The sequence below is a fragment of the Eupeodes corollae genome, chromosome 1 (assembly GCF_945859685.1).
Source record: "Eupeodes corollae chromosome 1, idEupCoro1.1, whole genome shotgun sequence".
NCBI classification, from domain to species: domain Eukaryota; kingdom Metazoa; phylum Arthropoda; class Insecta; order Diptera; family Syrphidae; genus Eupeodes; species Eupeodes corollae.
Window position 1 is genome coordinate 258,511,429 of NC_079147.1, and position 72,089 is coordinate 258,583,517.

Consider the following 72,089-nt stretch of genomic DNA (forward strand, 5'->3'; position numbering starts at 1 on the left):
CTTTTTTGGATCCTATCTAAAAGACTTAAACTTGTTTAAGGAGCTTCTGCCCAATTAAATGAGTTATATTCAAATTTTGGACGAATGAAAGCTTTGTAAATTATAGCCAGATCAGAAGGTGACAAATTTGTTGCACCTTCGGAGAAGCACCTTGCAGTATTTTTGGTGATATCGAATATGTGATCATTGCATAAGAAGTGATCTGTGATGCACCTACCGAATTGATTAGTTTCCTGGATGCAAGTGCTACTAAGTGGTTACACTTTAAGACAGGGGTCAGCGTTGAGTTTTTGAAGCATTAAATACTACACGGTTCTTAATTCCCCATTGGACAATGCTGTCGAGATTAAGAATTTAATGAACTTATCATACGCTGCCGTTGAAGTTCCACATTCGAAGGACGATGATGTGAATCTGGAAACTAATGTGAAAAGCTGAGGGAACTTGCATCATAAAAGCAGTTTAATGGATTAGAAGCGTCAAACAACTTTTATTGAATGGTTGGTAAGGTAGTTTCTAATCCAAAGAAGAAGATATTCATCAATACCAAAAGCATGTATTTTGGATAAGAAAGCTTAATGCCGATCTCTTTCAAATGCCTCTGAAATATTAAGTGCAAACATTTTACTTTCTCCAAAACGATTTTAAGATTAGTCCCACTGTTCTCTGAGATTAACCATGAGATCACCAGTGGACTAATTGCTACAAAAGAAGTACTGTAGGTCATGAAAAAGTTTTCGTTCTGCAGATATTTCTTAAGCTGATAAATTAATCAGAAATCAAACGAAGAATAACTTTTACAAATCGCTGCTTCTTTGGACTTAGAAGGTAATTCCTAGAGAGTCCTAGGATCATTGAATAAGTATTCAATGCAAGGATGTTTCGAGAGAAAAATTCTTTGGTTAATTTTTGGTCCCGTATGCATAGATGCGGAATGGAGGAAAATATATAACGACAAACTGTACAGTGACACTGACTTAGTTAACAAAATTAAAGTCCAACGCTTTAAATGGCTAGTTCATGTAGATCGAATGAACATAAACGCTCCAGCTCGGAAGATCTTCGAATTGAATCCCGAGGAACGGCCGGCGCAGTAGAGGAAGACCGCGACTCAGGTGGTGCACTCAAGTGGGTGAAGACCTCAACCAATTTGGCGTGCGAAACTGGAGACCCATGTTGGTTGAGGCCCGGACTGTAGCGCCATCTAAAGTAAGTAAGTGATAATTAATCATCGTTTCCTTGATCTTGGAAAGGACGTGAATGCTATTGGACGATACTGTCGAAACTACGTTTTTGCAGATTTCGTGCGGTACACTTTTATTTTTTTGAAATAATTATTATGTTGTCGATACATACAATTTTTTGAAAGTATACATACTACCGTTTTTTTATTATAATATATGTACTACGAAAACGTCTTAATTACTAATTTTCGACACGAATATTTTAAGAAGAAACAAAATTGAAAATAATCAACTGACGATTTTTTTCGGAAAAATTAATCCTCAGACTTATTTTTAAACATTTTTCGAGATCAGACATTTTAATTTCTTTTTTCTTACATACAATAACATCTTGTAGCCTTGAAATGTATCTTACCAGACTAAGTTCATATCAGCTCACACAATAATTCTATTCGCCCAGACTTTTTATTGTGTTACTTTCAAAAGAATGAAATTGAGAGAAAATATGTACCTTTACCTTTTCAAAGAAAAAACTCATTACCTTATCATAAATTTACTTCGTTATTTTTGTATGATTGATTCTTGGTAATTTTTCCGCGTATTATAAATCAACTTTCTTAAATATTCTTAAAGTCGTCATAAATCTGCACGTCAATACGACATTATACCTTCATACACAGACACACACTGGCATGGTAGCCCGTCAATTGCTTTGAAATTGAAATCATCAATATGCATAAATATATTATAGAACTTCTCATGTCGAAATGTTTTTCATGTTAAACGAAATCTATTTTCGTACAAGTCCTTCTATAAATCCATTTTTAAATAATTTTAACTGTCAACTGACGTCCACTATTAAATGGTATATGCGCCTGGCGTCATACTTCCCCCTATTTACCGACAAAAGTAAATATTTCCTTTCTGCCATAGAGCCGAGACAGCCTTAAAATAGGTATGTCCATATTTCTCATACGATACGTTCCTGTGTACTTACAAATAAATATAAACTGCTTCATCAACAACTACTGTCATTCATCAAACAGCAAAAATATCAGCAAATATAATGCCATATGCTTAATCAAGTATTCATCACTTGCTACATTGCGTGTGTCCAAACAAAAAGGATTCCACTCAACAAGTGACAGCAAAAAAGTCTGTGCTTCTGCTGCGTGGCACCAACAAACCGATTATCATCATTATCATCGTCGTCATTATCATCATCAACGGCATTGCCCTCCACCCTGGCCGCTTTGTTTAGAGCCTTGCAAATGCTAATGAGTCCCAAGTTCCATTCTGACTCTGTTCTGTTGATGTTGTTCAAGGCAGCAACACATCACCATCAGCATTATCCTATACACCGATGGAATATTAATTCTAGTATAGGAATACTCCACTGCCGGACCGAGTGACGCCCGCCTTGTCATCGCCATTGCCATCACCATCACCGCCATCGACCGGTATCCAGGTAACCATCATACAAGCCCAAACGCTTCCACTCGGAATCGCGCAACGTTTATTAATTGAGATGTTCTCTTGAAATCGAATAAATTACGCCTTAATCCTTCGAAAAAAAAGTCCACGTCTAAACAACACGAAATTCAATAGACTGTTGGTATACGAGCAGGCAGGCTACAAAGTCTTCTGCATGAGTGTACATTTTAATGATGAACGCTGATGCTGAATCTGATTCTGATTCTGACTGGCTCAATGCACCCACTCATACTAGGCTAGGTCATTGGATATGTTCTATGAGATGATGTTCTGTGTTCTCTGTGTGCGCAAATAAGCCCAATACTTTTTTTCTGTTTGTTCATTTTAACCAACAAAAACGTGCGTTTATTCGACTAAACTGGAAACAACCAAAAGGACACGCACCAGAACCCACATAAGAATGTATTTTAAATATAAATGCACACAAATTATACGAAAATTCCAAAATGGTCCGCAGTCTTCTGGGTTGTTCAAGTGGTGGAGTAGGAAGCTGAAGATATGAAATTGGGGTATGGGTTGAACGATTCCATCATCAGCATTTAAACGCAAAACCAAAGTACTCTCGGAATGGAATTCCATTCAATGAATCCCCCAAAACTCAACCATAACCACGAGGAAGAGACTCTTCGCCCTTCAAAATGTGCATTCGAACTTCAGAAGTCTCAAATCAGTGGTTACTCATTTGGGTATAGGACCAGGAAGCCGAATGCATATGTATGTGTGTATACCGCAAAGGAATGAGGATTATTAGGGGAATTTCAACAGTTAAAATTTGATTGTATTCAATTTAACTCAATTCAATTCATTTCAATACAATTGAATTCAATTCAATACAATTGAATTCAATTCAATACAATTGAATTCAATTCAATACAATTTGATTCAATTCACTTCAATTCAATTCAATTCAACTCGATCCAATTCAATTCAATTCAATTCAATTCAATTCGATTCGATTTAATTCAATTCAATTCAATTCAACTCGATCCAATTCAATTCAATTTAATTCAATTCAATTCAATACAACTCAATTCCATTCAATTCAATTCAATTCAATTCAATTCAATTTAATTCAATTTACTTTAATTCAATTCAATTCTGTTTTAATTGTTTCAAGTTAAAGTACATTCATTCCGTTTATTTATTAGAAAACTATTCAATGAAGTCCAAAACGTGTATTGTTGGTTTTTCCTGAGAATTTTAATTTGAACTTTCATTTATATATTTCCCGTGAAATCCACTCTAAATAAATATGCTCATGGAGATAAAATGTAGAGCGAGAGCCTGTAGAGCTAAAGGATGTGATATAGCCGACTGAATGAACGCAAGCATGCATGCATTCCATATCCAATTGCTGATATCCATCTCTGTATTTACTCAGCCGGTATAGAATGCTGGACTGGGGATTGTTTTGTGGGGCCGTGCTGAGCTGGGCCAGCCGAATTCAATGGGTAGAAAATTCCTTTGGCCCAAAATTGCTAGCTATTAAACAATAATAGTCAAAAACCGCACCGCAAATTGAGAATGGCCAAGGGAATGGTCTTTGTTTTTTAACTCTCATGCCATGCTATAGTCCCTCGTCTCTCAGTCAGTGCCTAGTGCCAGGACCAGATATGCGTGAATTTCCCTCTTTTATTGTTTGCTCTATTGGCCAAAAAATACGATATGGCTTGGTTATATAGAAACGAGAGGGAAAACTAGGTTGGGTTGGGTTTGGGTATCCGAGTTTCAAAAATAAGAAAAACAAACCAGAAAAATGCATTTTCGGTCGATCTTTTGGGAAATTTAATCAGTGCATCTTGGCAGCTGTCAGTTTTCCAATATTGTTGTTGTTTTTATCCGTCCCTGCAATACTATTCCATATCCATATGTTGTGTGTTGTAGTTATAGGTACATGTTGCTCTATACGGTTACAAGGAAAATAAAAAGAACAACAACAACATAACAAATTCAAATGAGTTTGGACGGAAACAGAAAAAACATATGTAGATATCTTGTTTTCTTGCCACAGCATCACACACCATCGCACATCCTTTAAAATCCATTTTCATAAAAAATATCCTTATGCTGATAAATTGATGAAATATTCATGTCACATGCAGTGCTCTTGTGACTTTAATGACACATAATATTCTTGGTTTCTTTTTTGTATGTTATGTTGAAACATATTTGTACATTTTTCATTTATATAGAATGCATGAAGCTTCAAAATATAAATTGAGTGAGTATGTGGATATCCTTTTAGGTATTAAAAAACAAGGATTTACGTGAATATACATATTTTCGTATTTTAAAATGAGAAGAAAGAAAGCCGAGTGGTTCGCAATTTTTGTGTGTAGCTTTTTTTTTCTGGCTTTGGTTTTGTTCTATCATAAAGTAAATGCAATTTGCAATTTTCTTATTTTGCGACACACACACACGGTGTCTTTTTTTACGACTCTGATTTTCGTTAAAGAAAAATCCTTTTTTTTATGTTTCGTCATTAAAAATGGAATATTGATATGAGCTGGGCTTCTTTCTGATGTGAGTATGTGCTTTTGATCTTGGTTTATGAAAAAGATGGGATTAGCTGCGGATGAACTTTTTTTTTGTTTCTAAATATTGTGGCTTTTTATCAACGTTGTAAAATTGTCTCTGAAAATAAAATTGCAAGCATGTATTAGGTAAGCCGCAGCACCGAAGAGAGGGCAGGATTTTGTAGAATTTTATTGATTTTTATGTTGACGAATTTGGGAAGGAAAACAAGGTTTATTGCCAATTTTTTTTTCGTTTCGTTTATCAATCAAATGGAAAGTTTATTTTTATCGCATACGTGTTCAAGAATTTTATAAGGCCGATATTAGGCAGGTTGATGGGAAAACACATGACATAATGTGTCATGGAATTGGTCTACATCATAAGTCCAAATCATCAAGTGCGACTGGATATTGGCCGAATGGTAGACACTCCACTTCTGCGCTTTTGTGTATTGGAGAGTGAGTTTGCAAAGAGCTTTAAAGAATAAGACATTCAGCAATGTCTTTGTACGCGGTGACCGTTCAAAATTATAAGCTTCGTTGCCAGAAAATCAAGATATTTGAACTATTTTAGGCAAGTTTTTAATTTCGAGAACTAAATATTAACAATTGCAATTGGACTTTGAATTGCGGTGATGTAAAGCAGTGGCAATAGCGTCCGATTGGTCTGTTCTCTGTCGGTATACAACTTGGTCTATGTGATTAAAGTGGATTGATTTTTTTTCAATCTCTTAAATCAGCAAATTTAGGTTATTGCTTAAAGAGAAAATTTGATTTTATCATATTAACGAAAAATAAGGTTATCTTAAAAACAGGAGATCTAATGCGAACCTTGTTGTTAAATTTCCATTGGTACCTCTAAAAATTTTCAAGTAATATTTCTTGTAATATGCCTAATTATTGTTAATTAAGGAACTAAAATTAAAGGTTAGAGACTAACCTGTTTCCTTTCAAGGTACGAAGGACATTCAAATCAATAAAGTGGTATTTTTGATATTTACCAATGAGTTTATCAAATATGTTTTTAACAACTAAAACTACAAATTCTAAGAAACAACAAGTTAAAAGTCAATATCTTTATTCGTATTCAAAATATTTAAGTAAAAGATACATTTTGCACCAATTGTTAGTTATATATTTTGTGTATGTTTTTATCTTTTGTAAAAAAAGTGTCAGGTTATATCTTTTGTAAAAATGTGTCAATTGAATTTTTCTGAAGGCAGTATCAGTTTTTGTTCTTTATACATGTATCTATATCAAACTGGTAAATATTTGTTTAAGATGTATTAATTGATTTAAACGTCTAAGGCCCATTGTCAACAACCTTATAGGTCCTTATCAGTGTGGTTTTAGACCAGGAAAGTCCACAGTTGATCAAATATTCACATTACTGCAGATCCTGGAAAAAAACCAAGAACACCAAATCGACACCCACCATCTTTTCATCGATTTTAAGGCCGCATATGACAGCATATATAGGGACGAGCTATATAGAGCCATGTCTAGTTTTGGCATCACTGCCAAACTAGTCCGTTTGCGCAGGATGACCATGGAGAATTCACGCTGCTTCATAAAGGTTGGAAACAACTTAATAGAACGTTTCGATGTTAAAAAAGGATTTAGACAAGGTGATGCGCTGTCATGTGATTTTTTTAACATCGTACTTGAAAGAATAGTGCAGAGCTCACACGTCAACACTAGAGGCACTATCTTTCAAAAGTCGGCCCAATTACTATCATATGCTGATGACATTGACATAATGGTAAGAACTCAGCGTGATGTCAATGGGGCTTTTGTGGGTATTGAAGCAGAGGCGGCAAAAATGGGTTTAACGGTTAATGAGGGCAAAACAAAGTACATGCTGTCGTCAAGAAAGGACATACAACACCGACGTCTTGGTCAAAACGTCACCATCGACCGACGTAACTTTGAGGTAGTCAAGGATTTTGTCTACTTAGGCTCCGCTGTAAACGGAGAAAGCAACACCAGCGCTGAGATCAAACGCAGAATAACTCTTTCTAACCGCTGTTTCTTTGGACTAAGAAAGCAATTGAGTGGTAAAGTCCTCTATCGACGGACCAAAGGGCCCCTATATAAGACCCTTATCATCCCCGTCCTGCTATACGGTGCAGAAGCATGGACTATGACAAAAGCGGATGAAAGCACCTTGGGTCGCTTCGAGAGAAAAATTCTTCGTGTGATCTACGGTCCCGTATGCATTTAAAGGGGAGTGGAGGAGAAGATAGAACGACGAGCTGTACGGGCTGTAGAGCGACGTAGACTTAGCCAGAAGGGTAAAAGTCCAACGACTTAGATGGCTGGGTCACGTAGAACGCATGGAAACCAATGCTCCGGCCCGGAAAGTGTTCGAATCCACACCCACAGGACAGCGCAGTAGAGGAAGACCGCGGATCAGGTGGCGCGCACAAGTGGAAGGTGACCTCACCCAACTTGGAGCGCGAAACTGGAGACATCTAGCTAGAGACCGAGCTAGATGGAGAAGTTTGTTGGGTGAGGCGCTAGTTCAAACAGGACTGTAGCGCCATCTTAAGTAAGTAAGTAAGTAATTGATCTGAAATCGGAATCTTTCTTAAAATATGGAGTACAGATGGAAAGACAAAATCAAGTACATGTCAAATTCTATTTAAAAACTAAGGTTTTAGGTTCTAGAGCGTTTTAGTAACCTTCGAATTTTAGCATTTTTAATATGATAATAAGACCAAATATAGTATTTTTCAATTGGAAGCTAAAAAGTTAATAATCTCGTTAATATTTAAGAAAATCAGTTTTCGATCAAAAAGCTATCATACGATAGCTGTCTTAACACGTTTAATTCTGCATTTTCTTTTTATGAGCTTTTCTGATGTCAATAAAATTTAAACCTTAAATATTATTTCATTAAATATCACCAACTAAAATAAGAAGATCTAAATTTACTAATTTTTCTTTTTAAAAAAAATGAAATTTAATTTGTAAATATTTCAGATTATTCTGTTTATAAGTTTAATTTCTAAAGCTTGGAAAGCATTGTGAACATTGTCCAAATATTTTATGATTGTATAAATAAATATGTTTTAGTAAATATCATAACGGCTTTTAATGATTTAATTGCATTAAATTGCTTATTTTGAGCTCAATGCACTCATAGAATTATTTTGGAAGCTCGAAAAATATTTCCAAGAATTACATTTCTTAGCTCAATTTAAACCAGCCAGAAAATTCTTAAATTGTATGTATTTTGAAAATAGTTTTTAAGAAAAATCTTCGATGGTGATAGAAATAGCTTATTTCAAAATTTTAAGAATTAGATAGATTGTAGTTTTAAATTTCAACGGGTTTTCTTTTTAAATGTATCTTAAAAGATATTAACGACGATAATGCTTTAGCGTCTTGTAAGTTGGATTGAGACTGGAAACTTGCAGAGGGAGTTCCAGGCTGGACTTAGACCGGGATATTAAGCAATAGATAACATTTATTTCAGGATCTTTGCAGAAAATTTCTTGAAAATGTGGAATGTGGATGTCAACGAGTTAAATCTCAAGATACAACATTTGTTACCTGTAGACTTGGTATTATACAAATCTATTGGTATAGTTTGTGATGCTACCGAAGCTGTAAATTATCCAACTGAGTTTTTGAAGTCATTGGATTTACCAGGCATGCGACCGCATAATTTACAAATGAAGGTTGAATCTCCTATAATTTAGTTTCGTCATTTGAACTCCCCACGGTGTTGTTAATGAAAAATGTTAACGACGCCATAATTCTAAATGAAAAATTTAAAAAAATTGTTTGGTTATTTGTTATTTTAATTTTTGTTACCGTTTACAGTGCTCTATACCTCTTCTACTTATATTCCACATCTTTACACACTTACAATAAGTTATTTATTTCTAGAATGATATTTTCTAGAAATTTTTTCTATGACAAAACAACGTTTGTCGGGCCAGCTAGTATTTTTATAAGAATCAAAATTAAAAACAATGACATTTTTGACTATCAAGTATTATTAAAACAGTATATGAGTTTTTCCCGCAGCTCCTTCAAAAGGAAAATTATTAAAATCGGTTGGTTAGTTCTTGGGAAAACTTAAAAACGGGTCTATGGAGGATAATACAAATACAAAAATCGCTTTATTTTTGAGAAAATCCGAATTTTCGATTTTCGATCAAGAATTTTGTGTAAACAAAATTACAAACCTCAAAACCTTAACTTCCTAATTTGAAGTCAACCGACCAATGGTTTGGGCTGTAGATGTAGAGGCAGAGGCAAACGGCGAGACAGACAGACGGAAATGGGGGACCCAGTTTCTTCGACTTCTCTACCATCGACATGAATGAAAGATTGAAATGTTTTGCGAATCCAAAACTTGTCATGTAGTTCCTATTTGTCGTAAGTAAAAATCATGAAATTGTTTTGAAAATCTCAAAATGATATGTTTGAAATATTTGTGTTGTTTTCGTTTTATTGTTAAAAAGATTAATGCAAGAAGATTTTTGAAACTGTCCAAAAATTTGTGCATAGTTTTAACTTTTCAGCGTTTACCGACAAAATTTTTAAATTTGAGACTTTAAATACATACAGTCTTATTTAAAAACGCTGTATAGAGCCTACATAAAGTTATGTTATCTCTATAATGCCTCTAAACGCAAAAATGCTATTTATAAAACTTATACAAGGTTGCATAGTCCCATAATAAGCTAAACGCGTTTTGAGGTTGAATAGAGCCTACATAAGGAAATTATTGTTATTATTATTTCGTAAATGTCATTTTGATTTCTCTCCTCTCTTTTTGAAATTAAAATAAAAACAATAATGCCTCTCGAGTTTAGCTCGTGAGCCGAAGAAACGAAGAATCTAAAAAAAATATAGATTTTCGAAAGAGAATATCATACAAATAATTGGAATTATTTTGTTATATTTTAGTTGCTATGACAACTAGCAGATTTTATAGTACTTTTGGCACTTTTTTTGATATAAGCATTGTATAACTAAAATTTATAGCAGATTTTTTTATAAATAGGAATTTTTGCAACGTTACATAGAGCCTACATAAATCCTTATTCACTGTATAACTATTCATCTGTTTAGCGAATTCTATTAAATAAGACTGTAAGTTGTTTTTCATTGTTCTCATTTCGAAAATTAAAATTTTAAAAACAGATTTTGTTGGCTACTGTTTTAGAATTTTTAAAGTACTAATAGTTTTCGAAGTCAAACTAGAATGTTGAGCATATTACTACTTTTTTAGTTTTGAAATATTATTTTTGAGTGTCCAAATTATGTCGAAATTTAATTCTTTCAATTATTGTTGGGTTTATTATATCTTCAGGCTTTCAAAATGTGTAACGAAAAGATTGATTCAATGGGGAGAGTACGATAACTTTGGCGACAAAGTTTGATAACGGATTTGTATAGAACAGAAAAAACAAGCATTTTTACTATGGGAAGGGGATGGTCTATCTCACGCGTTAAGGCGATAGGGGCAATTTAAAAAAATATGTACATTAAATGGAAAAAAATAATTAAAAAATAACGGTAATACATACAATTAAGTATTATACTTTTTTTTAAAGCCAACATTTTTGTCTATTAGCTTGTTTTTAAATAAAGTCAAATTTATGCATAGTTTTTGAAAAAAAAATAGTTTTAAAGTCAAAATTTGTGCAAAAAAATGAAAAAAAAACGGTTAAAGTTTAATTTTTCAATACTTCAAGATTAATTACCACTGTTTTTATTTCAGAATTTATTGCTCTTATTTGTTTTTAATCAAAAACTGAAAACTAGATGATTTTATGTCTTTTAGTTTTTGGAAAAATTGAAAATTACAAAAACAAAAAATTTCAATTAAATTAATTTTTCCTTTCTTAAGTATTAACGTAGGCTTAGTTTGATAGTAATAATCGAATAAGGATTAAGATATATTGATCTTGCACGCACTCCAACTTGCACTCACCCCAAATCCTATAGTGTAGCCAAGCAGTGGGATTGCAGGGGGGCAGCATGCCCCGCCTTAGGCATCTCACCGTTTGCATCGTAAAGTAAAGTAAAGCAATTCATTTAGCATAACCCAGAATGCACCATGAGGAGGTAGATTTGCATTGAATTCTGCATCCCAGTCAGTTAGTCTTTAAGTAAGTCAGGAATTAGTAAAAAATAGTCACGTCAATTTTCAACGTGTTGAAGGTATGTAGGTCTCGTCAGTGAATTCATCGTCCGTACTAGTGTCACTGTGGAGTTCGTAAAGTTCGTCATTGATGGTCAAGAGCCGAGGTTGTTTTGGCAGTAACACATCTTCTAGGTGTTCTCTGCGAACGTCGAGGGGGTCGAAGTGCTTTAGTTGCAGACCCACACTTTTTTTTCCATCAATCAATCATCTTGCACCCACCGAACCTTGCTCCCTTCTTACCTTGCACGCACTTCAACTTGCACCCACCCCAAATCCTATAGTGTATCCAAGCAGGGGGGTTTTACGGGGGCAGCATGCCCCCCCCACAGACCCCACTGTTGCAAACCACCAACTCGCACCTACCATTGTTACTATCAAAATAAGACCAGTCAAACAAAAAAAAAAAAGAATTAAATTAAAATAGTAGTTATGGTTATTTTCAATTTTCTCAAAAACTGAAAGACATACAATTATCTAGTTTTCAGTTTTTGATCAAAAACAAATAAGAGCAAAAAATTCTGAAATAAAAACAGTGGTAATTAATCTTGAAGTATTGAAAAATTACACTTTAATCTTTTTTTTTTTACTTTTTTTGCACAAATTTTGACTTTAAAACTATTTTTTTCAAAAATTACTTAATTTAAAAACAAGCTAATAGACAAAAATGTTGGCTTTAAAAAAAGGTATTATACTTAATTGTAAGTTATTTTTAATTATTTTTTTCCATTTAATGTACATATTTTTTAAAATTGCCCCTATCGCCTAAACGGGGGGAGATAGAACCCCCCTCCCTTAGTAAAAAATGCTTGTATTAAGCCCCTCTACCAAAAACTGTTATTATATCTTGTCGCGAAAGTTATCGTACTCGTACCGATTGAATTAACTTATTTGCATTCAAATGTCGTTTAAATGAGAAAAAGTCTTTAATTTTTCTGCAGGCGTTTATTGTCAAATCTTGTTTTACCAGGATTTGATTAAAAAGACGTATTTGTTGATTGCAACTAAAAATTACTTTGTAGGCGTGAGAAAATAGTAATAAAACACAAAAAGGTACATGCAACAATGTAAAATAATAAAAATAATGTGAAAATTGCGTTTTTCACTTTTTACTATACAATTTTATGACAATACTCACGGGTTTAATAAAAACAAAACAAAATTTAAAATTAGTCAGAAAGGTATATTATGTGCTTAGATAGATACATTAAACAAAAAAAAAAAAAACATATTCTAAAATGCAAATTACTTCCGAAATCCTAATTAAAACATTATATTCACTCCATCGCATCGCATCGCATCTAACCTGTATGAATGTGTATGTGTCTATATTATGCTGTAAATTGAGATTTTCTCTCATTTAACCTTAATTGCCTAATAAAGTTTATTCCGCTTCATAATCATTAAAAATAAAGATGAACTCAAAAATTATAAACATAATTCTATACATTCATGTATAAATATGTGTATGTATTGTATAATGTGTGAGCGTATATGTTTTTTTATTAGGTTTGCAGCAAAATTGACATTTTTAGACTCATTAAAACCGCAGTCCAGTAAAAATAAAAAATTAAATTACAAAAACTTAAATAATGCCAGAGACCATCACATACTCACATTACACATTAACTCCCCTAAAACTTTAACAAATCAGTCTGCATCACATACAAAACAAAATATTGTCAACATTTTGTTTTAGCTGGTTTAGGTATTTATAAATTAAATATTAAAATTAATCCACTCTGTCTTGTTTTAGGGCGAGGTGCGAGCTATGGCAAATTTGATTACAAAAATCTTATCTCACAGAATTATACTGCATCAGTTTGGCGCTACAGATATACATGCTACATCAGTATAGGTATATATAGGGTTCTTCTCGTTGCCATTCTCATTCTCATAATAAGCCATGAAATTTATTAAAGAAAATCCCACATTTAATTTGTCGGATTCTCGTGTTATTTCTCGTAAAAACACCAAACAAGGATCGAGGAGCACTGAAGATACACCTTGGAGGATCATAATAATTCAGTTTTATCTTTGTTATTCTGCTACCATCGCATAGCATGGAATGTATATAGATGTATGTAAGTATATGTATATTCGTCCTTGCTGCAGGATATCCTTACACCAAATTAACCGCCAGGATATGGTTATTACATGATGGCGCTAACTAAATCTGCTGAGATTCATAAAAAAATAAACAAAATTATCTTCAAGGCAAGGTAAAACATAGAACTAAACGGGAAAAAAACCACGGCGACTGTGATGATGGGATAGACGGTCTGCATGTAACATGTAGCTTTATAGAAGGAAGGTTAAAATAGAAACTATAACTCCTTCTGCATCTCATATAATGTCAAACTCAATTGGATACACTCCAATTATCCTTTGCTGCTTCCACACCACCCGACCCGCGCCCTATCGACCGTCACCACCTCAGCCCGCTCCGCACGCCGCTTGCCCTTTCATTGCCACCTTCAACGACGATGACGCCGACGCTGCCGTGTGTAGTGTTAGTGTACAATATTTATGCCTATATACCATGTCCACACTCGTGTAATAAATAATTGAACACTATTTGACAGGATGTTATGCATGTTGGCTGCTGGTTTTGCATTTGTGGCTTCAATGACGCCCCCTGCTTAGCTCGGCTTATAGTACTTGTTGTGGGGTATAATTAAGTCTTAGCCGGGACATAAATCGTTATTAATCCGAAATGCAAAACCTTAATTTACAAGTCACCATGTTAGCATTTAACAAACTAAATAGATTTATAATGGCCAAGCTAACATTTGTGTTCTCTATATGCATTTGAATATGTATTCTGTTTGTGTGTGTTTGTGATCGTATAATGTCCTTCTGCTAAATGGGATATGTTTTGTCTGAGAATAATCTATGTTTGAAAGGTAGGTACGAGTTTGTAGGTAAATTCAAATTAGAATAAGACAGACAAAATATACAAAGTACATTGGTTACAACAATGACTTTACTGCATGCATTTATATGCACATACTGACTTACATATGTCGATCGAATAAGTAAGACCCGCCTGCACAAGGAAAGGAGAGCTTCTTTAATAAGTCAGAATGTCGAATTTACAACAAATACCTTATAGACCAACTACGAGTAAGAACATTACATTTAGTAAGATTGCAAGAAAACGAGCATGATTCTAAATAATTCGAGAGAAATTCATGCATTAAAATACGTAAACTAGTGCGTATCCTTGTTTATAGTTGTAGTTGGTGCAGAAGTGGTATTTTATGAGAGAGGTTATAAAAGGGTGATAAAGATGATGATGAAGTCTTTTCTATACTATACATATAATAGAAACACAAGAGTTTATAATTTAGTTTTTGATAATTTCAAAAACATTAGAATTGGTTTTATCTTCTTGCAACAAATTTATGTTTGAAGTATTGAAATATTCAAATTTAAATTTTATTGTTATTTATCGATGCCCAGGAGTCAATTCTTTAGGCAAAACAATAAATGTCTTTGAGTTATAAGTGAATAAACATCTATGTGATGTGATGGAATATGAGAATTCTTAAGTAATAACAATAATTTAGTTGAAATCGATTTGGTTATTCATATATTTTAGAAAAATATTTAAATTGAAAAGATTTGCTTTCAATAAATTTATATGAAATACATAAATTTGCATTTCAATAAAGGGTGAAAAGCTGTTGGTCAAACTTGTCAAAAGCTGATGATTTAATAGTTGTATTAAGATTATTATGTACATATTATTTCAATAAGCATTTGACATATCTTTAAATTGAACAAATTGTTTGTGAGACATTAATATTATTAAAAGTCGTTATTAAGATTTGAAATTTAACATCTTTTAAAAGATTCTTGAAAATACGCAAACATTGAGTGCGTTAAGTTAGCCCCCCTTTTTTTGATTTTTCATTTTTGGAAAGTTGTTCCAGGTTGTTCCCGGTTTGTTCCGCATTGTTGTAAAGTTTTTTTTGAAAAATACCCAAAAATGGGGGTTTTAGACCTCAAAAACTGGTTTTGACCTAGCCCCCCCCCCCCTTTTTCGAAAATTGTTTTTTTGAAAATTGTTCCAGGTTGTTCTAGTTGTTCTGAACATTGTTCCAAATTTTTGGATATCTTTGATCAAAATTTTAAAACATATGGGCAAAATTTGAAAAAAATTCTAATATTTGCCCTCCCTAGTGCAAATTCAAAATTCCAAAACTTGTTCCCAATTGTTCCAGAAATTTGTTTCTTAATATTGATTTTTAGTATGAAAAATTTACAAAAATGCACCCTCGCCCTCCTTGGCAGATGTACATATATTGCATTTTTGAAAAAAAAATTTTGGAGGCAATATCTTTTAAAAAATACATTTTACGACTCTCATTTTTTGGAACAATGGTTAGAACACTTTTTAGAATCTAAAAAAAATAAAGAAAAGTTGGAATTTGGAAAAAGGGGGGGCTAGAATTTTTTCAAATTTTGCCCATATTTTTTAAAATTTTGATCATAGAGGTCCAAAAATTCAGAACAACTAGAACAACCTGGAACAATTTTCAAAAAAACAATTTTCGGGGTCTAAAACCCCCATTTTTGGGTATTTTTCAAAAAAAAACTTTCTAACAATGCGGAACAAACCGGGAACAACTTGAAACAACTTTCCAAAAATGGAAAATCAAAAAAAGGGGGGCTTACTTCAGGCACTCGCAAACATTTCTTTTTTTGAAAATAGAAAAATCCAATATTTTATAATAAATAAGAAAAAAAATCTTTAAAAATTGCTTCCTAAAATTGGTATTCGAATAGATGTATAATAAAACGGGAACAAAAACAGATATTGGAATCAATCTGTTGTATTGCATAATTTTGTTGTTAGCTTAAAATATGGTTTTCGACTCAAGAGTTTTTAAAACAAAGAAAAGCATCGATTAAGGTTATTTTAATTAATGGGTACGATTATTCAAATTGAGAATGTTGACATTTCTCGACGTTTCAAGGTCTATAAAGTCGAAAAAAAAGTTTTTTAGAAAGGTATCTATGCCTGCGTGTGTACGTACGTTCGTCCGTCCGTATGTCCGTACGTTCGCGACGTTTTTTTAGTCGTCAAGAACCAGAATAGATATCGACTCCAAATAAATTTTGTAATACATATAATAATGTAGAAAGATGCAGAAAGGGCTCTCAAGAAAATTGCGTGGGCGATTTTTTTACCATAGCAGTTTTAAAAAAAGGTGAACATTTTGGTTAACCCTAAATATCTCATGAACCAATTATGTTAGCGACTTGAATTAAATTATATATTATATATTGTAACGTGATACCAAACAAATATAAAAAAAAATTGACATCTTCAAAATTTTACGAATAAAAAATGATTTCATCTTCAAAACAATTTTGTACAACGGAGAATATTGGTTTTGACATCTAATAAAATTTTGAAAAAAATCTTATCGACATTTTAAAAAAAATCTAATCGATAGCTTTTTTTTATAAAAAATAAAAACCCAAAAAAAAAACATTACTCAAAGTTGGAAACATTGATTTTCGACACAAATATGTTTTCAAAAACTTGAGATTAAGGCTTAAAACTTATTTTATCTTATAAGAAATATTGTTTTCAACATTCTGAAAAATGTTGAGAAAAATCTAATCGACAGTTTTTCTTACAAAAAATAAAAACCTAAACAAAACAATTATTAAATGTTGGTAAAAATTGATTTTCGACTCAAACATCTTTTCAAATCTTTGAGATATTTGCTTTAAACTTCCTATTTTTTTTTCCTTAAAAACTGTTGTCAACATTCAGTAACATTTTGAGAAAAATCGGAATGGCAGATTTTCTTACAAAAAATAAACCCCTAGCAAAAAAACAATACTAAAATTTGGTAAACATTTATTTTCGACTCAAAGATCTTTTCAAAAATTAAAAAAATACTCTTCAAACTTTTATTATTTCACAGAAAATATTGTTTTCGATATTCAGTAGTTTTTTTTTTATAAAAAAACAACAGTCCAGTTTTTCATTATAAAATAAAATCAACAAGAAACAGTACGCAAATTTGGTTAAAATTGGTGTTTGGTTCTTGATATCTCTCAAACTAATTTCATTCATCCAATTTGTAAAAATTTAAGAAGTGCTACTTAAATTGGTAAACATTTGTTTCGAATAAAAATCTATTTAACAAAACTAGATTTTTAAACTAAACTATTTCTTTATAAGAAAAATATTGTTGGTAATTTAAAAATTTTTAAGAATAATTCAACTAACAACTTTTTTAACAAAACACGAAAACCTTCAAACTTTTAAGCAAGACAAATCGACAGACGGGATGGAAATTTATCAGTGTGGGTCGCATGCCAGCATCTTTTTTAAAATAATAATACTAATCTAAACTGAGATAAACCTTTGCTGGAACATAGCTAAAATTAATTATCTTTTCTTCTTGCAAAATAAGCGTAGTTAGTCCATTTTCATTCAAAACTAAATAATATCAACAGTAACAGATTGATTTTTTCCCCCAATGGAAAACACATGATTCCAAATGAACAACTAATTAACGAACACAGCCATCGAGATACAAATGCAATATCAATCGTACAACATTCGAAAACGAAATCACATAAGATCCGTTCGAGAATTGTATAAATGTCGAAAACCCATCGGTAGTAAAATTTCTCCTTTAACTTGTATCAGTAGTAATCATACTGCGGATATTGTTTTTGTTATTCGCGTAAAATCCTACTATACTATTTATAGATTTTTCAACAAAACACGAGTATTGTGTGAAATATAACATAGTTTAAATTACCGCAGCGGCTTAACTGGGGTGATGCGCATTTGAAAGGTCCAGTTGTCGATGACCGTGGCGAATAAATCAGGCTGAATTTTAGCGACTTTATGGATTTTATGGACTTCGGTGGTTTGTGACCTAAGAACACCCCACAAGAAAAAGTTGAAAGACGTCAAATCACACGATCTTGGTGGCCAAATCACGTCGTATCAGATCGAGATAACAATGCCATGAAACTACTTGGGCAGAAAATCGATTGAGTCTTGAGAACTGTGGCACTTAGGACCATTGTATTTAAACCATATGTCTTAGGTGTTTAAATTATACGTTTCAAGCCACAAGAAGTTGGTGATCATGATGATATAGTGATCACCGTTTAAAGTGATGGCCTGGTCAGCATCGTTATACAAGAACTACGGACCGATGGCGCCTGGAGTCTAAAATTCAGGCCAAACAGTACATTTGTTTGCCTGAATTTTGGCACCTCGTGAATCTAGCGTGGAATCCAGAATTTTAGTCTATTCACGTACCCATTCATCCAAAAACGGGCCTCATCGCTAAAGATAATTTGTCGACCACAACGGGGATCAACTTTTAACTTTAAAACTATTTAGCGAACACACTACGTTGCGAATGTTCTTTTAGTTTCGCCTTCTGGGAAAGTTAGATTTTGTGACAAGTTGAGTTTTCGTGACCGATCCTAAAATGAGTCCTTCAGATTCTGCTGCTAATTTTCACAAACAGTGTCGATTTTTTTGGAAGATCTTGTGTTTCGTTGACGTACGGGTGTTGAGTGATCGTTCACTAAGGCGGAGTGGACTCGAATTTGGCCACCAAATGTTGAATAGTCGACTTGGAAGGAAGACCATATACCTTATAAAAATGTCGAAAGCGCCCAACGTTGCTTCGAGAGAAGACCTATTTTCATAATAAACATATAGGAGGTAGAAAGTTAAAGAACAATATGGTTGGCACGAGCTCTCTTGCGATTGTTGCCGTCTAACGTCGAATCTTCTCGCAGTACTTCCTTGTATTGGCTTGGATCGGGATATCCGTAGCCGTACCTTGGCTACAACGAGGTAGTGGTAGGAGTCAATGTTGGCCCCTCGGAATGCTAGGATATCCTGTATACTGGAGAAGTGTCGTGCGTCGATCGCAATGTGGTCAATCTGGTTGACAGTTGATTGATCGGAGATTTCCATGTCCCCTTGTGGATTTTGAGATGTGTGAACTGCGTACTAGCTACCTGAACGTCTCTCCCCATAGCGAAACCGATCAGCCTGAATCCGTTGTCGGAGGAGGTGTCGTACAGGCTGTATCTCCCGATTATGCCACCAAATATGTCTTCTCTTCCTAGCTTGACATTCAAATCTCCTAAGACGGTTTTAATGCCATAGCCAAGGTACTGCTCATATGTCTTGTCCAAGAGCTCGTAGAATATGTCTTTGGTGTCTTCATCTTTCTCCTCTGTTGGGGCATGCGCGCATATTAGGCTTATGTTGGCGAATTTAGCCTTGATGCGGATTGTCGCGATGTGCTCGCTCACACTGTTGAAACTCAAGACTTTTTGCCTGAGTCTAGTTCCAACAACAAGTCCACACCCAAGTAGACACTGTCTTTGTTCTCGGTATAGCAGTCGCCGTAGTATACATCGCAGTCTTTTAGTTTGTGTTTGCCCTGTATATCCCATCGCACTTCTTGGCGATAATATCTGCCTTGCAGCAGTATATGACTTCCTCCAATTGTTCGGCTGCACGTGGTCTGCTAAGGGACCTAACATTCTGATACAGATCCGAAGTACGTTGTCCTTATTTCGTTTGCATGGGTTGTCAACAGTGAATCCGTCCGTATCTGAGGCTTGTTGGTGCTTCGCAACTAAAGGAAGTCACACCGATGGCAGAACTGAAAGGCCAGATCCTTTGTATAACTCCAAGGAAGGGGAGCCGGATAAACCGATTTTTACAGGCCTGGGCTCCGAATATGTCAAAGAAGCCCTATAAGGTGTTCACTAAGTAGTTCAACCTTACTGGAACTGAAGACGCCACCGTTGATTCCATTTCGAGAATTCGTCCGCTGCCGTCTGGATAACAAAGGGCGCCTTAATGGAAACACCTCTCCCCCCTCACTCTTTTGCTACCACCAACAACTTTCCACTGGGGTTAGAACCCATTGTCCAGTTGAGGTACTAGGCACCCGATGTTCACAGACCATATATTAAAACCCTTTGAACTTACTGAACAGTTTACCCAGCAGTTTACTAAAAATAATGTAAATTTTAATTATAAATAATAAAAGAACCGTGATTTTCAAAACAAAGTTAAATAATTTAGAAGCATTGTTAACGCGTAAGTCTATTTTTTTCTTCTATTTCTTAAAACTTAATTTTTTAACTTTTGTTTGGTTTTAATATAAGTTATTTGCTTAAGTGAGAAGTGGACAATTTTTCTTAAATTGTTGCCTCAACATCTGGCTCAAAATACGAGTTCTGCGTTACTCTTCAACATAGTATGTATACATTTTTAGGACAATATTTCAATAAAATTTGAAGTGCTTGAAAACTACAATAGATAGAAAAAAAAATATAAAAATTTTTGATGAACGACTTTTTTTGTTCATATATTAAAAGTCATAAAATCAAGCAAAATGTTCATAACTGAGGCATACTTTTTTATAATATAACAAAAGCAAAGAGAAATATAAGAAAATTCAATAAAACTTTATCAATTTTTCAAAGCTGTTTCTAGACAATTTGAGTGTTAGTAGGCAGATACGATAAGCTTTATAGTGAAATTCCTTTTGATTAAATATTTAATAGACACTCAAACCTAAATATAGATAAAAATAGCGACGCCATTTTGTTGTTGTCGGTTGGTTTTTGGGAATAAATCTGATTTATCCCGAAGCATCTGTTACTCACTAGATTATAATTCTTTTTTGTGTTTTCTTCTTCTTTTTTTCCACAAGAACAAATAATAAAAACAAAAAATGCTCACCAAAAATTTCAAAGAAAAAAAAAGCACACACAAAACAACAAAATATTATTTGCAACACATTTTGTTTATAGAATCTCAGCAATATGAAAGAATATATAATTAAATAATTGAATACATAATTAATCATCACTTCTTCACATCACAGAGAAACAGCAATCGTGTATAAGAGCTCTGAATAAAAGCGGTCCCGGTACTTGCTCCGACCCCTAACCAGGACCCGGCTAGCTCACACATTTGCGAAGGCACCCTTCTTCTATAAAGTAGGCATGTATATGTGTATACAAAATCTACAACTGCTGCCGCTATACCATCAAACAGAACTCACCTCGCCTTGCCTCTAGCGAGCCTATTTAACCTTTAATTTCGCCTTATTAAATTTGCATAAGTAATCTTTGCTGACTTTGCATAAAAGTTACGCAACAGCAGCAGTAGCAGCAGAAGTATAAACAAGCGGAACAGCAGCAAAGTTGCGCAAAGAAAAAAAGAAGAAGAGAATAATGGCATAAAATAAAAGGAGCAGCCAGGATAAAAATACAAAATTCGCAGGATTTTCTGCTTTCGTTTTTTTTTTATATTTTATTTATTTTTGTTTTTGTTTTTTTTTTTTTTTTTTGCAAGGAAAAATGAATAGGTACCAACCTACCTTACCTACCTACAACCCACAGGCAATATTGTTGTTTGCTTCTGATTATTATCCTAGGTGTGTTTCCCTGCATCTTATCCAACAGAACACCTCTCACCCGAACCAAATAACACACCACTATGACTATGGGGCTGGTGCTGGTGCTGGTGCTGGTACTGGTCTTGGGTGCTGCGGTACTTTGTAGCTGGAGCTGGAGCTACTCTTGTAAAGTTGTTTTCATCACCTGGTAGAATGGGAACGTTGGAAATCCTGATGACTTTTCACCTTTCTCCATGCTCTCTTATCTGAAAACATGATGATGATGACGATGGTGGGTATCCCGATCCCGATGATGATGGTGCTTGTGGTACTGGTGCGATGGCTCGCTATAAAGCTAGCTCTTTGCAAGGCGAAGGCTTCTTTTGCTTTTTAACACATTATGGGAGTTTGGGTTGGTGCGAGAGGGAATAATAAAAATCATGAAATCAGCATTTCACGAATGCTTAAAATTCCATTAATAAAAATACTGAAATGCTCGCAAGATAAATGATAAAGGAATTAGAAGGAGCAGGATTTTCTAGAATTATATGTATATACACATAAACACACACACACAAAAAATAGTATCTAGAAGGGAGCACGAAAAAAAAAGACTCTAATGAAAACCTCTCTTGGCTATATATGTCTGGATACAGCTTAATCCAAGACTGATGAAACATTAGAGAAAAATGATGTGTGTTTTTCTTAGATTTTATAGGACTTGTTTTTATGGCGAAGCGAATATAATAAAGTATACCAGAGTATTGTATAATATTTATGGTCTTCTGGGTTCAAATAAAAACCTTAGCTTTAATTTACCAAAAATAAGTTGTAGGTTATATATATGAATTTACCTATATACTTAAATAATAAAGGTACCTATAAACTGATTCCAAGAATGAGGTTAGATTACAAGGTCCACGTGCCGATACCGATGTCGAAGTCTTGAAGGCCTTAAGGGAATATTGAAGGTAGAGTAATAGTATTTGATGTTAGTTGGCCTTGGGGGTATATAGGAGGACCAATTTCAGAAAGAATTAGAAGCAGCAAGGACGGATCGAACTCCTGTATCAGACATCATCAGGTAAACAATAACAAAACAAAAATGCTTATTATGAGAAAATTTTATGAGTGCTAACTTAAGGAACCATCATTTGCAAATCGGATTGTGTTAGGAACCGTACATATTTGGCGGTGATTGTGTGTGATTTCGAACAAGATATTTTGATTGAACATGATTGCAATTAAATTGCGATTTGAAGACATCAATATTTGAATTTGTTTTGCTGTTTTGTTTGTGAAGTTAATTTTTAGATCAACTATTGATCACTATTTTTTTTCATAAATTATTGTTCTTTCAACATTTTATTTAAGAGCATCTAAAGAGCTCGGGATACGGGTCACGAAATTGAAAATTAGAAAGAACCAGGGCCTAGTGACAGACAGCTCTCAACGGTTTCCGTGTGCGAGTAATATTTACATGCCGAATCTGAACCGTTAACTAAACATTTTCAAAAGAATACAAATGGCTGTTCTCTTGTAAACAATTCAAACCTGTAAAAACAAACAACTAAAAATTGTTAATCAATTATTTTTGACTTATATATCCTTAAAACCAAGACAGATATTGACTTGAAATTTATTTCATGTTGTACGAAAATACTCAGACATAAATGCACTAATAATTTTTAACAGCTATCTATATCTGGTCCATACTCCTTCGGCTTGGATAGAAGTGAAAATTAGTTTTATACCCAAAGAAGGCAAATGCTCTCAAGTTATCCCTCAAGATCTACGGCCTGTAAGACTATCATCATTCCTTCTAATGACCTTAGAAAGATTGATTGATATACATTTTAGGTCAAGTATTGATACAAGACTTCTGTATACTTCTCAACATACTTAATATAAAGGTAAATCGGTGGAAATTAGGGTTACGTACACTAATACGCACCATCGAAGATTCCCTGCATCATGTAGAGAGATAACAATGGTTGCTTTCCTTGACATCGAAGTTGCTTTTAATAATGTGGACACATGTGCAATCACTTGTAGTTTTGAAAGTTCATTACTCCGTATTCCCACTTCAATCGAATTTGAAGGTGTATCAGCTAAGGTTACACTCCCTAAGTTTTGTCTTTTTGTCCTTTGTTGTTATATTCGAGCAGCCGAACAAATTAAAGCATACCAAGCCGCTGTTAATGCCATTGATTATCTGCTTGAACTAGTGCAACCTAATGATTTAATCATCGTTCTTGGAGACTTTAGTCTTCGCCATCCCAATTGGTCCACCTCAGATGATCAGACATCCTTCTTTCCTACTAACATCTCTTCTGAATCTGAATCGCTGTTCATTGATCGTCTGTCTGATTGTGGTCTTTTTCAACTAAATGGAGTAGCAAACTTTATGGGGAGACACCTCGATCTCATATTCTCATCTGATTGTGATAACTGTGTTGTCTCCCCGAGCCCTCATCTTCTCTCAACCTTGGATCGCTATCATCCTCCCCTTAATCTCTCCTTCCCCATTGAATTTGAAAACAACTTTTTTGAAATCTCTGCTCCCCCTTAGTACAACAGAGAGCTCCGTAGCCTAAGAAATACCCGTAACAAGCTTTGGAAGATCTTTTTACAGTCCAAATCTGATACTGATCACAACAACTATCTTCTCGCCTATAATTCTTTTTCTGAATTAAGGAAATTCCTTTATAACCAATACCTTAACCAACTGGAAAATAACCTTTGTAATGTTTAATTTAATTAAATTAACAGCATGCAAAATTAAAAAACTTAAAATAATTTGAACGTGCAATTTAAATATTTAAGCAAGCAAAGCAAAAGACATAAAAAAAAACATAACTTCTTCGTTTGACTTATTTATTCAGACTGTACTTAAGATTAAGACATTCATTTCAAAAGAAAGCTTTCTTAAAACAAAGAAACAATAGATTTTAAGTTCTGTACATAAAAACAGTTTAAATATCATTCGATCATTGAGTTATAATTTTATACATAAAATAGTTCATGTTTCGAACGAAACATATGTTCAAAGCTTTTCTTTTTATAAAATTTCTTTAAGCTGAACATAATATCGTAAATCAGCGTTGCCGTGATACATTATTTGTATTATTTAAATAAAGTTTAATTGTAAGAGATGAAGTCCCTTACACCTTCTTTCTGATGCAAGGAAATTTTTCAAGTTTATTAATGCCAAACGAAAATCTGATTGGTTTCCACCTTCAATGAGTTTCTCCAACATAATCTCCTCTGATCCAACAACCATATCAAATCTATTTGCTAATTACTTTAGCAAATCGTATACTGAACATCTGCATGATCCTGGTCCACACTACTTCAGTTATTTAGATGGTTGCACTCAAACCTCCCTTTCATCGTTTATAATAACTGAAGAAATGGTACTTGGCAAAATCGTAAGCCTCAAAGAAAACATTGGCCCTGGTCCTGATGGCGTCCCATCAGTTGTTCTAAAAAAATGTATGCATTCTCTGTCAAAGCCTCTAACTGCACTCTTTGAACTCTCTCTTTCCCAAGGTGTGTTTCCTCATGTATGGAAAGATTCATTTATATTTCCCATTTCCAATTCATAAACTGAAATTAATTGTTGACCTATTGCTAAACTTTCAGGCATTCCAAAACCTTTTGAAAGCTTAGTTTATGATTCCGTTTATTTCCATTGTAAGCCTTTATTCTTCCCCGCTCAACATGGTTTTCTTAAAGGTAGATCCACTACGACTAACTTAATTGAATTTATATCCAAAGTTTTGTCAGCTCTTGAGAATGGCAAAGAATTTGATGTTGTAAACACCGATTACAGCAAAGCCTTTGATAAAATAACCCATAACATAATTTATCTCTAAATTAGAGCTCTAGGCTTTCCATCTATATTTATAAACTGGATAAGCTCCTATCTTGCGAATAGAACTTATAGAGTCCTTTTCCGTAACTCAGTCTCTAGTTCTGGAATCTCACAAGGTAGTCACCTTGGCCCCCTTCTCTTCGTCTTATCTGTTAACGATGTTTGTCTTAAATTAAAAAACTCAGATATCCTAATGTTTGCGGATGATAAGAAAATTTGTAAGATTATCTCTACTCCATCTGAGTCCTTACTTTTACAAAATGATCTTAATATCTTTTTTGTTTGGTGCATGCATAATTTCCTAGAGTTAAATGTAGGTAAATGTAAACAAATGACCTTTTCGCGCAAACAAATCCCATCTCATAGAGTATACTACTTCCTTAATGACGCCGTCAACGTATTCGATTCCATTAGAGATCTTTGTATTATGTGTGACAAGCACCTGAATTTCCATTCCCATTTTGACCAAATTATTAATGAAGCTAATAGATCTCTCTGTTTTATTAGGAGATGGTCAAAAGATTTTTCCAACCCCTATGTAACTAAAGCGCTTTACATTTCCCTAGTCCGTCCTCATCTTGAATATGCATGTAAAGTATGGTCTCCTTTTTATGAAAACCATTCACTCAGAATAGAAAACGTTCAAAGACGTTTCGTTCGATTTGCCTTACGTGGCCTCCCCTGGGATAATACATCCAACTTGCCTCCTTATGCCGATCGACTAAAACTGATAGGTTTGCAGCCCTTATATATTAGACGCAAAAACGCTGATATTTTATTTGCTCACCGCACTAATTACGGGCACTATGAACTAATGTCCAGAATTCTTTGTCACTGCAACGCTGCTATGGTAGTCTTCGATTTCAACATTTCCAATGCTTCGCACGACTCCATCTGCGGCACTGGACATGTGGATACCCTACTCTACCTAACACTTCTTGATATATTTAGCAAACAAATAGCTGCAAGCTTTGCTTATCGCCTCAAAACTTCGTCGCAGTAAATTAAAATTAATATTATTATTATAACCAATTCCAAAGCACTATCAATTACAAATGAAAATGTAGCATTCAAATTTTTCATCATATCGAACCGATGAGAAATTCGAGATATAATTGAATCAACAATGACGAAAAAGGTGTTCCTCTTGAAATGTATTTCTTCGTCTGTTTTAATTTCCTCTCCGGCTCCTCGATTTTCTCCAAAATGTTTTATTAATTGCCTTTCTCAGTTCGATGGGAACAATTCTGGAACATGCCCCACCTCCAATCCAATAGAAACTGCTTTGCGTTCAGATAAAATTTGTTCCCATCCCATCGGAGATCAAGTTGTCGAGATTTCGAATTTCAACGTCAATAGTCATGTTTCCAAATCGAAGACATCAAATTTAGGCATATATTTTAAAACGCCATTTACATCTCTTCGAGCTTCTGCAGTTAAATTAATAACACTTAAGGCTTCTTATAATATTCTATGATTTTTCAGATGATTTGCTGTCCACTGCTTCAATTCTAGCTGACCATCATGTATTCCTAACGTTGAGCACTGCTGCTAAACAAGTTAAAACACTTTTGAACAACACCAAGAAATGTGATTGCGGCAGTACAACATTTCGCTATATACATATACATATACACACTTTGAAGTGATTTGATATCCTTCAAATCTTCAGTTAACAACTTATTCAAAATATTAATTAATTAATATTACGGAAACTGCTATTGAAAAACTTTTGCGTGGAATTTTTCGGTCCCCCGAAACCGAATCGAAATTTCATTCCTAGCAGAAACAAAAATAGAAGAAATAAACTCTATAAAAACAGAAACCGAAATAAATATTTGTGTTCTGTTTTTAGTTGCCGGGCCCCTTATTTTGACTTTAAACATTTTCAAAATAAATTAAATTTGAAATGTACGTTAAATCAAATAAGAAAAGCGAAACAATTTATAATAACTTTCTATCAATAGTTCAGAGTTGCCCAATTTATCATTTAATATTAACAAAAATGTAAGCCAATAATAATCAGGAGCCCAGTTCGTCAAGATTGTGACTGATAGATTGGTAGATAACATGCAAAAATTTGCCCGATCCAGGTAACACAATACATCTTGGCCTACAATAGATTTAAAGATTTTTGAACAGATCGCATATAAGCTCCATAATCGATGTTATAAACGGACCCTGTCTAGACACTTTAAAATAGTTTTCATTTAGATTAGAAGAATACCTCAAGATTCATGTGGTATCATAATCGGTCATCAAGCTGGCTCAAGTATGTCCTCCTCCATCACTCTAACCTAACCTAACCTATAAAAAAATATTGTTTCTAACAATAATGCCAGAGGTCTTGGTTTCAAACCATCTAAAGTTTTTTTTTCACGGGTACTGCACCTTGCGAGGAATTGACAAACCCTACAAAAGTAATTCTTGTCATGAAAAGTGGTTTCTTAAATTAGGCTTTCCTAATCGGCTTAAAATTTTGGGTCCCCTCCATCCCTGACAACATTACTCTCACACATGAATGGTTGCACTAGGCCCTGGTTGTCAATGGATTGTTTCGCCACATAATTTTTTTGTTTTCATTTTTTTTTTTTGTATTACCCGTGGCATGATGGTTAGTGCGTTGGACTGTCATGCAAGGGGTCTTGGGTTCAATCCCTGCCTGTGCAACTTTAATCTAAAAAAAAAAAATTTCGCGGGTACTGCCTCTTGCGAGGAATTGACAAATTCTTGTCATGAAAAAGTGTTTTCTCAAACTAGCCGTTCGGATTCGGCCTAAAATTGTAGGTCCCTTCCATTGCTGACAACAGTACTCGCACACAGGAATGGTTGAGAGTTGTAAGTCACTAGGCCCTGGTTCACAACGGACTGTTGCGCGTCCCCATTTGATTTTTAAATTTTAAGGCAACTAATCTATAGAACCTTTGTGTTGAACTGAAATTTCAATACTTGTACGAACCAAAAATGTTGCTGCGACCAAAATTTCATCGGTTTAAAAAAAGCATGTTTTTAGTCAGTAGACAAAATATTTCTTCAAGAACTTTAAAATCGTTTAAAATAGTGGCCATTTGTGCCACCACGATATTAGAGAAGTACAAAAAAGTGGGTCCCCCGATTCCTTCCGTCTGTCTGTCTGTCATCGCCCCTTCAGTCCAAACCAGTTTTTGGAAAATAAAGTTTTGAGCCGATTCACGTCAGGACTTTTTTTTCCATATTCTTAAGACTTAAAATAATTTAAATATAAAATCGAAAGTTCAAACTTTCTCAAAAACTAACATATAGATGTTATTAAAATTTCGCTATTTTGTTTGGACCATCCTTTACGCGATAACCTGTATCAATATTTTCTACTCAGAGTGTTGAAAGCTGGTTAAAATGAAATCCAAAAAACTCTTGCAATGTCCCAAAATTTCCGTCCTTATCACAAGGACATTAAAAAAATAAAGTTAAAAAAAAAAACAGATATTAAATATACTTTCCATTTCCACAACTGCCCTGACCGTTTAATCTTAAATAGGTATCTTAACTTCCATTAAATCCCATCCTAACAAACGAAAAAATAAAACATGAACATAACATCTTTCCGGTTAATAAATCGCAAACTTAAATACAAATAAGCCCTTGAAAAAAAAAACAAGAAGATCCTCAAACCGCACAAAGAACCAAACCAGAACGTCAATAGACCAAGTGCAAACTAATGATGATAATGATGATGCTCATCATTCGAGAGATGAGTATGATTTAGCAAAATTTTCCAAAGGATATACGAGTACACTTCCTCCTTCCATTCCCATAGTGTGATGCTTAACAAATAACATCCATTTGCCATAGATGACGGATGAACATGGACATGGACACACTCTAACACTAGACTTCCTTCGAAGGGCCTTCGAACTCACATTTTGGTGGGAAGATGGGCAGGGCAGTGCAGGACGTCTCGACTCTTATAAGACGAGAAGAAGAAGAAGAAGAAGAACGAATTTAGCTAAGATGATGTATGTGCTTTGCTTTGTCGTGTCGTGTTCTTCTTATCCTTTTGGCCAACCTAAAGAGATATCCTTCTACAAAATCTATAATAAATTCGTAGTATACTCCCTGCGATGCTAAAGTGAAGATTTTGGCTCTATTAGTGATGCAGTTTGCTTAGGGAGTATAATAATATAGCTCTTTTAGTGAAAGTTAAGTTCAGAAGCAAAAAATAAACCCAGAACATTTTCCAAGAACTGCTTAATTCAATGAAAGATTCGCATCAAGTTAAGGAATTTCATTAGGGGCCTCTTGGAGTGAAGTGAAATTGAAGTCATTAATCATGTTGACTTGTCACTTTGGTACACAATTCCTTAGATTTTTGCTTGATTTTCTTTTTGTTGGTGTTGTTGTTGTTGTTTGCTTCACTTTTTTAACATAAAGATGTTATTTAGCTCAAATATAAGATTTTTGTTATCCTCCTATTTTTAAGTGGAAGAAATGATGTCATTTTGATCAGATCAACGAGGGTGCAAAAATAAGAATATATAGCACGACTATTTACGTACATATACAATAATTTTATAAGAATTGAATTTGAATTTAGAAATTCACAACGTGACAGCAGTTTTCTGCTCTGCGCTTGCAGCTGATGGGAATGAGAAAGGGATATCTTTATCTCTAACCATTATCATTCATTATTTTGTCTTGTCCTTGTTTAGAGGCGGTAAGCCGCAAAAGTTTTTTTTGATTTCCACCATTTTCCATTATTTGAAAATGAACATCAGAACCAACAACGTCAGACTTCAGACGTGAATGACAAGAGAACATCAACCGCACCCCCTCCTCCACCCCCAACCCTTACTATGTTTTACTGACTTTCTATAAATACGAGAACAACCACATCTATTTTGGCTCGGGGGTATGAATCATTCGAAAGAAATTAAGGGTGACCGTTTCTTGGTTCTATATTTTTTGTATGAAAAACTTCAAAATCACAAAACTTGGCAAAAATCCTTGTGAATAAACTCAACTATACATTTCATTTTTTATATTATATTTATATTAGATATATTAAACTGTATTTTTGCGTATCCAACATTTGGTGGAATTTGGGGTTTTGACAGATTAAAAATTTAAGAATTCGTACTTTTAAGTTTTCTTTTATCTTCAATGCGATGACACCCTCTCAAAGCTGATTTGTTAACTTCCCATAAGAAGTAATTGTAATCGGTCTGATTTGTGGAATTGAAAATGTTGACATTTCTCGAGGATTCAAGTTCAATGTCTGTGCGTGCGTGTGTGCGTACGTTCGTACGTCTGTAGGTTAGCGACGTTTTTTTCGACATCCATAGCTCAAGAACCAGTAGATATATGTTGTGGTGGTTGTTTTTTTTTTATCAAAGCAATTTGAAAAAAGTAAACATTTCAGTGATAACAAACAAATATTTTTTTGGAAATAATTCCAATTAACTGTTTTTTTATTTTATAAATCAAAAAAATGAAAAGAAAAAAATATTTGTCACCTCGAAAATAATTGTATGAACAAAAAATAATTGTATCTCCAAAAGAATTTTGTAAAACGAGGATTAACGTTTTTGACACCTCGTAAAATGTTGAGAAAAATCGAATCGACACTTTTTTTTATAAAAAATAAAAACCTAACAAAATATTACTCAAAGTTGGTAAAAATTGATTTTCGACTCAAATATCTGTTCAAAACTTTGAGATATTCGCTTCAAACTAATTTAATCTTTTACAAAATATTAAAAAAAATAAAAAAAAAAAGAGGCTGGGATGCGACCCACACTGATAACTTCCCATCCCGTATGTCGATTTGTCTTGCTTAAAAGTTTGTCTATATGAACCCGTATCAATTTTTACCAAATTTGCGTACTATTTTTTGAAGATTTTATTTTTTATGAAAAAACGGACTGATTTTTATATAAAAATTACTGAATATTGAAAACAATATTTTCTGTGAAATAAAGTTAATTTGAAGTCAATATTTTTAATTTTTGAAAAGCTATTTGAGCCGAAAGTAAATTTTTACCAAGTTTTAGTATTGTTTTTTTTTAGAGCTTTATTTTTTGTTAAAAAAACTGTTAATTAGAATTTTTTTTAAAAATTTTACCAAATGTTGAAAAGAATATTTCTTATAAGATAAAATTATTTTGAAGCCAATATTTGAAATATTTGAAGAGATATTTGAGTCGAAAATCAATTTTTACCAACTTTTATACATTTTTTTTTAGGTTTTTATTTTTTGTAAAAAAAATGTGAATTCGATTTTTCTCAAACTTTGTTCTAATGTTGAAAACAATATAAAATTAGTAAGAAGCTATTATCTCAAAGTTTTTAAAAGATATTGAGTCGAAAATCATTTTTTACCAAATTTTGTTAATTTTTTTCGGTTTTTAATTTTTTGTAATAAAACTGTTCATTCGATTTTTTTCAAACTTTAACTGAATGTTGACAACAAGATTTTTTAAAAGATAAAAGCAAATTAAAGCCAATATCTCAAATTTTTGAAAAGATGTTTGAGTCGAAAATCAATTTTTACCAACTTTTATACATTTTTTTTTAGGTTTTATTTTTTGTAAAAAAACTGTCAATTCGATTTTTCTCAACATTTTTCAAAATGTTGAAAACAATATTTCTTATAAGATAAAATAAGCTTGAAGCCCAAATTTCAAGTTTTTGAAAAGATATTTGAATCCATATTCAATTTTTACGAACTTTGAGTAATGTTTTTTTTAGATTTTTATATTTTATAAAAAAAAACTGTTATTTAGATTTTTCTCAAAATTTTATCAGATGTCACACATTTTTCTTCGTTGCACTAAATTGTTTTAGAGATGAAATCATTATTTCAGTCGTAAAACTTTTTAGGTGACAATTTTTTTTTCAGTTTTATTGATTTATAAAAAAAACCGTTGTATCGATTTTTTTTTAAATATACTTGTTTGGTATCACGTTAGAATATATTATATAAAATTTAATTCAAGTCTCTAGCGTTTTTGGTTCGTAAGATATTTAGGGTTGACCAATATTTTCACCTTTTTTTAAACTGCTATGGTAAAAAAACCACCCACGCAATTTTCTTGAGAGCCCTTTCTGCATCTTTCTGCCTTATTGTCTGTATAACAAAATTTATTTGAAGTTGATATCTCTTCTGGTTCTTGAGCTATGGACGACGAAAAACGTCGCGAACGTGCGTACACACGCACGCACAGACATCTTTCTAAAAATCTTTTATTTCGAGTCTAGGGACCTTGAAACGTCGAAAAATGTCAAAATTTTCAATTTGACAATTCGGACCCATTACAATAACTTCCTATAAGAAGTTAAAAATTAATACAAATTTGTTAAAAATTGATTTTCGTATCTAATTTTTTTTCAACAAATCAACAAATAAGATATTGGCTTTAAACTTCTTTTATCTTTTAAATCAGTAAGATTTTGAGAAAAATCGAATTGACTTTTTGTTACAAAAAATAAAATTCTAAACAAAAAATGAATAGAAATTCGTTTTTTAAAAATTGAGTATCCAAATATGTCTAAATAGTGATAACTCGTAGTTTCAATTATTTTAGATTCTTTCTCAAAACCGTCAAAAATAAAATACTGTAGTCGATCATCTTTCACAATTCTGGTCACACTATTATTAAGTTCAACTTCTGAATGAATAAAGTTCTATTTGGCTTCCTGAGAGAATAATGAATTGGCTTCCATAGTATATCTAAATTAAATCTTCCGAAGATTAGATACTTTTTTGTATGTCACAATGACAAGAACGGAAGGGGGAGGGGACGAGTGGAAATGGTATGGATGTATTCATATCACCCAACCCACCACGACCGACATTGACGACAACGCGGCAGCCAGTATTGTGGTACCCTGTGTCACCCCATATAAATACATGTATATAAACTTGGCCGGATATTTTCCGGCCATTGTATTCTTTGTTTCTTGAATTTCCGTTCCCGTCCATCAGTGGCTCTGACTGTTCTAAAACCGGAAAGTTGTATTTCAGTTTTACTACGGGTATATCAAACTATACAAGAAGTATTGTTCTCCATCGCCGCCGCCGCCGCTGCCGTGCGTCGCCACTGCCACCCCGCGCCAAAATCCATATCGAAGAAAATTAATGTAAAAACGTTTGATTGACATGCGGATGATTGAATGACTAGCTCAGATAAACTGGCTGTTGTTGTCCTTATACGCCCGAAAGAGGGGTGTTCAGCAAAACAAAACAAAGTAAAAAAAGAACGTACTATATTTTGATGTAATACAAGTCACCCTCTTGCAAGTTTTCTTTTAATAAATCATCGCGTTTGGCAAATCCTTCAACTTGTATGGCGACCACGTATGCATCCTGCCTGCCTGATGTTGGCGGCCTCCCCAGACTATGATGGTTAGGTAGGTAGTATATGCCTGATGATGGCTGACATAGCTTGCGATTTTTCCAACCCTTTCGCAAGATATCATTTCTGCTGCTGTTGCAAGAGCAAACGACGACGAAGAACGACGACCGACACGACGACGGCAACGACTTGTCCGGAATATTTTATATTTTCCGCTATAGTTTTGAAGGACTTTTACAACATTCGCTCTTTTCCTTGCTGAAATTCTGATATGTAAGGAAGTGGAAGGACCTTGTGATGCCAGACCTTTTAAAAGGAAGGAGAATAGTTTTTTTGTTCTCTTTCTCTTTTCTTCAATCATCTATAACCGACCGACTGACGACTAAGCCTTGTGTTGCATATTTGATTGATGAGTCATTTGCGTGTGGTAATTCAAGTTCTATTGCATTGCCATTTCTTGAAAATTCCAGACGCTTCTATTGCTATACGCTATGTCTGGTCTAGAAGTTTTTGGGGGTCAAATAACCATCATCAGCTGAGTTATAAGACGTGGGTGCACGATGAACATTTAGGTTCCTATTTTTATCCTTTCTACTGAAAAAACTGCCAACACGGAATGACAACGCTCCGGCACTCGACTTTGGATATTACGTGAGTTTTTAACTTTTTCTTCGTCTGATTTCAGTATCAAGGTTTACTACTGCTTTTCGCAGACTTTATGGAATGGAACAAGTTTTGGTAAGAAAATCTTATCATAAGATATCGATCCTAACTATTTTTTCTTGAAATTTAAGATTAAGGACATTTTTTCAATTAGGAAATAATCATTTTAGAAGCAAATCAAAATATCAAAAGTGAAAATTCCTTCCGCTGAAATCACTTTTTCAATCATATTCTTAAAGTCATCATTCATATTGGGTTATGTTTGTTCACATTTTCAAAATTGAAATATATAAAATTAAATCGAATTACATGGGCATCGATGATCAATTCTTCAATTTCTATTGTTAATTTTATTGTAAGGAAGGTTGAAGGACACTGACACACATCTGTTTTGATTTTTCAACCCCAAAAACCGACAGAACATCCAAGAGATTGCGGGTTGAGAGATGAAAACCTAAAACCGCAACATATTATTGAAACGACAATATGTATATATGAAGCAAAAATATTGAAACTCACTCAGCTGTTAATCTGATTATATCAATTGATTTATAAGGATTCATCACATTCACATATATTATAAGTCGGTACATGATTGAGCCTGGTATAAGTAGGCACCCATTCCACTTAAGGACATTATTATTGTTATGTAGCAGCAGTTGTTGTTATATGTTGTCCACAAGACCACAGGTTTTTGGTTGTAAGTATATACAAGAGAACAAGAAAGGGATAAAAGAATCAATTAATTTATTACATCCTTTCATATGTCTATGGATAAAGATATGGATGAATCCTTTTTCTTTTTGTTCAATTATTTGACAACTTTGACAGGTTGATGAACATTTTGTGATAACAATTCTTAGAGATGACAAAAAGAAAAACGGAAGAAATCAAAAGAAAAATTCTGGCACAGCTGATGATGGACTTAAATATCGTTCGGTCCAAAAAAAACATGAAAATCCTTTTTATCCTTTTCGTTTCTCGCTTCGAATGAGTTCAAGAAAGAACATTTTACCATTTGGTTAGTGACAACAGGTAGCACTTTGTCTCCTTAGCCACCGAATTTTTAACAGGTGCTGTAATTTTATGGGTTATCTACCAAATACAGGCGGTTCCATTTTCTTAAAAATAAATGCAGGATTAAAGATAGGTACCTGCTGAGCAACTCAAAAAAAAAGATGACACAACATCACTAATTTTGTAATCAAATTAAAGAAGTCTTCTCTTCTGTAAGGTTGGCGCCATAAGATTGTGAGAAAAAAAATTATACGAGTGATGGAAATATTAACTCAAAATCGGGGGTAATGTCTAAAAAAAATTATAGACATATCAGTTACAAACTGGGACTTGACTCTTTTTAAATCTCGATATTTCGCGGATGAAAATACAATTTTGTTTTTCTGAAACAATAGTTAAAAGTTATAAACCATCCTTTTGTATATGATAAAATAAACTTGATTTCAAAATCTGTTTTTGTTCCAGAGCAATTTTGGTCGAAAATCGTTTTTTAGAGGTGACTAATAAAATAACTTTGAAATCAATATCTTCATTTATTCAGGAGATATTTAATCAAAAAATCCATTTTTTGCTGCATTTTATCAATATCTTTCATTGTTGTCAAGATATTGGAGTCAAAAAGCAGTTTTTACCAAATTTTAGTATAGCATTTTGTTGTTTTAATTTGTTTTTAAAATACGTCACGTTATGTTTTGTTTGCAAGTCTTTTTAATGAAGAAGACATTTTTTGATTTAGGCCGATTTGGTATTACGTCAAAACGTATAATATACAATTTAATTTTAGTCGCTAGCGTTATTGGTTCGAAATATATTTGATGTCAACCAACACACAGGTATCTCTCACACTTGGTGGATATGTTAATAATCAAAACTGTCGTATTGGGGTTCTGAGAATATTTAAGTATTTGAAGAGAGGACATTACATACACAAAAAATTTACTGTTTGGATCGCTTTTTGGTCCGGACTAGACTTTACTTCTTCGAAAACGACAATGGAACGACTGTCGCCGTCAATTGGGAGCGTTATGGTCATATGATAACCGATTTCTATTTTAGATTTTATTAACTTCCCATAGCAAGTTATTGTAATGGGTCCGATTTGTCAAATTGAAAATTTTGACATTTCTCGACGTTTCAAGGTCCCTAGAGTCGAAATAAAAGATTTTTAGAAAGATGTCTGTGCGTGCGTGTGTACGTACGTTCGTACGTCCGTACGTCCGTACGTTCGTACGTTCGCGACGTTTTTTTCGTCGTCCATAGCTTAAGAATCAGAAGAGATATCGGATTCAAATAAATTTTGTTATACAGATTACAGATAATAAGGCAGAAAGATGCAGAAAGGGCTCTCAAGAAAATTGCGTGGGTAGTTTTTTTACCATAGCAGTTTAAAAAAAAGGTGAACATTTTGGTTAACCCTTAATATCTTACGAACCGAAAACGCTAGAGACTTGAATTAAATTTAATATAATAGACTGTAACGTGATCTCAAAGAAGTATATTTTTTGAAAAAAATCTATCTAACGGTTTTTTTTTCCTAAATCAAAAAAACTGAAAAAAAAATTTGTCACCTTCTAAATTTAACGACTAACATATGATTTCATCTCCAAAACAATTTTGAGCAACGAAAAATAATGTTTTAAAAATCCGATAAAATTTTGAGAAAAATCGAATTGACAGTTTTTTTTATAAAAAATAAAAATCTAAAAAAAACATTACTCAAAGTTCGTAAAAATTAAATATCGATTCAAATATCTTTTCAAAAACTTGAAATTTATGCTTCAAGCTTATTTTATCTTATAAAAAATATTGTTTTCAACATTCGCTAAAATTTTGAGAAAAATTGAATTGACAGTTATTTTTACGAAAAATAAAAACCTAAAAACAAAAATTAATAAAAGTTGGTAAAAATTGATTTTCGACTCAAATATCTTTTCAAAACTTTGAGATATTGGCTTTAATTTACTTTTATCTTTCAAAAAATATTGTTGTCAACATTCAGTAAAATTTTGAACAAAATTGAATTGACAGTTTTTTTTATAAAAAATTAAAAACCGAACAAAAATTAACAAAAGTTGGTAAAAATTGAATAGGGATTAAAATATCTTTTCAAAAACTTGAAAGTTAGACTTCAAACTTATTTTATCTTATAAGATATATTGTTTTAAGCATTCTGAAAGATGTTGAGAAATATCGAATTGACAGTTTTTTTTACAAAAAATAAAAACCTTAAAAAAAATTTATAAAAGTTGGTAAAAATTGATTTTCGACTCAAATATCTTTTCAAATCTATAAAATATTGGCTTCAAACTATAATTTTATCTTATAGAAAATATTGTTTTCAACATTCGTTAGAATTTAAAAGAAAATCGAATTGACGGTTTTTTTTTACAAAAAATAAAACTCTAAAAAAAAAACAATACTAAAACTTGGTAAACATTTACTTTCGACTCAAATAGCTTTTCAAAAATTCAAAATATTGGCTTCAAACTTATTTTATTTTACAGAAAATATTGTATTCAATATTCAGTGATTTTTATATAAAAATCCAACAGTCCCATTTTTTCAAAAAAAATAAAATCTATAAAAAATAGTACGTAAATTTGGTAAAATCGATACTAGTACATATAGACAAACTTTTAAGCAAGACAAATCGACAGACGGGATGTGAAGTTATCAGTATGGGTCACATCCCTCTTTTTTTTTATGAAAAAAACAGACAGTTGGATTAAAAACCAAATTACTGAATATCGAAAACAATATTTTCTGTAAAATGAAAAAAAAGTTTAAAGACAATATTTTTAAATTTTAAGTCGAAAGTAAATTTTTACAAAGTTTTAATATTGTTTTTTTTTTTCGTTAGGCTTTTATTTTGGGTAAAAAAATTGTCTGATGTTCAAATGGTAGACATGTGCATTCAAGAGCACACAAGCGTCCACAGGTTTTCCTCAAAACCCACCTCTATCTATTAACTCCTACTCTTACCTTAACGCGGTGAAAATCGGGTGCCTAGTACGTCAACTGGAGATTAGGTTCTAACCCCAGTGGAAAGTTGGTGGTGGCAGCAAACGAGAGAGGGGGGGTAGACGTGTTTCCACTAAAGCACCTCTCCTTATCCAGACGGCAGCGGGCGAACTCTCGAGATGGAATCAACGGTATCTCTACAGTTCCAGTAAGGTTGAACTACTTAGTGAACAACTCCTAGGGCTTCTTCGACATTTTCGGAGCCTAGGCCTGTAGGGAGCGATTTATCCGGCTCCCCTTCCTTGGAGTTATACTAAGGATTTGGCCCTCCAGGTTGCGGGTTGTGCCATCGGGGTGACTTACTGGCCACGTAAAAAATACTTTTAGTTGAAAAGCACCAACAAGCCTCGGATACGGACGGATTCACTGTCGACAACCCACGCAAAAGAAATAAGGACAACGAACTTTGGATCTGTACGTGGAATGTTAGGTCCCTTAACAGACCACGTGTAGCCAAACAATAAGCGGAAGCCCTAAACTGCTGCAAAACAGATATTACCGCCATCCAAGAAGTGTGATGAACCGAGCAAACGCGAACTAGAAGACAGCGAGAACAAAGACAGCGTCTATTTGGGTGTGGATATGTTGTTGGAACTAGACTCAGGCAAAAAGTCTTGAGTTTCAACAGTGTGAGCGAGCACATCGCGACAATCCGCATCAAGGCTAAATTCGCCAACATAAGCCTAATATGCGCGCATGCCCCAACAGAGGAGAAACATGAAGACACCAAAGACATATTCTTCGAGCTCTTGGACAAGACATATGAACAGTGCCCTGGCTATGACATCAAAATTGTCTTAGGAGATTTTAATGTCAAGCTAGGAAGAGAAGACATCTTTGGTGGCATAATCGGAAGATACAGCCTGCACGACACCACCTCCGACAACAGGATTCAGGCTGGTCGATTGCGCTGCGGGGCGAGACGTTCTGGTAGCTAGTACGCAGTTCACGCATCTCAATGTCCACAAGGGGACATGGAAATCTCCTGATCAATCAACCGTCAACCAGATTGACCACATTGCGATCGACGCACGACACTTCTCCAGTATCCAGGATATCCGAACATTCCGAGATGCCAACATTGACTCGAACCACTACCTCGTTGTAGTAAAGGTACGGCTACGGATATCCCGATCCAAGCGAAAACAAGGAAGTACTGTGAGAAGATTCGACGTTAGACGGCTACAATCGCAAGAGACTGCCATGTCCTTTTCCGATTGAGTCTCCAATAACCTCTTAAGGAGTCCTATGCTTCCCGCATTAAGCATTGAAAACCAGTGGCAACATTGCCTTGCAGCCGTCAGAGATGCCGCCTCTGAAGTGCTTGGTTTCACACGGCCACCACAGCGAAACCCCTGGTTTGACGACGAATGCCGGCAAGCGCACGCAGCAAAACATAAGAGGCATACAAAACGGCGCTGCACAAAAGGACTAGAGCTGCTCGCGAGCTCTACATGCAGAAGAGTAGAGAGGAACACCGGCTTCTTAGACGGAAAAAAAGAGAGCATGAGAAATGCGCGATCGAGAAGATAGAGAGATGTCACAGCAGGAAAGAGGTTCGTAAATTTTATCAAAAACTAAGGAAAACCTCCCAAGTTTACAACCCACGAACCCAAGCCTGTAAGGACGATGAGGAGAACACGGTAGTGGAACCACAGTCTATGTTGAGAATATTTAAAGACTACTTCTCCAAATTATATAACAGCGATGACGAACCGAATTCCGCTGTAAGGGAGATAGAACCACTCAACCTCGGCGACGCAGATCAACAATTCCGCCTACCCGACCTCGACGAAGTGAATATAGCTTTATCTGAACTGAATTCAAACAAAACTGCTGGGGCTGACGGCATTGCTGCCGAACACACTACGTCAGATCTTGGAAAAAACCCAGGAGCTTCAAATCGATACCCACCATCTCTTTATCGATTTTAAAGCCGCGTATGACAGCATCTATAGGGAAGAGCTCTACCGAGTAATGTCCAGTTTTGGCATCATTGTCAAACTTATCTTTTTGTGCAGAATGACGATGGAGAATACACGCTGCTCTATCAAGGTCGGAAAAGATCTCACCGATGCATTTGATGTCAAAAAAGGTTTTAGACAAGGCGATGCGCTGTCATGCGACTTCTTCAACAGCGTTCTGGAAAGAATTGTGCAAAACTCAACCGTCAACACTAGAGGCACAATCTTCCAAGAGTCCATCCAATTACACGGATACACAGATGATATTGAAATAATTGGAAGATCAAAGCGGCGGCACAGTAGAGCAGGACCGCGACTCTGGTGGCGCACCAAGGTGGGGAGGACCTCAACCAACTTGGCGTGCGAAACTGGAGACAGCTAGCAAGAGACCGAGCTGGCTGGAGACGCATGTTGGTCGAGGACCAGGTCCGCCCCGGACTGTAGCGCCACCTTAAGTTAGTAAGTAAAAAAACTGTCAATTCGATTTTTCTCAAAATTTTTCCAAAAGTTGAAAACCATATTTTTTTAAAGATAAAATAAGTTATAAGCCATTAATTCGATAATACAATAACCCAAAAAATACTTACGCAAAATTTGAATTTAGCTTAAGCTTGAATTACAATATTGATTTCATACTTTAAAGCTTTTTAAATTCACATTTTTGATTATTACAATAACTTCCAATGCAATAATTATTAAATATTACTTCCATGCGAAATTATCAGTTTATGTCACATTTAAGTCTAATACAATAAATAAGCCATGCTTCAATCAATCGTAAAGGTCCCACATTAAATAAACCATTTTTACTCTTCAATGAAATGAGCTGACTTTAAAAAAAATATTCTCAAAATACACCGTTAATTAAATTTTTGTTTACTTTGACAGAGCTATGAAAAAAATTAAATATTGTGTCGAAGAAGATATGAGTCTTTCTCTTTATAAATTATTTTCTATCTAAGCTTATTCCTTTTTTAACCAAAAGTATAATAGCTCCAATTGTTCAACAAAATGAGATAAGATGCTGAAGCTTATAAATACAAACACACACACAAAGTAATAATAAATAATTGCAATGTTATTCTTTCCTTTTTTCGTCTATTTTTATCCTTTTGAATGCGTGAATGTATGTACATATGTATAGTATATACGTTTAAGCAAGTTTATCTGTTCCTTAATAATAATATCCCTAAATGATAGCATCACAATAAAAAAAATGTGGGGAGCCCTTTAAGTAACCTGTCCTTATACGCTTTGACTTCCTTCGCTCGCTATAGCTTTGTTGAGTGAAATATTTTTTTTCGTCCTTTTCTTAGAATTTCATGGCAAACAATGACACAAGAAAAAATAAAATGAAAGAAAGGATAATGATGCGAAATGTGGAAGCCTTTGTATACAAAATATCCTGAATGAAAATGAAAAACGGGAATGCTATGAAAAATCGACTTAAAGTCAAAATATTGTTAACCCTTAAGAAAATAAAAAAAGTCCTTTTGTACCTACCTTTATACTATCTACCTACATTTTCGTCCTCATCGTTGTCGTGTAGTGGGTCTGAATCCTCTGGCTGACGATTTTTTCGTTTTTTCTTTGTGTTGTTGTTGTTGTTGTTGTTGGAAATGTGTATATGATTGTCAAATTGAATAGACAGAATTATAAGAATATTCGCATTGAAGAGCATACGTAGTACACAGAGAGATGAAAACGTTTCGCTAAAGTTGATAATTGTGGAGATAATAATTCCTTCATTCAAAACATAAAAACCTACAAACCGTTAAACATACATATGCATAAATAAATAGAAGAATCTTTTATGGGAATGAATATGGTTATTATAATGATATGAATATAAGTGTGAATGCTAGAAGAAAAAAGGGTTGCGGATGATATAAATTCATTTTCAGGAAGCCACTAGGGAAATATTTGTTTGTATAGTACCTACCAACCTACCTACCTACCCCATCTATGAATACTTTTGAGTATACAGCATGACACAAAAAGAAAATAATAATAATAAAATAAATAAACTCACTTGAGACACTTTGCTTTTTATAACGTGATTGAGTGCAATAAATCGCAAACGTTTCTCATTTTCCATCAACAATAATAAACCGAATAAATGGAGTTTTTCTTTGGTTGCTAGAGGAGAGCTTTGAATGCGCTACAAGTGGATTCGACAATTGGCTAAATTGACAATGGCTTATAAAGGATTTTAAAATAAATTTGTTTATATTGGCACACACCACATGCAACTGACATGCAATATGGACTTAATATAGGAACTCATCAAGGGTGAAGGGTGAGACATTTTTTTCTTAGAAAATCGTTCATAAGGGAAGTTGATTTTACTTCTAGGAAGAAAAGCTTCTGAACTGATTTTATTCTCCATTCAAAAATTAAGTATTAAAAAAAAACAAGTAATGTAATTTTCTTATATAAACGTGGGTATTTCATCTAATTCAACTATTACAGGAGCTGTAACTAAGGAAGATCGTATGGTCGCTGTTCGCTCTGGAGCCCTTTTCGATCAGTTAGTTGATATGCGTGAAAGTTCTGCATATTATTGGCTATTTGACAATTTTTTCCTACACCCATAAAAAATGTTACCTTTGGTACGACGCGTAACAAAGTTGCTAACTTAGGTTTTCAGACCTATAACCCCTGTAGGTGATGATCCCTAACGGGACATAGGTCCTCACCTACTCCTACGCGCTACAGTGTTCGGTTTCCGAAAATGTGTTCAAACTTCTTCCAGCTCTTCCCCAATCTCAGTGATTCCTCCTCGACTCTTTAACTTGTTGAGTGAGCGAATTCCGCTTTCTTCTTCTCGAAGGTGCTACTTTCAAGTTCGTATAATAGTGTCCGGGTTTCGTGATACGTTTTTCTATATACTTACTTACTTGCTTAAGGTGGCGCTACAGTCCTGTGTGAACTAGGGACCAACAAACTTCTTCTTTTATCTCAATCCTTAGCTAGATATCTCCAGTTTCGCGTTCCAAGTTGGGTGAGTTGGTGAGCCACCTGATTCGCGGTCTTCCTCTACTGCACTGCCCTGTTGGTGTGGATTCGAAGACCTTCCGGGCTGGAGCATTGTTTTTCATGCCCTCTATACGTGACACAGCCATCTTAGTCGTTGGACTTTTACCCTGTACAGCCCGTACAGCTCGTCGTTCCATCTTCTCCTCCACTCAACTTCGTTGAATACGGGACCGTAGATCACACAAGAACTTTTCTTTCGAAACGAGCCAAGTTGCTTTCATCCGCTTTTGCCATAGTCCATGCTTCTGCAACGTATAGCAGGATAGGGATAATATAGCGACCCTTTGGTCTTTCGAGAGAGGATTTTGCCACTCAATTGCTTTCTTAGCCTAAAGAAACAGCGGTTAGCACGAGTTATTCTTCGTTTGATCTCAGCGCTGAAGTTGTTTTCTGCGTTTACAGCGGAGCCGAGGTAGACGAAGTCCGTGTTGTAGGTCCTTTCTTGACGAAAGCATGTAGGTACTTTGTTTTGTCCTCATTAACCGTAAGACCCATTTTGGCCGACTCTGCCTCAATACTCACAAAAGACCAATTTACATCAAGCTGAGTTCTTCTGATTATTAATTGGACAGACTTTTGAAAGATAGTGCCTCTAGTGTTGACGTGTGAGCTCTGCACTATTCTTTCAAGTACGGCGTTAAAAAAAATCGTATGACAGCTCATAAATAAATAAATTGGGTGGCGCGACAGTCCGTTGAGAACCAAGGCCCAGTGACTTACAACTCTCAACCATTCCTGTGTGCGAGTTATGTTGTCAGGAATGGAGGGGACCTACAGTTTATATGCCGACTCCGAACGGCTAATTTTGAGAAAGCACTTTTTCATGACAATAGTTACTCTTGGAGAATTTGTCAATTCCTCGCAAGAGGCAGTACCCGTGAAAAGACTTTAGATGGCATAGGCAGGGATCGAACTCAAGACCTCTAGTATGATAGTCCAACGCACTTACCATCAGGCCACGGGTATGACAGCTCATCACCTTGCCTAAAATCTTTATTTATATCGAAAGGTTCTCTTAAGTTGTTTGCAACCTTTATGGAGCAGCGTGAATTCTCCATGGTCATCCTTCACAAACGGACGAGTTTGGCAGGGATGCCAAACCTAGATATGGCTCTATACAGCTCGTCCCTGTAGTTACGGTCATATGCGGCCTTGAAATCGATGAAGAGATGGTGGGTGTCGATTTGGTGTTCTTGGATTTTTCCCGGATCTGCCATAATGTTCTTTATTAACTTCCCATATTAAGTTATTGTAAGTTATCGAAATAAAAGATTTTTAGAAAGATGTCTGTGCGTGCGTGTGTACGTACGTTTGTACGTCCGTACGTTCTCGACGGTTTTTTCGTCGTCCATAGCTGAAGAACCAGAAGAGATATCGACTTCAAATAAATTTTGTTATAGAGATAATAAGGCAGAAAGATGCAAAAAGCGCTCTCAAGCAAATTGCGTGGGTGTTTTTTTTACCATAGCAGTTTGAAAAAAAGGTGAAAATTTTAGTTAACCTTAAATATCTTACGAACCAAGAACGCTAGAGACTTGAATTAAATTTTATATAATAGATTGTAAAGTGATACCAAACAGGTATATTTTTTGAAAAAATCAATATAACGGTTTTTTTATAAATCAATAAAACTGAAAAAAAATGTGTCACCTCCAAAATGTTACGACTGAAATATGATTTCATCTCTAAAACAATTTTGTGCAACGAAGAATAATGTTTTTGACATCTGATAAAATTTTGAGAAAAATCGAATTGACAGTTTTTTTTTACAAAAAATAAAAACCTAAAAAAATGTATAAAAGGTGGTAAAAGTTGATTTTCGGCTCAAATATCTTTTCAAAACTTTGAGATATTGGCTTTAATTTACTTTTATCTTTCAAAACATTTTGTTGTCAACATTCAGTTAAAGTTAGAAAAAAATCGAATTGACAGTTTTTGTACAAAAAATTAAAAATCGAAAAAAAATTAATAAAAGTTGGTAAAAAATGATTTTCGACTCAAATATCTTTTAAAAACTTTGAGATAATAGATTCTAACTAATTTTTTTTTTATAAGAAATATTGTTTTCAACATTAGGACAAATTTTGAGAAAAATCGAATTGACAGGTTTTTTTACAAAAAATAAAAACCTAAAAAAAAATGTATAAAAGTTGGTACAAATTGACTTTTGACTCAAATATCTCTTCAAAAATTAAAAATATTGGCTTCAAACTTATTTTATTTCACAGAAAATATTGTTTTTAATGTTCAGTAATTTTCATAAAGTTTTTTCATAAAAAATAAAATCTACAAAAAATATTACGCAAATTTGGTAAAATTGATACGAGTACATATAGACAAACTTTTAAGCAAGACAAATCGACAGACGGGATGGGAAGTTATCAGTGTGGGTCGCATCCCAGCCTCTTTTTTTATATACCATTGGGCTAGAAATCCAGTAAGATGTTCTTAATAAAGGTCAGCAGCTTCCTGGTTAATCATTGCTGTAATTTTGAAGGTGTTTGCCTTCAAGAGTTGTTTCTCCAAACATTGCACAGCATCCTTAAAGCAATCTTAGGTTTTCCGATGCAGCTCGCGATATTTGGTTCGATTTTTTCTTAAGCAAACCCAATACTTCTTTTATCCTTACTTTTGTACTGTTTGTTAAGCAATATTTATTAGAGAGGATAACTTGAAGGTTCGTAGTTGTTGCTGTGTGTTAATATTTCGTCCCACGATTTCGAATTTTCCCTCTACTCTTTATGTCATTTAATGCACATCCGTTAACCGCAGTCTAGATGTTTCAGGTATGTTGACATTACAATCAATTATAATAGAAATGAGTTGATATAAGTTACATCCGCAACTTTCTTTTAACCCTGTCATAAACCTCAATGAAAAACAGATGAAGTGAAGATCGATATGATGACGACCATCTGCAAAACGTTGATATAATCAGGATCTCAGGAGGATTTAGTGTGTAACTCAGCTTTTTCATCGTATAATTGTTGCATTCAGCTTCTAAGAGCTTTTGTAGAATTTCATTTTATAAACTGCGGTGCGTAATCGGGAATTTGTTACATTGGATAACTCAGAAACATCGAAATTCATGTTGCTGTTGAAAACATGGTTTAGAATCAAAGCAAAATGTTCTTTCACCTCTTAACCTCGTCATCCTCTAAGATCAACAGGGAACCGTATTTATCTTTTCTCGGGAGTTGTTTTGAGCTCTGAACAACAGCTAGCTCTTTGGATATCCTGTAGAGGGTTCCGCTGTCACACCTGCTTTTTAAGCCAAAGGGTTGGTGTTATGTGCTTATCACATCTTACGCTACCTTATTCATCTATAGCTCATTTCTTTCTTCACCATGATTTATGCAAACAAAATTCCAGATACAATTTTGAAATATTATATTTCGTATAAAAATTCCACCCTCATACTTGAGGCCTATATCTGATCAAACTAATTTAATTTTAAATACTTTGTTTAACATAAAAACCTTAACCTTTTCATTCTATATTATTAACTATCCAAAAGAAGAAATTATATTTCAATCTTCAATTCTTAAAGTACAACAATTTTCACAGCAAGTTAATGAACCTCCACTCTAAGAAGAGCACAAGAAAAAAAAAGCTACCAATTAAGACGAACAAAACTTCCCGAGGAAATACAACCCCAAAAGTAATACCACATCTCTTTTCTAGCAGGTCCCCAGACGCACCCCTTATTTTCTACTCAAACTCAATATTGAAATAGAAGCGCCGCCGTTATGGGGCGGTGCATGGTGGCACTATAACACAAAACCCAACAAAACTAACCATAACCATCTTTCTCTTCCAATTCTCTCCTTTCTCTCATCCCCTTCTAAGCACTGAAAACAAAACCCCAACATTGGCTGGCAAATTAACTTGTCGCACGTCGTCTATATGTATATTGTATATAGAAGTCATAATTATTAGCTACGCTCCTAGAAAAGTCCTAATTAACCACAAAAGGGCACTAATAACCCCCAAAATAGAAAAAAAAAACAAACAACACACACAAAACAAAACACAACACCAAAAGGAGCAGAGTTTCTTCTGTCAGGATAAAGAAACAAAGTCATTTTGGCATGAAAAACCTAAATTAGCTATACAACATTAGTGTGCACTTCTTGAAGTGAACTCGCAGCGGAAGGGGTTGAAGTTTTAGTGGGGTGAGTAGCGGCAGGCGGGTTGGGTGATCCAGCCTCAAAAAGGATAACATTGTGATGTGCGGTGTAACATCCCATTTTAATGGCAAAAAGGACACCATATCCTTAAGAGAGTATATCTATATGTGTAGCGGTGTATCTTACCAAAAACTTCAAGAACGTTATAGGTAGCTATTTAAAGTTGACAAAAAGTCTCATCCCTAGCCCCATGCTTTGCTACGGATATTATACTTTCACTATATCTAGAGACATACATGAAGTGAAAGAGGACGTATGTCCTTTTTTAAGGGAGAATTATGCGTCTTCAAAGTAATAACAATAGTTAAAAGGATGGAAAGGAGATATAATGACAAATGGCGTAATGTGAGTATAGCATTAGTGTGAGAGATGGGCTTGTCCAGTATGTGAGGGGGTTCTATCCCAGAAACACACATATATTTTCCAAAGTCCAAAAGGGATCCTTTTCGTCCTTATCTCATGCCGAACAATGATTATTATTGGCGTTTGCTGCAATAACAACCTTGGCCAGGCGGGGTAATTTATGATCCTGCTGTTATCAGTGCGCTCGCTCTGTGTGTGTGAAGAGATGTTGGGTTTTGTTGTGTCGCGTCGGTCGTTTTCCTTCGTCCTGATGTTCACCCTGAACAACAACAGAACAACTAAAGTGCTACACACGTCCACTCGTATGTTTTGCAATTTTATTTCTCATTTCATTTTTTGTGAATTTTTTATTGCTGTGGTGAGTGCATGTCCTTATTTTTTTTTGTGTTCATAAACGTGTCATAAAAATGTCCTGCCGAGGGTGTTGCAACATAATGGCATTCTCATGTGTTACTATGATGTTCAGTCGAAAACATAAATAATCTGAAAATACGGTAGAACAACAATTTCCTCTGATGTTACATCACGACTTGACATTATTCACTCTGGGGCCGACAAGCCAAAGAGAGTCCTTAAAAGGTGGAACTAATGCAGGGATGGTGCATGGAGCTAAAAAGAACTTGTTCTTCTCATTTCTATTTTCTTTTTATTTCTTGATTTTTTTTCATATCCATTAATAAGGATTTCCATTTCCACTTACCGTTGTTTAAGTGTAAGGGAAATTACCTTTTTTTCCTTATTATGTCCCCCTGATGTCCTTTTTTTCTATAAGGGGTGAATTAAGTTCCTTTAATTCCAATTTCAGGGCAAATTGAGCGGATTTGTGATGATTTTTCTTCGTCGCCGTTGCATTGTGTTTATGTCTTGAAAGTACAGAAGAAGAAAGTAGGTATCGTCTGGCATCAGATAGAAAAATAAAACACAATAAAGCCACCACCGCGAGATTGGACTGAGAGTAGAAAAACACAAATCTGAAACGAAACGACATACACTTTGAGATGGAATAAAAGGACTATTATTTGAGACTTAAGTTATTAGTTATACACTATAAGGAGGGTCAAAACAATGCAGCCCCACTCTTTGCCATTCTATGTTAAGACAAAGAGAAGCAGAGAGAGGAATGCTTAATAGGTGAAGAAGGTGGGTATATGATGACCTGGAAATGGATAGATTGGTTTATAAACCTTTTAATTTAAAAGAAAACAAATTGGACTCTTTCCTGAGAAAGATATGGAATAAAATGTGTTTGGGTTGTGAATTAACTTTTAAGAAGGTAAAAGTTTTTCATTTGAAAAGTCAATTTATTTTGTATACTTAGTTACTTTAACGCGAAAAGAAAACAACGGTATTAAGGTTACGATGTTTATTTTGTTTTTTAAGTAAATTACTGTCCCATATTTAATAGAAAACTGACATTAAGGGCTATTTTGAGGATTTTCTTGAAATATTCTGAACAAGAAAGAGATGTAAAACTTAAAGAAAAAAGTCAGGTGAAACAGTTTCAGATCTATGAAAAATAAAATAAAATTAGGTTTTTTTAAAGCAGGTATATATTAAAGAGATCTTTCATTAAGGTAGGTGCTAGGAGTATATGAGACAAATAAAGGAAAACTCAAATAAGAGTTATACTGTTATAATACTTGCGACATGTGGAAATGAGTTAAAGTGAGAATACCGTGACAATATGCCAAAATGACAATTTTTGATGTACTGTAGGCAGAAAAAGCTTTTTCTAATTGGAAATTCTGGCGAGAACGACGACTGAATACGCATTATGAAAAGCAGCGCAGCGTCTAAACGGATCGGAAGCCCGAAGAAAAAATCATATATGATGAATAGAGCATATTCCTAGATGTTGCTTAAGCCATTGACAAGGTTTGTAACTTGAGACTGGAGTAGAAACTACAAAGGAACATTCCCAGGAAGTATTATTAAAAACTGAAATCAGATGTTACGAATCAAAGGGAGTGTCCTATATACAAAGAAAACTCCATGTTCAGAAGTTTTGCAAATTCAGTCGATAAAGTAAGTTAGTGGGCCCAAAAACTGCGTATAAAACAAACAGTATAAACTATACAGAGGCACCTTGCTCCAATACCTTAGAAAAACTTTTGACGCAAGGCGTAAATGGGAGCACATCAAAAAGAAAAGCAAAAGAGAACTATCTATCCAGAACAAACTAATGTTATAAAGGGTTTTTCAATATAAGCGGGTAGATAATGAAATAAATCTATAAAACCTGTAATATAAATTGGAGAGAAATTAAATTTGGCACACATGTGTGTGTTTTTGTCGTTGTAGACAATATACGGCTACGGATATCCCGATCAAAGCTAAAACAAGAAAGTACTGTGAGAAGATTCGACGTTAGACGGCTACAATCGCAAGAGTCTGCCACGCCCTTGCCCGATCGAGTCTCTTATAACCTCTTAAGGAGTCCTGGCAGAATTGCCTTGCATCCATCAGAGATGCCGCCTCTGAAGTTCTAGGTTTTACACGGCTACCGCACAGCGAAACCCCTGGTTTGACGACGAATGCCGGCAAACGCACGCAGCGAAACAACAGGCGTAAAAAACGGCGCTACACAAAAGGACGAGAGCTGCTCGCGAGCTCTACGAGCAGAAGAGGAGAGAGGAACACCGGCTTCTTAGGTGGAAAAAAAGAGATCATAAGAAGCGCACGATCGAGGAGATAGAGGCATGGCACGACAGGAATGAGGTTCGTAAATTTTAGCAAAAACTAAAAAACCTCCCAAATGTACAAGGCACGAATCGAAGCCTGTAAGGACGATCAGGGGAACATGGTAGTGGAACCGCAGTCTATGTTGAAAATATGAAAAGACCACTTCTCCAAATTATATAACGGCAATAACGAACCGAATTCCGCTGTAAGGGAGAAAGAACCACCCAACCTTAGCGACGCAGGTCAACAATTCCGCCTACCCGACCTTGGCGAAGTAAAGATAGCTTTATCTAAACTTAAGTCAACTAAAGCTGCTGTAGCTGACGGCATCGCTTTCGAACTATTCAAAACAGCATACGATGACTTGGTTGGGAGCATGCACCAACTCATCTGCAAAATATGGTCGGAAGAAACTATGCCCGATGAGTGGAATCTCAGCGTAGTTTGCCCAATACATAAAAAAGGAGACCCTCTAAATTGCGCCAACTACAGAGGCATCAGTCTCGTTAACAGTGCATATAAGATCCTTTCTGCCGTATTATGTGACCGTCTGACAAGGCGATGCACTGTCATGCGACTTCTTCAACATCGTTCTAGAAAGAATTGTGCAAAACTCAACCGTCAACACTAGAGGCACAATCTTCTAAAGGTCTATCCAATTACTCGGATACGCAGATGATATTGAAATAATTGGAAGATCAAAGCGTGATGTCAGTGGAGCGTTTTTGAGCATTGCGACGGAAGCGAAGAAGATGGGTTTAGTAGTCAATGAAGGCAAGACCAAGTATATGCTGTCATAAAAAAGGACACTGAACAACGAAGTTTTGGACAAAGCGTCACCTTGGACAGCTTCAACTTTGAGGTAGTTAAGGACTTTGTCTACCTAGGCACCGCTATTAACACAAACAACGACACCAGCGCTGAAATCAAACGAAGAATAACTCTTGCAAATCGCTGCTTCTTTTGACTTAGAAGGCAATTGAGAAGTAAAGTCCTCTCTCGAGCATGTAAAATCACCACCTATAAGACACTCATCATCCCGGTTCTCATTTATGGCGCTGAGGCCTGGACCTTGTCAAAGAAAGATGAGAACGTCTTAAGATGCTTCGAGAGAAAAATTCTTCGGGTGATTTTTGGTTCCGTACGCATAGATGGAGAATGGAGGAGAGTATATAACGACACTGACCTAGTTAGCAGAATTAAAGGCCAACAATGGACATCAACGCTCCAGCCTTGAAGGTCTTCGAATCCAATCCCGAGGGACGGCGGCACAGTAGAGGAAGACCGCGACTCAGGTGATGCACTCATGTAGGTGAAGACCTCAACCAATTTGGCGTGCGAAACTGGAGACAGCTACCTAGGGACCAAGCTGGCTGGAGACGCATGTTGGTTGAGGCCCAGGTCCACCCCGGACTGTGGCGCCACCTTAAGTTAGTAAGTAAGGTCTCAATTGGGTTATAAAGGGATCAGATGATAGCATGATCATGTGGAAAACATCCTCATTTGTCTGTCTGTTGTCTCTGCAGAATAAACCTTAAATTTGTCTGTATTCATTGAAAAATTGAAGAAAATTACTTCCAATATGGCTGAAAGTCACTTTATCAACCTTGAATCTGTTTTGGTTATCTTTGCTGTCAGAAGCGGATTTTCAAAAAATCTTTTTGATTCATTTGTTGTTCTAGTTCCTTGCTTTACAACGTCAACCTTAATACCAACGTTTTCGATGAATTCAGCTTGGATTCGTTTTTTTCCACTTTCTTAATAGCACGAGTGTCCTCACATGTTCTCCATGATTTAAAGCTTAAGTTGTATCGGAGGTGCAACACGTACTCCATAAATCAAATCCTTGCATGTAGTTATGATATTCCTAGTTTAAGAGCATCTTCATTCAACATCTTGGTACTGATCTTAGATAAATTATTCATCTCTGAAATGAAATGTAAAATATCATAACCAATCTCTTTTGTAGTTTTTCTTAAAATTTCCTATTGGTATTTCGATAGTTTTGCTTGTGTTATAAGAGCTAAGGCAGTATCTAAGTCAAATTCTGCGAAAAAAGTACAAAAATCATGAATTAGTATTATCACTTTTAACTACTTTACTTACAAAAAATGTTTACCTTTTAATTTTGAAGAAGATGAGGATGCAACATTTATAGGTCCTGTGATACGGAAGATCTCATTTTATCTACTTTATGGCTGAATCACAAACACGCTTCAGCTTCGGCTTCACCTGACGTTTACGAGTTCAGCCATAGGAATTCAATGGAGCTTCGACCTTACGTTTCGTTTGACAATCGTAAGAAAAAGATCATAATGTAACGTAATGTGACTCCGAACGGAAACTCTAGTTCAATTATCATGAACATTTATTTTGTCTGACAGCTCAACAGCTGTAAAAAATATCAACAAACAAAATATTTGCTCTTTGGATGGATTAAATAATAGAAATGTCATTCAAAGAATCCTCGAAGCAGGCCCATCGTTACGCAGACGAAGCCGAAGCTGAAGCGTGTTTGTGATTCAGCCATTATATCTTTTTGCTCGGTCGCTGCACGATGTAAAATCTTTGTTTGGTCTACCACGAGTAGAATCAGATAAAACGTCTGTGTTATTAATTTTAGTTTCTAATGCTATTAAACAAATTTCATTTTCGCTCAAGTGAGGATACTCTTCGCATAGAAACGGTTCTACAAAATTAGGACTATTTGTTCGTGAGATATTTAGGGTAAACCAAAAAGTTCACCCACTCAATTTTTTAGAGAGTCCTTTCTGCATCTTTATGGATTATTATCTGTATAACGAAGTTTATAATGTGTACTTGTTCTTGAGCTATGGACGACTAAATATCTTTTATTTCAACTCTCGGGACCTTGAGAAATGTCAAAATGTTCAATTCGACAAATCGGGCCAATTACAATAACTTTCGATGGGAAGTTAAAAATTAACATAATTTTTTTTTTTGGAAAATTGTCAGAAAATGTCAATCGTGGCGTTTGCAGTTTGGCACGTAGCGCCGCCGCCGTCTTACTGGAACCACATGTCGCCTAAGTCCATATATTCAACTTGGGCGATACAAAATTAACTATCATCGTTATGTAGCGCCCGCCGGCCCAATATTTACACCAAACGGTAACTTTTTGAGGTTGCATTATCACCTGGTCAACCTCGCGTAGGTTGGTGTCGTCACATATATGGCAATTTTGCTTGTATATCTGTTCATCCAAAAATGCGGCTGGTCACTAAAGATGAAAAAATTGGGGTCATCTTCCAAACGATTTGAAGCTCAGTCAGCGAACAAACGGCGTTGTCTATAGTCATGAACTTTGAGCTATTAGGTCAGTTTGATCTTGTACGGGTGTAGGCCCAAGTCCCGACGCGAAATTCACCAAGTTGAAGTCTGTGAAAGGCCTCATGAGCTGTAAAAACTCCTCATGAGCTGATGATCTAAAACCTATTTGAAAGTCTTACTATTATAACCTTCCCCTCATCATTCAAGAATGCATTTAAGGGAATTTGAACAGTTGAGAAATGTTAAATTGTTCAATTTGACAAATCGGACCAATTATGAGTCGTTTCAAAGACCCAAGGATGTACCATTATTATTATTATTTTCGAAGTATTCTAGAGCCAATTCATCGAAAATACATTGTTTTCTTTATTCATTAAGTTCAGTTCTACAGTTTGTGTCATTTAAACTTTTCACATATGCATATGTATGGCAGGCCCAGAATTCGAGACTTAAAAGAATTGTGATGTGACAAAACAGTCTTAATAAATGATATCAACTATTAAAATTCAGAATCCGCTTTTGGTAGACCCCTTTCCTATTATTTTGTGCACTCATGAAGCAAGAAAAATCAAAAGCAAAAAATTATATGAAAACTTTTGGAACCGATTTTTTTCCTTTCAATGACTTAAAATTCTATTTTCACATTATGACATTTCGAGTTATGATAAGCAGTTGCCTATAATTCTGATGGGAATTCATCTTTTATGAACAAAAATGTAAGGCACAACAAAATAAATAATGAACATGTGTATGGTCCCACAATATTCGATGAATAATCATGACTTTACAGCATAAGAGATCAGTTCATAAGCACGGAAGTTAGTTTTAAAAAATATTTACTTGGAATATTGGAGGAAAGATTAAATTACCATAAATTGAAATTGTTAAAAATGATGCAAATATTTACCCCGGAACTACCGAAATAAACCGAAAAATATTTATGCCATAAATTTAAGTGCAAAGGAACTTTTTTTCATGATGATAATATCGCCACAAATTTCCAGGAAGTTGGGAAAAATATACTACTTCAAATTTTCTATCAAATTATATTCTTCCGTTTTTTTTTTGGGGAATAGATTCATCAAATTTTTTCCCTGATGCTATTACAATTTTGTTGACCCTTGAAAAGTCATTAAAAGTTCCTCAATAAACTATATACTTCCCGATCCCGAGCGTATCCCCCATACCTCTTCTATCTACACACTTATACCTTTAGATAGATAGAGATACAGTTACCTTATTGATGGGTATTTTGTAATAAATTTCTGATGAGTTAACCAGCATATCCTATCTTCTTTGGCATTTTCGCAAATGGAATTGATAGAATCGGAATCGAGAAAACCTTTCCATAAACTCAATATTCCTCGTAAACCAAACCAAACCAAACCAACAACCGCATGTGATGGAGTCCTAGTATATGATACCCACCGACCCGGCCTTTCGTGGAGATTGAAGTCATTTTTTACGACCCGATCCTCTATCATCGGACCTATTTAATGGACCGTCCGGCAAATTAAATCAAAATCGAATGTGAATGAACCTTTTCCGTTTTCAAGATAGAGTTATGCTTTTCGTCGAAGGGTTGGGGTTTTTGGAAGGGCTGTAAGTATACAAGAGAGAGAGATGGAACTTGTTGGGTCCGGTCGGTGGCATTTGAGTGCGGTTAGGGAATATTGGGAGAAAGCAACACATTTTATTACTTTTCCATTTAGTTGGCGTGGCGGACGTTGGACGTTTTTGATGTTGCTGGGCATAGAGTCGGTATATAATTGGGATGTGGTCATGGTGGCTAGGTTCTATGGTTCTGCGAAAGTTCATCTTAAACAGTTTATTATATGGTCAGGTGAGACGTATTGAAAACGCTATACCTATATATGGTTGAAAGCTAATATGTCTTGAGAAAATAGTGAAGTTTGTTATTTTCGAATTGGACCAACTTTAATGAAGACTTACGTCGGGTTAAAGTAATAAAAATTATTTTATGGACTCATCAAGGTGATTTACGACCCATTGGCATTTTTGGGGTTGCTGTTGCCTCTGTTATAATGCTGAGAGGAGGGCTATAGGGAGGCTAAAATAAAAATGCTATGTCTCTAGTTACATGAGGGTGGTTTTTCAAACATTGTGGGTTTGGTGTTTTTGTTTGCATTGCAAAAAGCAAGGAACCTTATACATATATACCACAAATATAATATATCAGTTATTTTGGCAGGTAAGTTGTTTTAATTATTTATTCAGTTAGTTGTTGGAGAGGCTTTTACTTGTTTTTTTTGGTAGGTATTGGTATGAATAGTACACATAGATTTATGGTCAAGTTAGGTGGTGGTGTGCGTGCACTTTTGATAAAATAATAAAATTGAGCTTGGAAAAAGGAAGATTGATTGCAAAGGTTTTGGGGTGATTTTTCACCGGGTGTAGATCATACGAAATGTGATTAAAATTAATGATTTTTTTACCTTCTATACATATTCCTATACACACAACATACGTATCTGTATGTATTTGCAAATTCTAGTAGGAATTTGGTGATGATTGTTCAATGCTGAATAAAAATTGTAGGGGTGGTTGTGGTTGTTGTTGTTCTTTTCCAAATAAATAAAGGACACTAATGTGGCACATTTTTCAACATCATTTGATATTATTGACCAAATCACACCTCACATAGACAATTTGGACGATTAAGGCTTGACTTCTTTTCCTGCTCGATTTCCTCTAGATAAATAATCATTCCTTGTTGTTCTATCATTAATTTAGTTTTATCGCACCAGACTGACTTTGGAATAATCAATAACAGGTGTTTCGTTCTATGGTATGAGAAGTAGGGGCGATATGGATTGTTTGATTATTAAATTAGAAGATTGGTGGTTCATACCATTTCTAATTTTGTTTGATCTTTTGACAATGTTTGTCTGTTCCAAAACACTTCTTTGTTTTTCTTGCCAGATTGCTGAGATTAAATTTAAAAACAAAAAATGGGTTCGAAAACTTAATACTAAACATACTTATGTTTAAAAATGAGAGCCAAATTTGTAATTAAAGAAATTTCATTAGTAATTCTTGAAGTATTAATTTTCTCTTGAAAAACAAACAGTTTTTAAATTTTACTAGCTAACTTTTCTGCATACAAAAATATTTCGGAAATTCATATCAATATTCTTTTTCTAGATTTGTAGGTCTAAATTCTTCTTTTATTAGTATTGTGTGTGTTTTTTCTTACATTTTATTTGTAACACATATAAACTTGATATGTAGCAAGTAGTGCATTCGCACAAGTTTTGAAATGTAACTTATTTTATGGGTTAATTTTTAAATTTTTAAATATGAGTTCTTTTTGTAAAAGAGTTTTTGGATACATGAGTTAGTCTGAAAATGATCGAATTTAATCTCTTAAATCTTCCAGTTATTAACTAATTTTATTGTTTCTATTTGTTTAAAAAAAAGAGGCTGGGATGCGACCCACACTGATAACTTCCCATCCCGTCTGTCGATTTGTCATGCTTAAAAGTTGGTAGGTTTTGTGTTGGGTTAAAAAAGTTGTCAGTTGAATTATTCTTACAAAGTTTAAAATTACCAACAAGATTTTTAGTCGACAACAAATTTTTACCAATTTTAAATTTTTACAAATTGAATAATTGAAATTAATTTGAGAGATATAAAGAACTGAACATCAATTTTCACCAAATTTGCGTACTATTTTTTGTAGATTTTATTTTTTTTTATATAAAAAAACGGACTGTTGGATTTTTATAAAAAAAACTGCTGAATATCGAAAATGTAAATATGTATTTATACCTCTCTCACATTTATACATTTTCTTATCTACCTACTTGTTTAATTTTAACTTGATGCTTATTATTTTTTATTAAATCAATGTCAGAGTAAAATGTAGAGAATAAGCAAATCATTAAACAAATAATTATATAAAAATATCTGCGAGACGAAACAGTCTTGTTTAAATAAATAAAAATCTTTTAAACCAAGTCACCGTCTACAACTTCAGAAGGGCGCCAGCCCTAAATACCTTCAACGTTTTATTTAATTTTCTTCAATTTTGACATTTAAGCCAAGATATTATGTCATCAGCAACGAAGAAGCAAGTAGCTTGGTTAACCGAGCGATACATCCAATTTGCAGCAGATGCAGAAGTTGCTCAACTACATGAGCTTTGTGAAGAAAATTGTGAAGACAATTATTCCGAAGACCGATTCACCTGAGATGGATACAGAAATTCAGAATTAGTTATGAAAAAACGGACTGTTGGATTTTTATATAAAAATTACTGAATATTGAAAACAATATTATCTGTGAAATAAAATAAGTTTGAAGAAAATACCCGTGTGTTGTTGGGAAATCTATCCATATTAAAGTAGGATTTTACACGAATAACAAAAACAATATCCATAGTGAGAATAACACCGATAAAAGTTAGAGTAGAATCTCACTATGGATAGGTTTTTGAAATTCATACGAGCCTTAAATGAATCTTATGTGATTTCGTTCTCAAATGTTGGTACGATTGATATTGCATTTGTATCTCGATGCCTGTGTTAGTTGAGTAGTTCTGCATTTGGAATCATGTGTGTTTTCCATTGCAGAAAAAACGAATCTATTACTGTTGATATTATTTAGTTTTGTTAGTGAAAATGGACTAACTGGGCTTATTTTGTAAGAATAAACAATAGAAAAGATATTTATGTTTTGCTATGTTTCCAAAAAACGTTTATTTCAGTTTAGAATAGATAAATCTCAACTCGATTCAGGTACATATATAAAGAATTGAGGCGAGCTTCAAGCTCGCTTCAACAACACATGTTAATGTAGTAGTGTACAAACAAACCCTCTTTTTGAAGTTTTTTATTATTATTTTGACAGATCTTCTTTCAGTTGTACCAATTTTTAAATACAAAAATCTGGCCACTGCGGATCGCTTTGTTGGGAATTTTTCACTTTACTATATATGAAATGCGGACAAAACGCACGTAATATTTTAAATTTTCGAAAAGCTATTTGAGCCGAAAGTAAATTTTTAACAAGTTTTAGTATTGTTTTTTTTTTTATAGTTTAATTTATGATAAAAAATTGTCAATTCCATTTTTTTTTTAATTTTACCAAACGTTGAAAACAATATTTTTTATAAGATAAAATTAGTTTGAAACCAATATTTAAAATTTTTGAAGAGATATTTCAGTCGAAAATCAATTTTTACCAACTTTTTTACATTTTTTTTTAGGTTTTTATTTTTTGTAAAAAAACTGTTAATTTGATTTTTCTCAAAATTTGTCCTAATGTTGAAAACAATATTTCTTATAAGAAAAAATTAGTAAGAAGCTATTATCTCAAAGTTTTTAAGAGATATTGGAGTCGAAAATCATTTTTTAATAACTTTTGTTAATTTTTTTTTGGTTTTTATTTTTTTGTAAAAAAACTGTCAATTTGATTTTTCTAAACATGTTTCAAAATGTTTAAAACAATATTTCTTAGAAGATAAAATAAGTTTGAAGCCTGAATTTCAAGTTTTTGAAAAGATATTTGAATCGATATTCAATTTTGACGAACTTTGAGTAATGTTTTTTTTAGATTTTTATTTTATTCGGTTTTTCTCAAAATTTTATTAGATGTCAAAAACATTATTCTTCGTTGCACAAAATTGTTTTATAGATGAAATCATATTTAAGTAGCAAAATTTTTGAGCTCACAATTTTTTTTTGTCAGTTAATAAAAAAAGTTCGTTATATTGATTTTTTTCAAAAAATATACTAGTTTATTATCACGTTACAATATATTATATAAAATTTAATGTTCACCTTTTTTTAAGCGGCTATGGTAAAAAACCATCCACTTAATTTTCTTGAGCCCTTTCTGCATCTTTCTGCCTTATTATCTGTAGAAACAAATTTATTTGAAGTTGCTATCTCTTCTGGTTCTTGAGCTATGGAGAACGAAAGAAACGTCGCGAACGTACGGACGTACGGACGTACGAACGTACGTACACACGCACGCACAGAAATCTTTCTAAAAATCTTTTATTTCGACTCTAGGGACCTTGAAACGTCGAGAAATGTCAAAATTTTTAATTTGACAAATCGGACCCATTACAATAACTTCCTATGGGAAGTTAATAATATTTAGTGATCAAATTCAAATCCAGTCTTTATAACTTAATAACCTGTTGAATTGAATTTATTTAAAGTCGATGGAGCTGTTTTTTTTCTGAGATATTTCTTTCCAACCATTTGCATTAGCCCCAACGGTTCCCTAGAACAAAATTCCCATATTATAATTCCAAATTGAAACCCCCAACAGCAAAATGTCTAAAGAAAAAAACCCTTAGTTATCTTAAATCAGCAATCCACAATATTCAAAACAAATGTTGTGAATCACATTCTTTTTTAACTTCCCATAGGAAGTTATTGTAATCGGTCCCATTTGTCGAATTGAAAATTTTGATATTTCTCCACGTTTCAAGGTCCCAAGAGTTGAAATAAAAGTTTTTTAGAGAGATGTCTGTGTGTGTGTGTTCCTAAATCCGTATTTTCGGGGCGTCCAAACAAATTGAGTAGGTGGTTTTTTTACCAAAGCAATTTAAATTTTGGGTTACCCAAAATAAAATATCTTACGAAGCAATAACGCTAGGGACTTCAATTAAATTTTAAATTATATATTGTAACGTGTTACCAACAAAAAAATATTTGTCACCTCGAATATTTTATGAACAAAAAATTATTCTATCTCGAAATTAATGTTGAGCATGGAAGAATTACGTATTTGATAACATTTTGAGAAAAATCTAAACTTAAAATAAAAACATTACTGAAAGTAGGTAAAAATTTACTTTCTACTGAAATATCTTGTCATAAATTAGAAATATTGACTTCAAAATTATTTTGTCTCACAAAAAATATTGTTTTTGACATTTAGTAAATGTTTTATAAAAAAGAGGCTGGGTGTGACCCACACTGATTCTTAAGATTTTTAAAACTACCAACAATATTTTTCATATAAAGAAATAATGCAGTTTGAAAATCTTGTTTTGTTAAATAGACTTTTAGTCGAAAACAAATTTTAGTAGCATTTCTTAAATTTTTACAAATAGGTGGTAAATCTATAATTTGAAAGATATGTATCAAGAACCGAACATCAATTTTTAACAAATTTCCGTTCTAATTTTTGTAGATTTTATTTTTTTATGAAAAAATGGACTGTTGGATTTTTATAAAAATGACTACTGAATATCGAAAACAATATTCATAATCTCAAATTCTTAAAGAGATATTTTATTCGAAAATCAATTTTTACCAACTTTTGTTAAATTTTTTATAAGATTTTTTTTTTTTTGTAAGAAAACTATCAATTCGATCTTTCTCAAAATTTTACTGAACGTTGACAACAATATTTTTAAAAGATAAAAGTAGTTCAAAGCCAATATCTCAAGGTTTTGAAAAGATTTTTGCATCGAAATTCAATTTTTACCAACTTTTAATAATGTTTTTTAGGTTTTTATTTTTATAAAAAAAACTGTCAATACAATTTTTCTTCTAGATGTTTAAAACATTATTTTTTGTTGTAAAAAATTCTTCTGGAGAGAAAATCATTTTGTATCAGTAATATTTTCGAGTGAAATATTTTTGTTCAGTTTTTTTGATTTATAAAAAAACCGTTAATTGATTCTTTTTTTTTTAAATTATTAAAGACATTGTCTTCAAACTTATTTTATTTCACAGAAAATATTGTTTTCGATATTCAGTAATTTGTATATAAAAATCCAAAAGTCCATTTTTTCATAAAAAATAAAATCTACAAAAAATAATACGCAAATTTGGTAAAAATTGATACTTGTACATATAGACAAACTTTTAAGCAAGACAAATCGACAGACGGGATGGGAAGTTATCAGTGTTCCCAGCACCTTTTTTTTTTTTGCCCGTCTCACTTAAAATGTTATAATTGTTAGACAAACATTTATTGCAAGTATTTTTTTTAGGTGGAAAACGAAAAAGTATCCCTAGAAATGTCAATATGATAAATCAGATCGATTATAAAAAACTTCTAATCAAATTTAACGTCGCCATCTTTTCGCAACGAACAAGAAAAACAAACAAAAGAAAGTTAATATGTTCCTACTTCTGCCATGAAAAAAAACACCATAAACAAGTTCTTTTTTTTTCACTAAAATTAACTAAAAAATTACATCAATTTGAAATAATTATTTAAAAAATAAACTGCAGGTAACTTATAGTTTTTTTTGCATTATATCTAAATCTGTGTTCTCTCAGCATTCACCTATTCTCATTTATATTTGTTTTGCTTATTTTTTTCTTTCATCTTGAATAACTGTCAACCAAAATGTTCCCCTACCCATCATCACATTAGTCCCAGCAATCGCCCACCTCCCATTTTGTTTTGTTTTCTCCCGTTGTGCAATATATGAGTAAAGAGCAATCATTTCTCTCAAAAAAGGAAGATTATAGTTTGCAACGATCCTACTTACACCTACACCATTGCTTAAGCCAATTGCTCTGAGCTTCGTCAATTGAATTTAAGCTCTGAGTAAGTGAGATCAGCAGGAGTAAGCTGAAGATCAACAGATTATATTTTTACAAGGAGATAGAGATGAGCTCAGTCTCTGTTTCACCTTCGTCAAGTTTGTGCATTGTATTCTAGGGTCAATAAACTGCGTTTCTATTTCTAGATTGTTCCGCAATAATATTAAAACTACCAATTTAAGTTACATTTATAAATATGTTTAAATTATATTAAAATTTATTAAAAAATCAAGTGAAAGTGAAAAAGAAAATGATGATTGATTAAATTGGCGTCGCAAAAACATGAAATAAAATAAAATATTAAATAAATAAAATAAAATTAAATATAACGAAAAAGTTAAATTAAATTATATTAAATCAAATTCCGCCCACAGTGCCATCGATGGAAATCAAAATTAATGGTAAGTCATTTTTAACTATTATAAATCTTTGTTAATGTGGAGAAAAAATTCTAAATAAAAAAATGGTAACAATTGTGTACTTCTCTATATTGTGGGACACTTTTTATCGGCCACTTCTTAAGAACCAGGGGAGATATTGAGATATTGACTTCAAAAATAACATCGAGATGTGGAGTTAGGACTTTTTAATTTTTGTTTCTTTTATTATATCAATTTTTAAAAAAGTGACCTAAAATATCTCTCGAATCAATAACTATAGCTACTTGAATTAAATTGTATATACATATATTGCATTATGAAGTAATTCCGAATATGGCTTCAAACTTATTTTATTTCACAGAAAATATTATTTTCGATATTCAGTAATTTTTATATAAAAATCCAACAGTCCGTTTTTTTCATTAAAAATAAAATCTACAAAAAATAGTACGCAAATTTGGTAAAAATTGATAAGAGTACATATAGACAAACTTTTAAGCAAGACAAATCGTTAGACGTAATGGGAAGTTATCAGTGTGGGTCGCATCCCAGCCTCTTTTTTTGTTTGTTGAGAGACCCTGACACTCCCAAGTAAACTATATTTTAATGTTCGTAAAAGGTTTATGGCTGAAACACAAACACGCTTCAGCTTCGGTTTCGCCTGACGTTTATGAGCTCAGCCATAGGAATTCAATGCATGCTATCACAATGAAGCTTAGACCTCACGTTCATTTGACAATGGTGAAGAAAAAACGTAATGTTTCGTAATGTGACTCCAAACGGAAGCTCTAATTCAAATTTGTTGAACATTTCCTTTCAAAAAACAAAATACATATTTTTTCTTTATTTTGAGAAGAAATAAGAGCTGTTAACGACAGAAATGCCATTTTAAAAATGTTATATTGGAAGTGTCAACGCAACGCAGACAATTGCGTTTGTAATAAAATTCAAACTAGAGATTTTATTCAAAATTGATATTACGATGGTAGAGAAGTCAAAAAAAGTGGGTTCCTCAATTCTGTCTATCTGTACAGTTACTGGGTCGATTTAACTCAAATTGGAATTTAAGGTCTTGAGCAGATTCGCGTTGGGCTTTTTTCATGTTTTAAGGCTAAAAATAACAGAAGTCCCCATACAATTGTTTCTCAAAAACGAACCGATAAATTTGTATTACATGTTCTCACATTTTTTTCTTAACTTGGCTTCTTGCAATTAAAAAACATATATTTTTTCTTTATTCATAGAATCGTTGCTTCCTTCTTAAACTTTTTTCAAGAACTAATAAACCGATTTCAAAATTTTGCCCAAGCTTTTGTAATGGTTTAGTATTTTATGATGATTAAAAATGTAATTGGGTATTTATCAAAAAAAAAAACAGGATTTGTTTTTAAGAAATCTGTCCTGTGTCCCCAAGCGTTATAAGTTTCTTTGAAATAACTCGACGGTTTTCGATAAAATTCGAATTTTTCGTTTGTATAGTCGTATAAGTTTTACTACTATTCACTATATTCCACTCCAATACTTTTACTGCTTATTAATTTTGAGAATGACTAAACAATTTCAATAACACAAACTATACTAATACTAACTTCTTAACTACTCTGAGTCTAAAAGTTGTTTTTCTCTTTACCTTTAGTTAAGAATTCTATCAAAGCAAATATCCTTGACGCAAACATTTTCTTTTAAAAGCATTGGAATCGCCCCGGTCTCAAGTATTGTTTTCGGTTTTTATTCAAAATCGTTGAAATCTTAACATTCACTTCAAAACAAAGGGTGCACAAATTCGTTCTGAGTTTTCTTACTGAATCATAAAACTAGGCAAAATTTGTTGCTTGCTTAGTTTAATATTTTCAATCTCTCAAGTCTTCTATATGTTTTTGTTTGGATGAAGCCCAAATTGATGATATTGCAATTCTAAAAATCATTGTAGATTTTAAGCATAATTCAACAAAAATCACAAAGTTTTATTGAATTTTCTGAGTTTCTAAGATTTCTGTTAACTGTGCTCACTTCTAAAGCTTGAAATCAAAACGCCGATCTCCAAATTATTCATGCCTTTAAGTGTTCAAATTAATTTTAATTTAATTTTAATATTAGTATTTAAAAATCGATCAATTTCTTCTTCCAAACTTGTCCAATATTGGTTTCTCTCATGTAGGAATTCTTGGAGCTTTTCTATTTTATTTGTTCAATTGGATGATTAAATATGTTATCGTAGAATAGATGGCTGGGGAAGGAAGGAAAGTTAATTGATTTACAACAGTCACAGACCCTGTTGTGCGTGTTCATTGCACTTTACATAACGCAGGTAATGTTATAGGGCTCTTATGTCCTGAAAATTAAATTACCAGAAAACAAAATGTTCCTGTTAAGAAACAAAGCCTTGACCACATTAATAATTAATACATTTTTGAACAAATTCATATTTAATTTGATTTGTTTACTTTGATTTCATTTAATTTCACCCGATTCCTTTTTGTCATTAAATTAAACAATGTACATAATAACCATTTAGTAAAATTCTAAATCCATTTAAATTTTGTGAAAAAAAAAGAAATTAAAATTAATTTGAAATATCAAATAAAACAAAAATAAAACTTTTAACAAATTGCTTTAATTAAGCTTTATAAAAAAAAAATATAATTAAATGAAACAATGTCCATGTGACTCATTTAAAACTCTTCTAATGAATTCTCGTATATTTTTAAGAGGAAAATCCTGTATGAAACACTACAACACATCTCAAACTCATGCTCATATACATAAACTGGGCTAACAACATCAATTATGTTTAAATGAATGTATGTATGGTATGTTACCCTCATTTGTTAAAACTTTAATCCACAGAATGGAGACTGGAGAAGGATAGTAAAGGTATATCTAGATGAACCAACTGTCTGCCTCTTTACACCTCTCAACTTATACCTGCTTGGCTAGCCACCAAAAAATGTGTCAGATTGTTGAAACTAAATTTAAAACTAAAAACCAAAAACTTAATCCTAGCACCACAGACAAAATTTTATGGAAAAAAATAAAACTTTACCATTTCTAGATAAAGCTGCCCTATTTTTGTTCTAAACTATCTTCTCCCTTCCCTCTCTTCCTGCAAAAAATAATAAGTTCAAGGAATTTTTAAAACTATCGGTACACTTACAACATTTTTAGGAGCATTCCTATAGCCTATCAGCTCAGTGCTATTTTTGAAGTGGTTCTTTGGAGAACTCAGAAAATTGTTCTCCAAGCATTGTGTACAATCCGACAGTAATTAATAGATTTCGTTCAATCCCCATGTGCTCCTTAATGCCATAGTCTTTGTCTCTTTGTTGGTTATTAAAACTTACCCTCCTCAAAATGCAATTACTAAGTGGACACGTGTCTCCTGATGCTACTCAGCCAAAAGAGAAGAGGTTTAATCGTCAAATCCAGAATTTCAATAGCGCAGCCATTGAACTGAATACTGTACAGTGCACATTTGCAACTGACCACATTCTGTTTTTGTTTGTGCAACCCGTAGTCCTTAACCCACTCCTTTACGTTGCAATATGAGAACAATACAAATACACTTAAAAGAGTCGATAATACTGCCCGAATCCTGAATGCAATGGTGGCGCAGGTTTTTGTTAAGCGTGTCGGTGTCTATGCGGTCGAAATTTGAGAGCAAAAGATTAAAGCGATTTGAAAAGAGTGTGCTGTTTCCAGTACCTATAGTGTTTTTACTGCCCGCAATCCATTAACCCTTTTCATTATTTCAAAAAACAACCAAAACCAAAATGTATCCCTACGGAATAAAATTGATGGACCTGAAGGTACAGTTGCGATTGAAAGTACTTGAGTATTCTCGTATTAAAATGTTGAGGAATTTTAAAAATCGTATTAAACCAAAACTTTTTTCGACGAGTCTTAAATTTTGTTGAAAAACTTCAAGTCCTTAAAATTTCGAACGTTATCATAAACATTTTTATTAAGGATTTAATTTTTGTTAAAACTAATTTTGATTTCTAGGGTCGAAAATTAAAAATTAAGAAGAGAACTAAATATAGTGGAACTTTAACATTTACTTCAAGAACTGTTTATAATGCTTTTAGAGATTTCGTGGTTATCTTCAGCTTATTTCATTCTTTTATGCAAATCTGACATTTCATCTAAATCAGCTGGCTTAAGATTTGGGGGTGGGTTGAAGAAATTTGAAGACTTTAGCTTAAAGCCGTATATTGACGGTTTGGGCATTTCGTCGCAGCGCTTTCTTGGACATGCGTAAAAGTAAGCATGACATTTTTCTGAAGATCTCAAAGCCTACACACTCATAAAGTGCTTATTTGATTTGAAGAAAACTTGTCTGAGAAAACTTACGTTGATACCGTCTCTGATTGCCCTTAAGTCGTGATCAGCGTGTGCACCTCCGAATATGAATTTAGGCAAAAGTCTTCATTTAATTTTAACTTTCTTCTGAGTCGATGTAAGTTTGGGTGAAATGTTTGTTTTGTTTTCAAGAATATTTGCCTCAACTAACCAAAAGTACCTGGTTAGTCTTTGGTATGAAATTTTTTAAACTTCTATACATTTTTAAAGTTGAATACTCTGAACCCAACGGGGCTCATTTTGAATTATTTAAACTTCAATTTGAAACTTCAGTTTCGCACAAAATTATAAAGATCAAAAACTATGACACAAACTTTTGACAACCACTGTACTTAATCCTCCTTTATCCTCCGACCAGATTATTATATTCAAACCGCCTAGGTTCGTCCTGAAAAACAGAGTAAAAAGTGTATTAAACTTTCATCGTCATCTATCTTCATACGTATTTGGAGTTTATTTTTTGTTTCTGTTGTTTCAAACCAAACAGAGAACAAAAAAAAAACAAGTAAGACAAAAATCCTTTTAAACTTCAAAACATAATGAATCATGACACCCTCACACCCTTAATGTGTGGTCATTTTCTGATTGATAAGGCAAAGAACAAAACAAAACAAGACCAACAAAAAAAAAAAAAAACAGAAAGGATTGAAAGGGTCAACGCATATAGCCCTAGCCTGATTGAGTGAACGCAAAATTTTCACTTTCGATTTAATTTTCCTTCCTATCCCTAGACTCGTTCCTATATACGAGAGTTGAGTATGTGTACTCCTTTTAGTTCTTGAGTTGGGGGGATACATCCCATTGAACACCACAAGGATACAATGTTTAGTTGAGAGTGAGTGAGATTGATGGGCAGGACATTTGTTTTTGTGGATTCATATTACTTCGAAGAGACATATTATCAGAGGGACACAACGACGACTGACACGAGTGACGAAACAGGTTATGTGCGTCTAAATGTGTGTATTTCTGAATCTAGAGGGAATATAAGAATCTACGCTATACATACTTTGACCCAGATGATCCTTTTGTAAACATGTGTGTTGAGTCAAGATTAGGTTCTCTGGTTTCATCACATTTGAGAGAGTTTTTGTTATATTATACTTTACTTATAGGGGTAGGGTCACATATTCGATTTCTTGTTGGATTATAGTCAGAAAGAGTCTTAAAGGGTTTATTAGTCTTTCACTCTCTTTGTCAATTATGTCTTTATTGTCTTCGAATCCGATTGAATTTTATTTGAAGAATGGTTTTGTCCTAAATCGTGATATGATGGGTTAACCAATCTCTTATAAAACTTTCAAGGAGGTTCTAAAAATACTTTTTTTTAAGGAATTAATATAGTAATGTGTCTATATTATTGTGAGTCCACATCAAGCTTTAAATTAAGAGGGAAATTATTATACTATACCACAAAAATAGCTTAAGGTTTTAAGTTTTGAACATATAATAGGCTTATTATTATACCGTAGTTAAACAATATGTTATGTTTCTAGATTAAGAGCAGGTCTTTGTATGTAGGCTATAGAGAAAACGGAAGAAACCGATTTTCAAAAATTGAATCGATTGCCCTTATGATATGCTGAGCCTTTGGAAATTGTTAAAAAGCTAAAGTTTCAGCTCGAACAGTTTTAAATGGGGCGGACAAGACCTTATATTAACATTACTTCAAGAAAAGTGTCTGATACGATCCGGACTATTGAAACTTCCTATTTCGCAAATGACATTTATAATATATGTCATATTTTCATTTGAGGAACTTAAGTCAAACATTGAAAAGTTTTATCGAGATATTTCAGGTGTTAGAACAAATTAATACTATTTTTGGTAAAACTTTAGTGTTTCTAACTTTTGTGTTTTTAATAACAATAATTTGTGTGCGATCAATTTTGTGTTTGTTTAGGCTTTCGCCTTTTGTAAAAAAGTTTTTCTAAACAAATAATTAAAAGTTAGTAACAAAACATTGCATATAATAAAATAAGTCTAGGTTCAATATCTGTTCTGTTTTTAAAATTTAGGCGACAGTTAATTTTTTCCAACTTTAAGTGATGTGTTATGTTTTTATGTTAGTAAGCTTACTTGCTTATTTAAGGTGGCGCTTTAGTCGTGAGCCAACTAGGGTCTCACCCAAAAAACTTCGTTATCTAGCTCGGTCCATAGCTAAATGACTTCAGAATCGCTCTCCAAGTTGGGTGAAGTCACTTTCCACTTGTGCGCGCCACCTGATCCACAATCTTCCTTTAATGCGCTGTCTTGCGGGTGTGGATTCGAGACTTTCCGGGCTGGAGCATTGGGGTCCATGCGCTCTACGTTCCCAGACATCTTAGTCGTTGGAATTTTAGTCTTCTGACTAAGTCTACGTCGCTGTACAGCCCGTACAGCTCGTCGTCTATCTTCTCCTCCACTAGCCTTCGATGCATACGGGACCGTAGATAATACGTAGAACTTTTCTCTCAAACCGACCCAAGGTGCTTTCATCCGCTTTTGTCATAACGTTTTGACGAAGACATCGGTGTTGTAGGTCCTTTTTTTGACGACAGCATGTACTTTGTTTTGCCCTCATTAATCGTTAAACTCATTTTTGTCGCCTCTGCCTCAATACCAACAAAAGCCCCATTGACATCACCATGAGTTCTTCCGATTATGTCAATGCCATCAGCATATGCTAGTAACTGGACAGACTGGAAAAAATAGTGCTTCTAGTGTTGACGTGTGAGCTCTGCACTTTTCTTTCAAGCACGATGTTAAAAAAATCACATTACAGCGCATCACCTTGTCTAAAACCTTTTTTGACATCGAAAGGTTCTATTAAGTTGTTTCCAACCATTATGGAGCAGCGTGAATTATCCATGGTCATCCTGCACAAACGGACGGGTTTTAGCAGGGATGCCAAACTGGACATGGCTCTATACAGCTCGTCTCTGTAGATGCTCTCATATGCGGCCTTGAAATCGATGAAAAGATGGTGGGTGTCGATTTGGTGTTCTTGGGTTTTTTTTCCAGGATCTGCCGTAATGTTAATATTTGATTGTCTGTGGACTTTCCTATTCTAAGACCACACTGATAAGAACTTATCAGGTTCTTGACGACTGGCTTTAGACGTTCACATATTACGGCAAAAAAGATTTTGTAAGCGATGTTAAATACACTGATTCTTCTATAGTTCGTGCAGTTTAGAGGGTCTCCTTTTTTCAGGATCGGGTGAACAATACTGAGGTTCCATTCATGCAAGCATGCTTTCTTCCGATCATATATTGCACATAAGTTGGTGGGTGCTCCTAACCAAATTATCTCCAGCTGCTTTAAAGAGCTCGGCATTCAAGCCATCTGCTCCAGAGGCTTTCTTAGACTTCAGCTTAGATATGGCAGTCTTTAGCTCGTCTAAGTCGGGAGGACGGGATTGTTGGCTTTCGTCGTCTATGTTGAATGGATTATTTAGGTAACCGTTACTTTGATTGCTCTAAAAATTTGACTATATTAACCTGCTGGAACCACATGCTTTCTAGGTCCATATGGTTCAATTTCAGCCATAAGGAATTAGTTATCATCGTTATGTAACGCTCGCTGTTCACGGTGACCACCTCACTAACACCGTTTTCAAAAAAGTACGGATCAATTAGGCCTATGTCTCAAAATCCACACAAAACGGTTACTTTTTGAGGATTCATTGTCACCTGGTGAACCTCGCTTGGGTTGGTGTCGTCTTATACACAGCTTTTCTGCTTATTAACATAGCCATTCATCCGTAAATGCACCCGTTCACTAATGATGATACTCCGGCCAAACTTGGGGTCCTCTTCAAAAAGATTGGAAACATAGCCAGCGATCAAACGGCGTTGTCTATGGTGATGAACTTTGAGCTGCTAGGTCAGTTCGATCTTGTACGGGTGTAGGCTCAAGTCTCGACGCAAAATTTTCAAAGTTGAAGTCTGCGAAAGGACGAGTTCTTGTGTTTAGCGAGGAATAGACTGCCTCTGGTTCTGCTGTACACTTTCACGGACCGCGGCGATGTTCTCGGTCGATTTCGTGGCGTTCCTTGAACGTACGGGTGTTGACTGATTGTTTACTGAACCGGTCGTCTTGAATTTGGACACTAAACATTGAATAGTCGACTGTGAAGGGCCACCACACGTCTACCGCAAAATGGGTGCAATGTGCGCAACATTTAATAATAAAGTTTTATCATTTGAAGCTGCTGTTCAATCGTGTTACTTGCCTTGATGATTTTGCATAAGCAACTGAATAATAAACAAAAGATTTGAAAGATGTCAGCATCACAAAATGGCCACCACGGGGCGGCAAAATCTACCCTCTTCAATTGAAAACCCCTGTAGTAATTCGGTATTACGTCAAATTTTATAATATATAATTTAACTGAAGTTGTTGTAAATTCTTGAGATATTTTGGGTGAGCTATGATTTAATTTTCTCTAAATTTCTGTAGTATAAAAAACCACAAACTCAATTTTTTCGCAAGTCTTTTCTGTAATTTAGTTCTTAAACAAATTACTTTAAAAATAACGAGCCTTATAACGTTAAAAAAATATGGATGGAAAAGTTCCGAACTATTCCCAA